Raw genomic sequence first — 72,089 nt, 5'->3', positions numbered from 1 at the left:
TTCCAGGAAATTTTAATGCAGTGGTTCTCAACCTTTTTCTTTCCACTCACATGCCACTTTAAGTATTCCCTATGCCATTGGTGCTCTGTGATTAGTAAGGAATTACTAATGTGGTATGTGAGTGGGAAGGAAAAGTTGAGAATCACTGCTCTAGATCCAACTGTTACTGAAATATTTTGCTTGAGAAAAATTGTCATTGACCCATTTCCTTTGAAACCGCGCACATAACAAGTCAATGAGGGGCAATTAAAACAGTGGTTTTCAAACTTTTTCTTTCCATCCACTTACTCTTACTACCCTTCAATCCCTTACTAATCACAGAGCACCAATGGCATAGGGAATACTTAAAGTGGTATGCGAGTGGAAAGAAAAAGGTTGAGAATCACTGCTTTAATGTCCACTTTGTAATTTCATGCACGTGGGATAGAGTGTCTGTTTTAAGACTCTGGTGTCAGGCAAGGAACTGATGCAATTGACCTATTGAAGTGGACAGCATGTAATTAAGCCTCATTTGCTTATATTAGGCCCATACCTCTCTAGATCTTTCCTTTTCCATAGTGGCAGAACTTCTTGACATCAGAAGAAACTGAGAAGGAAGTGACTGAAGCTGAGAACATCACAAAAACTCCATCTACAACTCCTGCTGCCTAGTACTGCACTGAAGTACTCGCCACACCCCAGGTGCACTCTCTTCTCCCTCCTCCTATTGGGAAGAAAGGTCAAGAGTATGAAATGGCACATCGACAGGCTTAAAGACAGTTTCTACCCTGCAGCTATCAGGCTCCTGAGTGAACCCCAGAGTGGTATTCACAATCTGCCCTTGCTTGGTATTAATTAATCTTTTCTTCATTGTAACTTTAAACTCTTAAATTGTGCTTTTGCCTTTCTACTTTGGCTCTTTGTATGCTCGAACTTGGGGCTCATGGAAGAACACAACTCATTATACCTGTCGTGATGTGACAGATCAGATGGGGAAGGTGCAGTTGTGCACTGGCATCCTCCTGGCTGCTGCAATGAGCAGGAACCAAAGACATCTTTTGGAGGGTTGGGGAGATGGAGTTTTTGTGTGAAGACTGCTGCCAGGATGATTGAAAATCCTGCTAAAAGTCCAGGAGTTGAATTTCCTGTTGGGAAATTGCTGTTCTCAAAGTTAAACAGATACTTTGTAATAATTTTATTTGGAGTTGTTTTAAATTTTAAACTTAGACATACAGCATGGTTACAGACTCTTTTGGGCCATGAGCCCATGCCATCCTAATACATCCAACTGACTATAACCCACTACGTTTTGAAAGATGGGAGGAAACCCTCGGGGAGAACATACAGCACCGGATTCAAGCCCTGGTCGCTGGTGCTGTAACAGTGTCATGCAAACCACTACATTAACTCTACCGGCTTTGTTATGTTGATAAATTTTCAGCCCAATGTGTTTCAGTGATACTAGTTGAAAGATCAACATTGGCCAGGGCTACTGGGAATATCTCCTACTTTTATGGGGTGTGCTGACCTGAGAGATAACAGCCCCTCAGTGCTACTCTCAAGTGTCAACTTAGATTTTTTGCTCAGCAGTCATTTGAAAAAAAAGGTTGGTCAGATATTTAATGGACAGTTCATTACTTGCTTCCTGACTGAAGGTTAATTTCATCCCCAATTCTTTCCGAAAAGAGAAATTCTGTTCATTGGAAAGAAAAAACTTAATAAGCTGGACTGATTTTATGGAAATGGAGAATTGTCCATATTGGCACAAAATAGTTAAAGGATACAAAAAAATAATATGCATCCTTTAACTATTTAGTGCCAATCTCGACAATTCTAGTATGGAGGTATAATGACAAATTTGAAAAGCTAACAGAGTGTTATCATTGCTAGGGAATTGAACGCAAAGTTGGGAGGTAATGCTTCAGTTTAAAAAAACATTGGGTGATCACATCAGTTATTTTATTTACAGCACTATAAAAGCTGACTCTAGACACTGAGTGCTACCCAGTTCTTCTTTGGCTTGGCTTCGCGGACGAAGATTTATGGAGGGGGTAAAAGTCCACGTCAGCTGCAGGCTCGTTTGTGGCTGACAAGTCCGATGCGGGACAGGCAGACACGGTTGCAGCGGCTTCAGGGGAAAAATGGTTGGTTGGGGTTGGGTGTTGGGTTTTTCCTCCTTTGCCTTTTGTCAGTGAGGTGGGCTCTGCGGTCTTCTTCAAAGGAGGCTGCTGCCCGCCAAACTGTGAGGCGCCAAGATGCACGGTTTGAGGCGATATCAGCCCACTGGCGGTGGTCAATGTGGCAGGCACCAAGAGATTTCTTTAGGCAGTCCTTGTACCTTTTCTTTGGTGCACCTCTGTCACGGTGGCCAGTGGAGAGCTCGCCATATAACACGATCTTGGGAAGGCGATGGTCCTCCATTCTGGAGACGTGACCCACCCAGCGCAGCTGGATCTTCAGCAGTGTGGACTCGATGCTGTCGACCTCTGCCATCTCGAGTACTTCGACGTTAGGGATGAAAGCGCTCCAATGGATGTTGAGGATGGAGCGGAGACAACGCTGGTGGAAGCGTTCTAGGAGCCGTAGGTGATGCCGGTAGAGGTCCCATGATTCGGAGCCGAACAGGAGTGTGGGTATGACAACGGCTCTGTATACGCTTATCTTTGTGAGGTTTTTCAGTTGGTTGTTTTTCCAGACTCTTTTGTGTAGTCTTCCAAAGGCGCTATTTGCCTTGGCGAGTCTGTTGTCTATCTCATTGTCGATCCTTGCATCTGATGAAATGGTGCAGCCGAGATAGGTAAACTGGTTGACCGTTTTGAGTTTTGTGTGCCCGATGGAGATGTGGGGGGGCTGGTAGTCATGGTGGGGAGCTGGCTGACTTCCAGGCCAAACACTTTGGCAGTTTCCGCAAAGCAGGACGTCAAGCGCTGAAGAGCTGGCTCTGAATGGGCAACTAAAGCGGCATCGTCTGCAAAGAGTAGTTCACGGACAAGTTTCTCTTGTGTCTTGGTGTGAGCTTGCAGGCGCCTCAGATTGAAGAGACTGCCATCCGTGCGGTACCGGATGTAAACAGCGTCTTCATTGTTGGGGTCTTTCATGGCTTGGTTCAGCATCATGCTGAAGAAGATTGAAAAGAGGGTTGGTGCGAGAACACAGCCTTGCTTCACGCCATTGTTACCCAATTACACTCAAAATAACCTACAATCCTGTACGTTTTGGAGGGTGGGAGAAAACCGAAGCATTCGGGGGGAAACTCATACAGGTCAAAGGGATGATGTACAGACTCCTTACAGATAACGGCAGAATCGAACCAAGGTCGTTGTCACTGTAATGGCATTGTTCTAACTACTAAGCTAACCATGCTGCCCTGATGCAGAGAATTGATCTCCTTACTTGAGAAGAATGAGGAGAATCTCATTGAAACCTATTGAATACTGAAAGGATTGGATAGAGTGGGCATGGAGAAGATGTTTCCTATGGTGAGGCAGTCTGTGGTAGGTAGGTTCGTGATTAGGAAGGGAATCATGGGTTACAGGGAGAAGGCAGGAAAATGGGGTTGAAAAGGATAGTTAATCAGTCATGACAAAATAGCAGGGCAGACTTGTGGGCTAAATGGCCTAATTCTCCTCCTACATTTCATGGTGTTATGGTCTTACCTGAGGGAGTTTGTTAATATAGTGGAAGGAGCTGAAAAGAAGTATACTAGATGAATAGCAGGAATGGGTGAGCTACATTATGTTTGCACAGCACATAAACATCCAGTGGAGTTTAGAAGCATCCAAAGGAAGTTAAATGGGGTTTTGACAAGATGGATGAGGAGTTGAGGTGTAATTGGATCAGCTGTGGTCTTATTGAATGGTGAAGCAGACTGGAGGGGCCAAGTGGCCGATTCCTGCTCCCAAGTCATATGTTCATTTTCTGCAAGATTTGTTTCTAAAAAGTGTTTTCCAAATCAGCACTGCTTGATTCATTGCGGAGAACATGAGAGATCACATACACTGAGCTTAAGAAATCTCCAGTCTCTTTATAATTAACCTCTGAAGAGTATCAGATGTCTGATTTAAGCCATAGGATCCAATGGAATTCATTTCAAAGGCTTAAGTAAGTTTTATTAGTTCTGAAGTTATGCAAGATTCATCTAATGGAAAGTTACTGGGTGTTGGATTTAAGGGACCAGCTTTGCATTTTCGGAGAAAACATTATGTGATATCGATTGTGTGAATTTTTCATTGTTAAAAATTATTAGTCGTTGCTTTGAAAAACTTCAGTGAGGAGGATGGTGTGGCTGGGTGTGAAGTGGGTGTTGATTGTGAGGGAGTGGACTAATGAAAATGGCCTAGGTTATGAAACTGAAAGTCTCTACTTAATAAAAATTAAGTCAGGGATTTTTCATGATTCCCAGAATCCTTCACTGTGAAATGCCACGTACAACCACATTAAAATGTAAATCAGTTAACATAACCAGATCAAAGATAACCTTCCTGTTTGTAGAACACCAATATGCTGAAGGAACTCAGCAGGTCTCACAGCATCCATAGAAGGGAAAGATATGCTGTATTTTTGATGTTTTGGGCCTGAGCCTTCCATTGGAAAGGTTGGGATTTATTGCCAATTCCTAATAACTAAGGGAGTTGCTCAGCCTTTTTTGAAGTTAGTAAAAGACGAATGACATTAGTATTTACTTGAAATCACACAGAATCAAGAACAGGTTGGGACCAAAATTCTTAGATGATGACTCAGCAGGGTTACAATCACTCTAAGCCATATCAGCTTTTTCTATCTTGATTACTACAAAATGAAATCAAATTCTCAGATAGTTAGCATCGTTCTTTAGCTCATAATTTCTGGATTGTCGATCCAGACCTGTGGACTTCCAATTTATTTACCCAAGTACTCTTCTTTCAGGTTGTGCAGACTGGGGCTTTTTTCTCTGGAGTGTAGAAGATTGAGAGGGGTTTTGATAGAGGTGTTTAAGATTTTAAAAGGGACAGACAGAGTAAAGTGAATAGGCTTTTTCAATTAAGAAAGGGGGAGATTCAAACTAGAGGACATGGTTTAAGATTGAAGGGGGAAAATTATAAGGGGAACATGAGGGGAAATTTCTTTACGCAGAGGGTGGTGGGGATGTGGAATCAGCTTCCGGCAGATGTGGTCGAGGCAGGATCATTGGTTACATTTAAGGAAAGACTGGATCGTTACATGGATAGGAGGGGACTAGAGGGGTATGGACCGGGTGCTGGTCAGTGGGACTAGGAGGGTGGGTATTTGCTACGGCATGGACTAGTAGGGCCGAACTGGCCTGTTCTGTGCTGTAAGTGGTTGTATGGTTAATGGTGACTGAGAAATTAAAGTTCAATGAATGAATGAGTTAATTGTGAAATACATAAGTACGTTGTAGAGATGCAATGAAAATCTTACTTGCTGAAGCTTCTCAGTTATGTATTTATGTACTGACACAAATTAAGTATAATTCAGATGCATGAACGTAGTAACATGGAGATTCTAATTCGAATGGGGAATGTGCATAAATTTATTTCTAAGATGTATTACATATTCAAAAGTGAAGGTCTGAAACCAGGCCTACAAAGGTGGCGGGAGAGATGGGAGTTGGACTTGGAGAATGGTGCCAGGTCCTGTGTCTGGACAGTGTGGCAGGGGTCATCACCACCAGATACAGGATGGTGCAGTATAACTTCCTGCACCAGTTGTACCTTACACCTCAGAAACTATACAGGTCAAAGTCTGAGATTTCAGAAATGTGTTTTAGATGTGGTGTGGTGGTGGGACTTTTCATCCACTCTACCTGGCTGTGCTCAAAGTTGAGACCTTTTTTGGGATGACCTAGGGGATTTTCTAAAAAAAATTACACAAATGGATTTTCTACAGGATCTGGATCAGGATCAGGATGTTGGGGGATGTTGGAGAGTGCAGTTTAGACTCACTAAATTTCAAATTTTGTTTGTGAAGGTCAATTTGGCGGTAGCAAGGAAGTGTATAGCGTTTTCATGTAAGTCCGACTCCCAGCTAAATACCACACAATGGAATATGGAAATGCAGAGTTACATTCCCCAAGAGAAAATCACATATAATTTATGGAGGAAACATGACACACTCATTAGAGTGGGGAAACCTTACCTGAAGTACATTGGTTCTCAGATAGATTGATACCCGCCTCTTAAATAGGGATAATTGTAAATTACCCCAGTGTGGCCAGAGGTGTGATTACGGAAATATGACTTGGCCCCGAAGATGCATCTGCCCTTTTCTTTTCAGCTCCTTAGTTTTCTTTTTCCTTTGAGTTTCTTTCTTTCCTTTTTAGTGTTTTCTTGGAATGGAATTGCCATTGTGATTTATTTTCATTATAGGGTCTTGAACGGGGTCATGGACCCCACGGTGATTGGGATCGAGATAAGGTTTTGGAATGTATTCTCTTAGGTAGGTGGGGGAGGTGGGGTGGTGGAGACAAATACATACTTTGGGTATGAATGTCTTTGTTTATTGGACTTTGTAAGTCTGTGAAAACGAAAATAAAATAATTTTAAAAAATGTGTGAGAATGAAGATAAAAAATGATAATTAAATGTAAAAGGATAAGAAGAAATAATACATTATAAATATTTGTAGTAGGTTGGCTGAACCTGATGTTCTGGTAGGAGTACAAAAAGCTCTTTGATGGACTTTTAGTAGTGTTAAGTTTCAGGTGATGTTGGAAAGAATCTGTTCTTGAGCCAAGAGGTGCTGGGCTTTAGGCTCCTGTACTTTCTGCCTGAAAGTAGCAGAGGAAAGAGAGTGGAAGACTTTTTATGATGTTGGTTCTCTCCTTTTTTTAAATTAAAAAAAAAATTTTCACACTATACTGACAAAAATACACACAAACATTTCCCTCTTGAATATACAGTGTAATTTTCTCCCCTTTTCCCCCCTCCCTCCTTCACCCCCCCTCCGCACTCACTCAACGTTCAACGTACATGATACATTAAACCCATTAAACAATGTCATCACACAATGAAAATAAATAAGAAATTTGTGTCTTCTACTTTTACATACTGGGTCAGTTCATTTTGTCTTCTTCTCCTTCTGTCATTTGAGGTGGTGGAGGTCCTTGAGGCAATGCTATACCATAGATATCTTTGGCATTTGGGAGATCAATGTCCGTGATGGATTCGGCTGTGTCTGCCACTTTCTGCAACGTTCTGTAATCCTTGGCATTTGAAGAAATCACCAGGAAAACACCCATATTCTGCCAATGTTACATGCTGGATAGACAAAATTATATTTAACATTTCATCTGAAAATAAAAATTCTGAATTTGTACCGTTCCTTCAATAATTGGCTGAAATACCAGTCTGGATTGTGTTTAATTCTTTTGCAGTGAGGCTTGAAACCACAACCTTTTGATTCTGTTCACACTAATAACTCTTTTCAATGAATACTATATTTGGCTACAGGATGGTTTCTTTCACTAACCTCGGAAAGAACAGACAAAACTGGCAGCATCTGGTAGTTGAAATAGAAGATAGCGTCTGAGACTCCAATCTCCTTAGTAGTTTTGCCCTCAATTGCTGACCAAAAAAATGTTTATTTTACTCACACTCCAGGGTATCATTCAAAGGTGTCCCATAAAATATCAAAATGAAAATTTTGCATTTTGAATAAAATTCCTTTTGCTTGTCTCCTGCCGCCACCCCCCCCCCCCCCCACACACACACACACATGCGTGTGTGTGTTTGAAATTGAGTGTGCGAAGGACCATGCAATGTTATCTTTTGATTTTATGGGACTAGCCTAAAATGAAAATAAAATAGCTCTTCAGCAAGGACATCACACATACAATGTCATATCAGATGTAGCGTAAATGGGCCAGCAAAATTCTCCTTGAATTTGTGAATGAAGCAACTTATAGACTTGAAAAAAGAATTGAAATTCATTACTAAAGCTGCATGAGATTAATTGCCATATGCTTTATATAATGGCTTTGTAAAGCCTATTTATGTAAGGAAGTCATGCTGAGATTGTACAGGCCTTTGATGAGTCCTCACTTGAATACCCAGTGCGGTTTTGGACTTCTTCCCAAAAGAAAGGATTTCTTTGCCTTTGAGTCGTTGTAGTGCATGTCGAAAGAACCAAAGACTTGTTGATCCAAACCAAGGCTTTTATTAACTAAAAGACTGGAACCTATCACAAGTAGGTCAACCAGTCCAGAATAACCTGGTCTGGCGAGGAGCAATCCTTTAAGACCTGCCAGTAGGTGTGGCTACACTCTCAGCCAATCACAGTCATCCTACACTACCATCTGTACATAGACACATTGGTGATAGAATCTGGACCATCACAGTCGCTGTCGTGCAGATTTACCAGGGTGACCCCTGCAATGAGGTGGGCATTCAATGAGGAGGAATTGAGGAAGATTGCCCAAAACTCACAGGAGATTCTGAGAACCAGAGAGGTTAGAAACATAGGAACATAGGAAGTAGGAAAAGGAGTAGGCCAAAAATGGCCCATTGAGCCTGCTCCGCCATTCAATACGATCATGGCTGATCTAATTTATGACCTAACTCCATCTACCTGCCTTCTCCCCATATCCCCTAATTCCTCTATCATGTAAAGATGTATCTAACCGAATTTTAAATATGTTTAATGAAGCAGCCTCAACCACTTCCCTGGTTAGAGAATTCCAAACATTCACTACTCTCTGGGAAAAACTATTTTTCCTCATCTCTGTCCTGAATCTACTCCCCCGAATCTTGAGACTGTGTCCTCTCATTTTAGTTTCCCCGGTCAGCTTAAAAAACCTTCCTACATCTATCCTATCCGTACCCTTCATAATCCTATATGTTTCTATAAGATCTCCTCTCATTCTTCTGAACTCGAGCGAATACAATCCCAGATGATTTAATCTTTCATCATAAGTCAACCCCTTCATCCCAGGGATCAACCTAGTAAACCTCCTCTGGACCGTCTCCAAAGCCAGTATATCCTTCCTCAAATATGGAGACCAGAACTGGACACAGTACTCCAGGTGCGGTCTCACCAGTACCTTATACAGTTGCGACATTACCTCCCTACTCCTGAATTCAATTCCTCTAGCGATGAAGGCCAACATTCCATTTGCCTTCTTAATAACCTGCTGCACCTGCAACCTAACTTTTTGCGATTCGTGCACAAGCACTCCCAAGTCCCTCTGCACAACAGCATGCTGTAGTTTTTCACCCTTTAAATAATATTCAGTTCTTTTATTTTTCTTGCCAAAGTGGATAACCTCACACTTACTAACATTGTACTCCATCTGCCAGACCTTTGCCCACTCATCCAGCTTAACTATATCCCTCTGCAGACTCTCCACATCCTCATTACAATTTGCTCTTCCACTCAATTTGGTGTCATCCGCAAACTTGGCTACTCCACATTTTGTCCCCACCTCCAAGTCATCAATGTAAATGATGAACAGTTGTGGGCCTAACACTGACCCCTGCGGCACCCCACTTACCATTCTCTGCCAACCTGAAAAACTCCCATTTATCCCGACTCTCTGTCTCCTGTCAGACAACCAATTTTCAATCCAGGCCAATATACTTCCCCGGACTCCTCTTTCCTGTAACTTACTGATAAGTCTCTTGTGCGGCACCTTATCAAACGCTTTCTTGAAATCCAAATATACAAAATCAACCTGTTCCCCTCTATCCACCGCACCCATTATATCCTCAAAGAATCCTAACAAGTTTGTCAAACAAGATCTTCTAAAACCATGCTGCGTCTGCCTGATTGAACCCTTACGTTCCAAAAGTTTCACTATTTCATCTTTAATGACGGCTTCAAGCATTTTTCCAACTACAGACATCAAGCTAATTGGCCGATAATTTCCAGTCTTCTGCCTACATCCCTTCTTAAAAAGTGCCGTGACATTTGCTGTCTTCCAGTCTGTCGGGACTTGCCCAGAATCCAAGGAATTTTGGTATATGACCACCAATGCATCAACTATAACGTCTGCCATTTCCTTCAGAACCCTTGGATGCATATCATCAGGACCAGGTGATTTGTCTGGCTTTAGTCCCATTAGTTTCTCCATCACTACTTCATTTGTAACAACTATTTTATCAAGGCCCTCCCCAACATTCGCATCCTTAACTCCGCACTTGGGCATGCTGGACATGTCTTCCACCGTGAAGACTGACACAAAATATTTGTTTAGTGCCTCGGCCATTTCCTCATTTTTTGCTACCAGTTTTCCTTTCTCAGCCTCCAAGGGTCCTATGTTAACTCTGGCCACCCTCTTCCATTTTATATATTTATAAAATTTTTTGCTTTCTGTTTTTATATTTTGTCCCAATTTACTTTCATAATCCTTTTTCTCATTTCTTATTACCCGCTTTGTAACTCCTTGTTGTCTCTTAAAGTTTTCCCAATCTTCCAGTTTCTCACTGCTCTTTGCAGCTTCGTACACCTGCACCTTCAATTTTATACTCTCCTTTATTTCCTTTGTTAACCACAGTTGATTTTCCCATCTCTTGCTGCCCTTTTTCCTGACCGGAATATATTTTTGTTGAGCATTACAAAATATTTCTTTGAAAATCTTCCACTGTTCTTCAACTGTTTCATCAATTAGCCTGTGCTCCCAGTCCACTCTGCCCAATTCCTCCCTCATCCTATGGTAGTCACCCCTGTTTAAGCATAATATATTAGTTTTAGATCTAACTATTTCCCCTTCCATCTGAATGAGAAATTCAATCATACTATGATCGCTATTTCCCAGATGGTCTCTGACTATTACATCATTTACTCTACCTATCTCATTGCACAACACTAGATCCAGGAGAGCATTTTCTCTTGTGGGTTCCTTAACATGCTGCTCAAGAAAGCTATCGCGGATGCATTCTATGAAGTCCTCTTCCAGACTCCCATGACCAACTTGATTTTCCCAATCTATGTGGAAGTTAAAGTCCCCCATGACTACTGCCGTATCATTATTACATGCCTCACTTATCTCTCTATTTATTTCCTGTGCCACTAAGCTATTGTTATTTGGTGGGCGATAGATAACACCCACCAATAATTTTTTCCCTTTGTTATTCTTTATCTCTACCCAAATGGACTCAACATTATGCTCTTCAGATCTTATATCATCCCTCACTACTGCCTGGAGCTCATCTTTGATTAAGAGTGCAACTTCACCTCCCTTACCATCCTGTCTATCTCTTTGCACCACCTGATACCCTTGAAAGTTTAATTCCCATTTAGGGTCACCTTGTAGTCATGTTTCCGTGATGGCTACCAAATCATAGGCATGGGTACCAATTTGCGCCTCAAGTTCACTAACCTTATTTCTAAGACTGCGGCCATTCAGATAAAGTGCCCTTATTCTCTTTGTCCTTTTAATATCTAGTGACTTCTGTAACCTTTTCTTTTGATTTTTCTGCCCACTATTTTTCTTTGTAATTTTCTTAACACTATCATTGACCCGAAAACTCACTGCACCATCTGATTTTTTACTTTCTCCTCCCAACATTACTTTTCCTATTTTACTTTTCCTGGCCATTACTTTATCTTCCCTACCCTTTTCCCTATCACTCTGGTTCCCATACCCCTACCAAATTAGTTTGAACCTTGCCCCACTGCTGTACCAAACATACTTGCCAAAATGTTGACACCTTTTGGATTTAGGTGCAACCCGTCCCTCTTGTAAAGATCATGCCTTCCCCAAAAGAGATCCCAATGATCCAAGAAGCCAAATCCTTGCCTTGTACACCAGCACCTCAGTCACACGTTCATTTTCCTTATCCTTACATTCTTTTCATCACTTGCATTTGGAACAGGTAGTAATCCCGAAATCACCACCCTAGCGTTCCTGTCTTTCAGCTTTCGTCCAAGCTCACTGTAATCCCTTTTCATTACCTCCTCCCTTTTCTTGTCAATGTTGTTTGTACCCACATGTACCAAGACATCAGGCTGCTCTCCCTCTCAGAATATTTTGGACCCGATTTGTGATATCTCGTACCCTTGCACCAGGGAGGCAGCACACCATGCGGGTATACTTATCTGGCTCACAGAACCTCCTGTCTGTACCCCTGACAATGGAGTCCCCAATAACTACTGCATTTTTTGCACCACTCTGCCAGGCTGATTGCCATTGACCTGGTGCCCGTGGCCATCTTCTGTCCAGTTATCTCCCTCAACAGAATCCAACACAACATGACTGTTGCTGAGTGGGATAGTCACTGGTGTGCTCTCCGCTTTTCTCGCTTTTTTATTTCCCCCCTGACGGTTTCCCACTTACCTGACACGGGTTCTGGAGTATATATCGTCCGGAAAGTTGAGTCGATTAACTCCTCACTCTCCCTTACAAGCCGCAGGTCATCAATCTGCAACTCCATATCCCTAATTCGCTCCCTTAGTAACTGCATCTCGGTGCACCTGGTGCAGATGTGGCTATTTGGGAGGGTGGAGGTCACCCATTGTTCCCACATCTGACACCCAGTACAGAGCACTAACCCTATTGGCGTGACTCTGAATACGAAGGCAAATAACTCAGCGTACCTTTTCTCCTTGCTTGCTTTCGCCAAAGCCTGATAAGCCAAAGCTAGGAAGTCTTACTCCTTCATTGCTCCACTCACTCACTGAGCCACACCTCGCTGGCCGCTCCCTCCCCTTTCACTCCTTTTATTGGCCCCTTGACCAATTAACCTTGTCACTTTCAGCAAGCTCCTCCTCCTCTAATTCACAGACCGACTCTCTCCAAGCTCCTCCTCCGACTCCCAGCCGAACCAAGTTGGCCCAAGCCCCGGTAAGCCCCCGACTTTAATAGCTTATCTTCTCCTCACTTTCAGGTTGTAACTGCTGAGAAGCTAATTCCACTTGCTGAAAAATCTAATCCTGGAGGCTTGGTCTCAGGTCAAGTGACCCATCGTTTCCACCTTCAGCCTCCGCTCTCCCTGACCTGGCTCCATCTGCACTTTCATTTTCTCATTGTTTGTCTCCACCTATCACCAAGCCCCTGTCACTAACCCCCTTCCTCCCCCATTGGATTCCATCTATCTGTCATCATTCAAAGCTCCCTTGTCCACATATCACCTCCTGGCCCCAGTCTCCATGCCCCACAACTCCTATTTATACCCGTTATCTTCCATCTCTGCTATCAGTCCTGACACAGGGTCTCAATCTGAAATGTTATCAATTCCTTCCTTTCCCACCCCACTCCACAGATGCTGCTTGACCTGTTGAGTTCCTCCAGCAGACTGTGTAATTGTCAGATGATCTTGGCTGTACCCAGCTGACAATCTCACAGAACGTTATTTCCCATGAGAATTTATCTGGGATCTCTAAAAATAGAATAAGCAACCAATGGCCAAATAGATGAAATGGGCAAACAACCTTTTGAAGGGAATATGGACTTTATTATTGTGCTGGGATGTATACTTAAGAGCAGTACGGTTGTGTTGCAAAGATGGAGTCAGGGACAGATTTGAAATGATAGAAGGGAAATTTAGGAATACAGTGCTCCCCGAGGATGAAAGGGAGTGAGCCACGTGAAAGATTTATGTTTTGGGAAGTAGTTTTGAAGAACATTGGATAGGAGGAGTGTGATTGGGTGAAGGCCACATGACAAAATCACCATGAAAACTGTTGTCAATGAACATTGAAATTATCACCTTCTGAGAAGATATAAATGTGATGATGTAATGGAAAAGGGGTGTATTATACTGACTGCTTGATATTGGCTATGGCTGGAGAGATACTCCACCCTACTGGTATAACAGATAGAGAACCTTTTCCCACTGGCCAGTTTAGAGGAGGCTTTTCGTCTATTAATAAAAGCCCAGTATTGGAATGTACTTGACTGGTCCTTGTCTATGGCATATCAATTTTATTAACAGATGAACAATCATGGATACTTCCCTGAAACCTGGAAGACTCAAGATAGATCAAGATGCCACCTGAGCTGGAGAAATTTTTCACCACTGGCTCCAGTGTTTTGAGGCATACATGCGAGTGAACAATGTTCTGCAAGATGCAGCGAAAATGCACCATCTTGTGGCCCTCCTTGGAGAAGTGCCCTACTCCATGGTTAGGGAGACAGCTGTCTACCAGAATGCAGTGAATCTCCTCAGGACCTATTATGATCTGCCACAAAACACTTTGTTCGCAAGACATCAGCTTCACATTTGAAAACAACAAGCAGGAGAGAGTGAAGATGCCTTTGAACTAAAAGGGCTATCCAGAGCCTGCACTTGTGCTGCTTTCATGGCCAAAGCCCACTGAGTGTCCTTGATGTTGGGCGCATTCATAAGTGGATTGGAATCGGAGTACATCAGGCAACGTTTATTGGAGACCCCGGGCTTGACCTTTAATACAGCTCTGCAACAAGCAAAGGTCCTAAAGTCTGCTCCACCAGGTGCTAAAGCTCTTGGGAAAGAGAGAGGTGCTGAAGTGGTACCCCTGACTATTGGCTATGCCTGTAGAGATACTCCACCCCACTGGTATAACAGATGGAGAACCTTTTCCCATTGGCACGTTTACAGGTGGGTTTTCATCTGTTAATAAAAATCCAGTATTGGAATAAAACTTGACTGGTCCTTGTCTATGGCATATCAATAGCAAAGTGATTATTAATGAGGAATGGGAAGTTGAGGAACCACGCATTTGTGGGACAAATGAGGGAAGGTCTAAACTTTCAAGATCCTGGGAGTTCACATTTTGGAAGACCTCTCCTGGAGCCAGCGCATCCTCAACAACAAACAGGCATGTACCAAGATGCTCTTTATTGACTACAGTTTGGCATTCAACACCATCATCCCATCAGCACATTCCAAATCCTGGGGCTTAAAGCCCCACTGTGTAATTGGATCCTGGATTTCCTCACCTCCAGACCACAATCAGTGCAGATTGGCAAGAACATCTCCATAATCTCTATCAGAAAAAGAGCTGTACTGACAACAATCTCTCATTCAATATCACCAAAACTAATTGTAGACCTTAGGAAAGGAAAACCAGAGGTGTACAATCCAATGATCTTTGGGGGATAGGAGGTTGAGAAGTTGTGCAAGTTTAAATTCCTGTGATCACTACCTTGGAAGACCTTTCCTGGACCCAACCTACTAAAGCACGTGAGCACCTCTACTTGTGGAGGTTCGGTGTGACATTGGAAACCTTGGCAAATGTCTACAGATGTGTAATGTAAAATATGCTGACCAATTGCATCACGGCATGCTTTGGGGTCACCAATACCTCCGAGTGGAAAGCCCTGCAAAAGTTAGTGGACACAGCCCAGTACATGCCTGGAAAAAACTCTGCCCACCATCGAATGCTGCCTTCGGAGAGCAGCAGCAATTATCAAAAATCCAGGATATGCTCTCTTTTCACTGCTGCCATCAGGAAAGAGGTATAGGTGCCACCAGGTACAGAAACAGTTACTACCCCTCCACAAGCAGACTCCAAACAACAGATCCAATCAGAGACTCATTTAGGACTTACTTCATACGATATTTATTACTGATTTTTTTTTCTGTATTGCACAGTTGGTTTACATTTCTTTCTTTGTTTACATTTCTCTCTTTTTTTCTTGAGTACAGTTTATAGTTAACGATAAGTAGAAATTCTGCCTACCCTGCAGGAAAAAGAACCTCAGGGTTGTATATTTCAGATTTCAGATTTATTGTCAGAGGATGTGCTGGAGCTTTTGGAAAACATCAAGTTGGATAAATCGCCCAGTCTGGATAAGATGTACCCTAGGCTACTGTGGGAGGTGAGCAAAGAGAATATTGAACCTCTGGCGATGATCTTTGAATCGTCAATGGGGATGGCCGAGGTACCGAAGGATTGGAGGGTTGCAAATGTTGTTCCTTTACTCAAGAAAGGGAGTAGGGATACCCCAGGAAATTATAGACCAGTGAATCTTTCTTCAGTGGTTGGTAAGCTGATGGAGAAGATCCTGAGAGGCAGAATTTATAAACATTTGGAGAGGTATAATATGATTAGGAATACTATAGTCAACATGGCTTTGTCAAGGGCAGAGCCTGATTGTATTTTTTGAGGAAGTGACTGAACTCATTGATGAAGGAAAAGCAGTAGATGTAGTGTATATGGATTTCACCAAGGCATTTAATAAGTACCCCATTCAAGGCTTATTGAGAAAATAAGGAGGATTGCTTTGTGGATCCAGAACTGCCAAAGAGTGGTTGTAGATGGGTCATATTCTGCATGGCGGTCGGTGACCAGTAGTGTGCCTTAGGGATCTGTTCTGAGACTCTTATTTTTCATGATTTTTATGAATGACCTGGATGAGGAAGTGGAGGCATGGGTTAGTAAGTTTTCTGATGACACAAAGGTTGGGCGTGTTGTGGATAGTTGGAAATATGTCAGAGGTTACAGCGGGACAATGACAGGATGCAAAACTGGGCTGAGAAGTAGCAGATGGAGTTCAACCCAGATGTGAATGGCTCATTTTGGTAAGTAAAATATGATGGGAGAATATAATGTTAATGGTAAGACTCCTGGCAGTGTGGAGGATCAGAGGGATCTTGGGGTCCGAGCCCATAGGGCACTCAAAGCAGCTGTGCAGGTTGATTCTTTGGTTAAGAAGGCGTACGGTGTATTGGCCTTCATTAATTGTGGGATTGAATTCAGGAACTGAGAAGTAATGTTGCGGCTATATAGGACCCTGATTAGACCCCAATGTGCTCATTTCTGGTCACCTCACTACGAGAGGGACGTGGAAGCCATGGAAGGGTGCAGAGGAGATTTAGAAGGAGATTGCCTGGTTTAGGAAGCATACCTTATGAAAAAATGTTGGGTGAGCTCAGCCTCTTCTTGGAGCGATGGAGGATGAGAGGTGACCTGATAGAGGTGTATAAGTTGATGAGAGGCTTTGATCATGTGGATAGTCAGAGGGTTTTTCCCAGGGCTAAAATGGTTGCCACAAGAGGACATGGGTTTAAGGTACTGGGGGGTAGGTGCAGAGGAGATGGCAGGGATAATTTTTTGACACAGAGAGTGTGGGGAATGAGCTGCCGGCAACTGGATGCGATAGTCTTTTAAGAAATTTTTGGATAGGTACATGAAGCTTAGAAAAATAGAGGGTTATGGGCAAGCTGAGTAATTTCTAAGGTAGGAACAAATTCAGCACAACTTTGTGCTGGAGGATTTTCTATGATTTTACATGCATTATATCACATACAACCCTGAGATGCTTTTTCCTGCAGGCGAGGCAGATTTGGTAGTGCAAAAAACAAACAGTACAGAAGGTACAGATGTTAACAAATAAAGAAATGTGAACAGATAACAAAATGTAAACAAACTGATAGTGCCATACAAAGAGATTTTAAAAAAGATCAATAAAGTGCAAAAGTAAGAGCCTTTAAATGAGTCTCTAATTGAGTTTGTCGCTGAGGAGTCTGATGGAGGAGTGGTAGAAGCTGTTCCTGAACCTGGTGGTGCGAGTCTTGTGGTACTTATACCTCTTTCCCGATGGTAGCAGCGAGAACAGAGCATATGCTGGGTGGTGTGGATCCTTGATGATTGTTGCTGCTCTCCATTGGCAGCATCCCCTGTAGATCTTCTCAGTGGTGGGGAGGGTTTTTGCCTGTGATGTCCTGCGCTGTGTCCACTACATTTTGGAGGGGTGTGTGTAATAGACGGTAATAAGTTGTCATGTGTGTACACTGAGAATAAATTTGAACTTTGTACACCAAGGCAACGGTGTTGAAAGCACACCAATGCCTTGACTGTCTAAGAAGTTTGAGGAGAGTTGGCATGTTGTCAAATAATCTGTCAAACTTCATACAGGTTTACTGTGGAAAGAATACTATCAAACATAGCCAGGTCCATTCCGACCTCCCAGCTCTTGAGGTGCTGCAGGAAGAAGGCAGCCAACATCACAAAGGACCTCCATCACCCTGGTCACAGCATCTTTTGACTGCGACCTTCGAGGAAAAAGTACAAAAGCCTGAAGTTCAATGCCTCTAGGTTCAAGATACAGTGCCAGCAATTGGGTACGGATTGGGGGGGTGGGGGCGGGTGTAGGTTAATTAGGGGTAAATGGGCAGCATGGGCTCATGGGTCGAAATGGCCTGTTACCATGCTGTATGTCTAAATAAAAAAAAAGCTAAACAGTTTTTATCCACCAGCTATCTGACTCTTGATCTTGATAAACACAAACTACTCTGGGACCACCAAAAAAGGCTCATCTGCACTATTGAAATACAACCTCCTTTTTTTTGCACTACATAACTGCAAATGTGAATATTTATTTCTATCTATCTTTTATACATATTATCTCTTTCTGCACTAGTGTATCCGATGCACATTTTGTTTCAGCATGTAAGAATGTTGGTGCATCTGCAGATTGTACTTCTGTGTATGACAATAAACTCCCATCTGAATTGACCTGAATCTTTTCCTCTATCTATGCTCTTGGTAATTTCTTCCTATGAGGATGAAACATGATACTGAAAGTCAAACTTGCACAGGCTACATTGAAGAAAATGGAAGCTGGTCTGAAAGATTTGCAGTTTGAAAGGTTCTGCATTTTTCTTTCCTGAAGCTAGGAGGAAAACACGGGAATATTTTCGGATGAGAACTGCATGGGAATGATGAATAAAGGAGAGAGATGGCATGAGGCAGGAGTGCCTGAGAAATCTGTTTATCATACCTATCCATCTTCACGTTTTCTTCAGTGCTTCCCTGATTTGAAAAATTGCTTTGACAAAATATAATCCAACACACCATTGCAGATGGCAGTCAGCCATAACAGTCTCTTTTAAATTAATGATGGTGTTTTCTTTTTAAATTTAATGAATAAAAGACTGTTGCACAGAGTGAGAAAGGAGGCAGTGTGTGGCATATATTTAGAACCACTTTCACATCCAGCTTGCCTTGGCTGCCAAATAAGGAATATTGCCCCATTAAAAGAATATGCTAAATCAACGTTAAGCTTGCACTGCATCAAAATTAAAACCAAATAGGGGGAAAGTATGTCTTTAATGTAGAGTCGACACTCCATTTATATGAGCTCTGAATTCACAAAGCCTCTAATATGTGTCCAGTATAAAAACACAAGTGTAACACACAGGAATCTTGTTCTATGGAGTAGGTGAATGTGCACAAAGAAAAGCTCCATTGAATCAATGTGTTTATAACAGAGCTAATTATCCTATTAATAATTGTGTGTGGACCAAACCAGCAAGACGTAAAGCATCAGTAAATGGAAATATTAGCTGGAATGTTCTTGTGTTCAAGTTAGATGCAAGGTGCTTTGATCTACTAATGTACTTTTTCCTTCACATCTCAGTCATAATAAGCGATTTTAGGGAACTATTCCTTAGCAAAAGCAAGATTCACAATAAATGCAATATTTATTTTGCACAGTAAGACTTCAAATGCAAATATTTTCTTAAGTGATTCACTTCATGGCTGGCATGCATTTGAATTTCAAATCTATCTTAAATGTGTCAGAGTGGACATTCTTGCCCAGACAGGCTCTCATATCAATCATTTTTATTAATGTAAAAGAAATGTTCATTCTCTCCCTCACTAAGAAATAACAATAAAGCATCAATCTGTAAGCCCTCTTTCAGTGTACTGACTCCACCGCTGTTGGCCTCATGCATATGATGTCAGAGGCAATGCACTCAACATACTTATTTTACCTTTAGATTCCTGGGAAGCATCTGAATTTTAGTTGGCTCTTCACCTGCCTATGAGGCGAATGCAGGAACCAGCCATGCCAGGAATCAGGGCTGTAACTTGGAAGGCTGCTGCTCAATGGAGTGGGTATTCAATGGTCACTTCGTATCACATGGGAACATGTTGATACTTGTGCAAATAACATCCAATGCCGTATCATGTTTGAGACCAACCACAGGAGAGTTACATGCAGCGATTTCCATTCATCTTTGCGATATGGTGATAGTGTGAGATATTGCAAGGTTGTGGGAGCTGTGTATTACATCAACACGAGCACTAATATTGAACCAGAGGAGGAGTTTGAAATGCATCAGCTGTGAGGAGAGGTTGGACAAACTTGGATTGTTTCCTTTGGAGCAATGGAGGCTGGTGGGTGACCTGGTGAACGTAAAACAATGAGAGGCACCAATGGGATAGATAGAGCCTTTATCCCAGATTGGAAATATTAAATACTTGAGGGCATAGCTTTAAGATGAGAAGGGGAAGTTTAAGGGAGGTGTGCAAGTTAAGTGCCATGAACATTGTGCCAGGGTGGTGGTGGAAAGAGATAAGAGCACACAAGAAACATTTAAGCAGATACATGAACAGCATGTGCAGGCAAGAGGAAGGGTAGCTTGGTATCATGTCAGCGCAGACATAATGTTCCTGTGGTGCACTCTTCTACTTCCTAATATTGTAGATGATGAAAATCTGAAATAAAACATAAAATGCTGGAAATGTTCAATATGAAAAGCTAGATCATTCAACTCAAATATTAATTATGTTTTTGATACTGCTGGACCTGCTGAATACTTCTGATGCTTTCTGGTTTTATATCAGAACTTTTCAGATTCTATATTATTTTTGTGGGGCTAAATATCCTTTCTCTGTGTGCTGCAATTCAACATAATTCTGTCTTATTCAGACAGTTCAAATGATCAAGTGGGGAACAGGGTTGCGGGGCAAAGTGGTCCACTTCTATTTCTGTGTTGCATCTCCAGGATATGTGCCTCAGTTCAATATAAGTAGTTAATATTGTGCCAAGTTTTGTCTAAATCTTGCAGCACCAGTAACAATGTTGGTCGTCATCATTCTGTGAACTTCACAGCAATTTTTAGATTACATTTTATTCGACGAACTTGTTAATGAAGAACTAATCTTGGCAAAATGCTCCAAAAAAATGTAATGCCTTGTTTCATGGGCGCTTAATAGAATTCTCTGTGTACTTGAATCAATGTTAATGTGAAGCAAATCTCCTAGCCTTTCAAATTTAATTATAATCCATAAACACTTCAAAACACAGGTTGAGTACCCCTTATCTGAATATCTGAAATAATCCAAAATCACAAACTATTTTTCATCCATGGTCCCATAAGGTAATACATAATAGAGTTCAGAAATCCCAATCGGTGAACGGGACATTCGGATGTCAATAGTGGATTATTGTGTGTAGATTTTTCAATATATGACTACTTCAGTTAATTTGTGCATACGTAAATATTTGCATTGTAATGTGAATGCCATAGATGAATTTGGGACCATGGGAATGCTCCACCTTTTCAAGGAGGCTTTGAGAATGTTCCTCTGTCTACCTGGTAACCTTTTGCTGGGGAAAGAGTTCAGGAGAAGTGACTCTTTTATGGGGTCTCTGGTGTTAGACAGGCAAGCAACATGGATGCAACTGCTTCTGAGGATGGGTTCCTGGCCTGAAATGGTTTCTTTGGCTGCATTCTTCCAGGATTTCTGTTTTAGCTTCAGTCTCCAGCTCCTGCTGTTTTATTTGTTTTTCAGGAATGTAACTGTGTCCTTGTTGCTGAGTGCATTGGCTCTGATTGAGGATTTGGAGGATTACATGGATAGTACATCTGATAGTACATCTCCACTGATGTACATGAGCCTGCTGTAAATCGTCCACGTCTCAGACATGGCAGGGCTCCCTGCTGCTCTTCCAGACCATGAGATCTGTGCTTCTATTGATGCCTTGGTCTTCAAGTCCTCCTTTAATCAGATTGCTGCACAGCACTGAAGGTGGTAATGAATTTTATTGTTGATCTTTGACTTTGCTGAGGTCTCAGATATGAGAACAAAGACCATAAGAGCCAGGAGCAGGAGTAGGACACTTGGCCTTCATAGCCTGCCATTCACAGAGTCATGGTGTTGTAGAACTATATAAACTTACCCATGCTCCCGACCTGGAACAGGGCCTTCTGAGCAAATCCCATTTACCTGCATTTAACCAAAATCTCCTAAACCTTCCTGATCCATGAAGCTTGTAAGTTAACATTGTAATTGATAGGCTCTATCAATAACCACGAGGTCGCGAGCAGGGGAACGATAGGCTTTAATAAACAACAAGACTTTGGCTGGCCCGGATCCAGGTACAGGAATGCCGGAAGGGGGGAGGGAGGTTGACCTTTATGGCCAGGTCATAAGGGGAGGAGACATAGGAGATGAGTCACTAGTGGGTGGGCCAGCCTCATACATACAACAGCACACAGGTAGGGAATACTGTAAAAGGGGAAAACATATCACCACAGTAATTGTACTCTGCTACTTTCTCTGGAAGAGTTCCACATACCCACAATACTCTGTCTGAAAAACTTACCCCTGTGTCAGAGGAAATAGATATGTTTTTAGGAAATAAACTGGGAAAGGTTTGTTAGAGTAGGTTGCATACAAACACTTTAAAACAGATCTTATTTGAAATACTGGAGCTCTGCTAATGCCTAACAGCTTTTGCAAAAGCTTTGAAGACTGCTCAAGATACTTCACTAATGGATTGTTGTTTACAAAAGGCAACAGATGAAAGAGCATGTCGGAGCTGCTTCTGTCTGGAAGAGAGCTTGCTGTTCTAAGAGGGTCATATGGTTTTGCAAACAGAAAGAGTCAAAGAGGCTTTCTCTCAGAGAGAGACAGAGATCACTTGTACAGTGTTACAGCCAGCAGAAAGCAACTGGAGCTGGAACAGAACAAGCTGGCAAGCTTTGTGGACAGCCTGTTTGGAAGATGGCCTGGTCAAATCTCTTGTGGTTCATGCAAGGGGAGAGGACTGGCTGTCTAATGTTTCACTTGGAATAAGTGAAACAGAAAGGAACTCTGTGGTGACCTGAAAGAAAGAGGTTATCATCTGGAGAATCCTGATGGGACAAGTTTCATCAGCAAGACACTGAGGTGACTGAGGGAAGTAAATGTACAACAAATCTCTCTCTGAAAATCGACAAGACCTTCCTGAGCAGTAACCATTTACCTTCCAAGCACCAAAGCCTGGTGAACTTTATAAATGTTAAATTCTGTTCACAGTATAAGAATTGCCTCCAACCAGTGAACTTGGAGGAATGAGAAATGAGATTGGACTGTGAACCAAAGAGATTTTCTGAACTTACACACACATTATATACACGTGTGCTTTGAATTAGAAGGGGGTTAAGTTAGGTTAGTTAAGATAAGTTAAAGTTTGATCCTGTTTTCATGTTTAAAGATAATTAAAAACAACTTTTGTTTAAGTAACCATTTGTCTTGGTGAATATCTATTGCTGCTGGGTTTATGGGTCCTCTGGGTTCGTAACAGCCTTCAGACCTCTTTAAAATTGTTCACCTCTCACCTGAAGCTTATGGCACTTGCACTTCCCAACCCTGAGAGATGATTGGTATCCTTGTGGGAGACCTTCTTGGTTACCTTCCTTGGAGATGTTTTGGATTATAGCATCTGTGAAGTCTGCTGGCATATCCTCCTCTTCCCAATTTGGGAGATGAGGCTGTGGAATTATGGCTGAAATTCCTTTCTGCTCAGATTTGTAATTCAGCAAGGATTCTATCTATAACCATTGTTATGAGGAGGTAGTGGATAAGGATGTAGAGAGGTAGTCTGTGCCTGCTGTATAGCACACAGTAGAGAATTCCTCAACTCTGTGTTTGACACGAGACATCTTGATCCATTCTACCACAAATTTCACAGAGCAAGAGTAATAATGTCCAAAGATGGTCTCTCAAAGTTAGTCCCATTCCATGTCTTGCTGATCAGTTCCAGGAGAAGGAACAGTTTACAGCTGAGAGATGTTGATTAGTACACACCAAGATGTAGAAATATGTGCTTACCTAATACAATGGCCCCATGAGAAAGAAAAACATATTGTAGATCTTTTCTGCTAATGCACAAAATGATTTAGTTTACATGGAATGTTTATAATAAAATATGAAATTAGTGGGTTACATGAAATTACTTGCTTAAAAATATTTGGGTTATTTTCATGTTATTGTACATTTTTTACAATTTTGATATGTTTTGGAGAAGAATCCTTCATCGAGTACTGATAAAATGTTCTAACCTGAAATGTCAACAATTCTTTTTCTACAACTAATGCTGCTCGACCCTCAAAGTTCCTCCAACAGATTCTTTTTTGCGCCAGTCGAGTACTGCTTATCCAAAGATCCGAAACCCAATGAATGTACTGAAGACACAGATTTTTGCAGAATTAGAAAATTCATTGTTATTGGGGAACTGGCAGGTGATTGGAGCTGAGGCCAAGGCCAGATCAACCATGATCTTACTGAATAGTTCTGTTCTTATTTCAAATTCTGCAGTCTCCTGTGTCTCTTGAAATGGGTTCATTTTGCTCCTTTCCTTATATCTTTTCCCATATTACTAACCTCACTTATTTTGAACAATCAAAAATACTTGTCCAAATAAGCTCTTACAGATTTTCGATCAATGGAACCATGCAACACAGTAGCATCAGTAGTTCATCGTAAATCAAGTGCAGCCTCATCGCTGTAAGAACACAGGTGGAATGGGAATGCAGCAGCATCTCGGAGGTAAACCTACAATTCTGACCGAGTTTTAGCTCAGGCTTGGAACATCTACTGCCTTTTACTTTCTATGGATGCTGAGTGATCTGCTGGGTTTCTTCAGCACTTCTAAGGAACCAAATATTTTTAAGCAAGTAATTTAATGTAACCCACTAATTTCATACTTTATTATAAACATTCCATGTAAACTAAATCATTTTGTGTATTAGCAGAAGAGATCTGCAATATGTTTTGTTTCCTAATGGGGCCATTGTATTAGGTAAGCACATATTTCTAGATCTTGGTGTGTACTAATCCACAACTCTCAGCTGCAAACTGTTCCTTCTCCTGGAACTGATCAGCAAGACATGGAATGGGACTAACTTTGAGAGACCATCTTTGGACATTATTATTCAAAGGACCAAGGAATAGACTGACCACAGTCTTATAGAATTTAGCTTTCAATCCAAAATCATGTTGTTTAAAATCACATTAGATTGAACAGGTTGAGTACCCCTTAACCAAAGATCTAAAATCCAAATTTTATTTTTAGCGCTGACATGATGTCACAAGTTGAAAAACAATTCCACACCTGACTTGCCCATTTGGGGCTTCGATGTTCTTTAGGCAACAATTTGATTACAATAACAGTTAAAAAAAAACCCCAAAATCTTTGCTTCTGGTTAGGAAGATGCCAAATGGAGGTGGGTCCAAGCCTTCAGTGCCGGCTGCAGCCGGAGTCGCCGACAGCGACTCCGTTCTCAATATCGGGTGCGGTGCCGTCCGCATGGAAGAAGTCGCCATGGGCTCCCAGGCAAGAGCAGGGACTGCAATTGAGGACCGGTGGTGGTGGAGAGGTGTCGAGACCTGTGGCGGCTGGGGAGGTGGTGGAGAGGTGTCGGGAGATCAGGTTTTTTTTGATAAGTACTAAACATTATTTCATTTGAATTGTTCGCTTGTGGCGCTGTTTGTTGTTGTTTAACCGCTGATACAGGTTTTCTGCTGATGCTACTGTGCTGTCTAGTTCCATTGATCGAAAATCTGAAACCCCCCCCCCCCCAAAAAAAATCTGGCCTCAAGCGTTTTGGATATGGAGTACTCGACCTGCAATTATTTCTGTTGACTACTAAATAAAAGAGTTGACTACAATTGAATGGCCTTTAATTAATATTAAAAGGTGGCAAATAATATTTATATGTGACACAAGTGTCAGGAAATAACTATTCCCTGTAAGGGTCTAGAAACCTTAGTGTATAGGTGAATAATAGAATCTGTGGATTGATGGGAATGTGGGGAGTATAAATTAGGAATAGTACAGATGGTGTTTGATGGCCAATTCTAGTCATCTCCTCTTGAAATTTAATGATGTCACTGACAAAAATTTCACCATCAACATCTTGGGGATTGTTACCACCTTGGATCAGCCCCAAATGCTTTATAAGAAGAGATCAGAGGTTGGTTAGTAGGTACTGAGCCAATCTCCTGCTGATTTCCCAAGGTACAAGGTACAATTCTGGTGTGTGTTGGAATGCTCTCCACTTACCTTGATGAGTGCAGTGTCAACAATGCACAAGAACAAGGACAAAGTGGCCCACTTGATTGATACCTCATGTCATCACAAACATTCTGTCTCTCCACCATTCCAGCGTCCATCACTTATAGTGAAAGAGAGTAGCAAACCTCATGGGACATCTTTGATTTCCTAAAGCCATGATCTCTTGTCAGTCGCAAGGAGAGTGCAGCAGTGGTGTGGGAATACCACCATTTTTAAACATCCCTCTCCATCCTTGCCGACCCAGCCACACACTTGGAAATGCATTGTTGTTCCTTCATCTTTGATGGATCTAATAGTTTGATATTTATTATCTTGTAGCGGGGTCACTCATGGTTTAGCTCCTGGGCTGTAGCTCGAAACTTGCAGAGGAGGAAGGACATGCACGGCAATAGAGTGTATTCAACACTCAGTTTATTCAGGGGCAGCTCTCCCTTTTATAGTGAGCTCGGCCGCGTCACTACAGGGGCGTGGCTTGAGCAGGCCGGCCATTGATTGGTTGGTTCCAGAATCTGGACTCCGATTGGGCCCCCTGTGATCTGCTGGCAGTGGTTGGCCAGTTTCACTGTTCCACCAGTAGCCTATGAAAATGGGCATCTTAGGTCATGAGAGGACTTTCCGGTCACCTCATTCAATAGCCATTTCCAGTGTTGGCCGTTACAATCTATTCTTTTTGTATTTATTATTTATTTTAAATTTCATTTAAGTATACTATTGTTGTTTTTAGTTGTTTTCGTCATTGCCTTTTTTTCCCCCAAGTACCTGTTCAGCTGAAGCAAGTAAGAATTTTGGAACATATGTACATTGTACAATGTGTATATCAATAAACTCATCATCATACCTTGTGAGTATCAGCATTTTCCCCTTCACCAGGAGAACTGCAGTGGTTCAAGAAGATGCTCAACCACTATCTTTCTGAGAGAAATAATGGATGGGCAAAGAATGCTGACCCCGAGAATGATGGCCATGCCCAAAGAGGACGAACAAAAGAAAGCGCTGTATGGTTAAAGGTCAGTGGCTTAACATGATGATGGGGAAATATGAAAAATAATTCAAGATTTAGAAAGAAACAGGTCAATCTGTGACAGTCAACATCGAGACGTCAAGAAGGTAGTGTCTGTTAAACTTGATATTTTGAAGATATCAAGAAGTATTAATTTGCTCTGTACCTTATGGACTTTAACATGGTTTTTCACTTAATCCCGTTGATTAAGAAAATAAAATAAAATAAGAATTCTTGGCAAACTAGATTCAGTAAAACCCAGATGTCAGTGGGGTTCAATATGGGTTCAATGGGTTGAAGCAAGGTGAAATAGTTGGGTCAAGTTTTTGTTAGTGGAAGAGTGTTTTCTGTGAGTTTCCATAAGGTTCATCATTTGACCACTGGCATCTTGTGACAGAGAGCAGTGACCCGCACCAGATCTGAGGAAGTAAGAAGAACATTTCTTCTGGAACCCACATCGGCAATGAGGTACATAATGAAGAAAAGATGTAGGAAGTTGTAGATGTGGCAATCCTGAGCAAACAAAGAGAAGCTGGAGTGACCCAAAGAGTCATGGAGTATCCATGGAGGGAAACAAACAGTCAATATTTCAGGTTTTTTCCCATTTCTAGACATCAAAGGTAACGAGGAAGCTGTAGGAGTGTACGTCAATTAGTTAGGTGGGCACAAAAGTGTCAAATCAAATTGAATCCACAGGAATGTGAGACAATGCACCGAGAGAGGGCAAACAATCTGAGGAAATCGATAATAAATAATGGGCTGTAGTGTGAATAAAAATAGTGGAACCCAGATTGGCAAGTCAAATGTTAAAGATCCCTTATAAAAGAGAGAAAGGTAAATAAATTATTAAGATAGTATCCTGGATATTTGACTCATTAGTTGAGGTTGTAGAGCAGAGGGGTCAAGTTGGAAGTACATGGAACATTGTATGCAAGATATGGATTTGTCAGCTGTACTAGATATTAATTTGCAACCTAACCCATGACTGCTATTTTTGGAATTATAGTTCGATGTACTTCCAAGCTGGAAGACTGTGTATTTTTCTGATCACTGAACTACATGTAGAATGAATAGCACAAGATAGCGAACAGAGGAAATTGATGAGAATGTTGACAAGGCAGAGGAATTATTGTTACAAGGAGAAGTTGGAGAAGTTGGGATTGATTTTTTTTAAATGAAAGAAGACTGAAGGAATGTCTAAACTGTTATTTCTCTTAAGAGAGATGTTAATAACTGGGAGACATAGATTTAATTTAATTAATAAAGGGACAGGCCCACTGGACTTGAGAAAACAAATGGTGTGCCATCCAGCTCAGTATAGCCTCAATATTTCTAAAGCACTCCCATCTACTAGCAAGTAAATACATGGGAACTCAGAAATAAAAGTATCAACTGCTGTAAATCTACCACCCACTCAAGAGATGTAGACTTCAATAGCAAAGCCAGCATTTATGGCATATGCTCAGTAGTCATTCAACTGAGTGACTTTCTCGGTATTTTCAAGCTGAGAGTCGCCACATTTTTTTTATGGGTTAGGAGTCGTATGGATTAGTCAGCTGTACTAGATATTAATTTGCAACCTAACCCATGACTGCTATTTTTGGAATTATAATTCCATAAGTGCGACGAGTTCCCACTTCCACTCATCAGGTTGTAGCCTTTTCTACATTGTTGGCTAGAAGAGCTATCTTATTTAAAAGGAAAGATACTAATACACCTACCTTGACTCAATGGTTCTCTCAAATTCTGTCATGTTTAAGTTTAGAGAAAGTTGGGAGTTGTATATTTGATACCTGTTAAATTTGAAGAGACTTGGTGACCTTTTATAAATTACTTCCATATATATAGATTGAAAAATAAAGGAATCACATGGAGGCTGGACCAGAATGGGCAAGAACGACAAATTTCCTTCCTCGAAGGACATCAGTAAACCAGATGTTTTTCTCTGCTAATCAATTTTTATGATTACCATAAATTTTTTCATCAACCATGGTAGGATATTATTTTATTTCCCAGTCCAGTAACAGAGCCATCATTACCACATTGCCCAGGGACCTGAGGTTGGGTGTTGAATCTTTTGCAAGGATGCCAATTGTTACAACAATTTCATTGTTCATCTCAGTTAACCTTTGTAAACAAGTCTAGCAGTATGTTTGCAGATGGTTACAATTAGAAAACAGTCATAAACAATACTCTAAGAAACAATGCTGCTTGAGGATTGATGTGGAGCTTCTGGCCAATGGTGTTTTAAAACAACAGGAAACCCTCTGGCTTTTGGGTCTCAGACCAAAGCCTGATCTAGCAGATCATGCTCCAGGGGCTGGGGCAGATGGGGAGGGGGGCTGATGGGTAGGGGGGGGGGTGTTGTAGTCTGGCTGTAGGGAGGAAAAATAACTAATTGTTTTTTCCAGGAATCAAATCTGATCAGGATATCTTACTGTGAAAGACTTAATTGTGCCAAAATGTTTTAAAAAACTGTCAGACAAGTGGAAAGAACTGTAAGAGGGAGAGCTCCAATGCCTAATGATATTGAGCCAAACTGTTTGATGAGTGACTAATCTTAAAGATGTTTTGTTGGAAAATGTTATGCACTGTTTATCTGCCAACAATACTGTGTAAGCAATCTCTCTGAAGGTGTTTTCAAGAAGCTCTTAAAATCGTAAAATTAATTGGGGCCACTTCCAGTCAACATCGCAGGCTTCATTGTGTAGGGGTATGCAGTTTCAGGAACAGTGGGCATTAGGAATTGAACTCACGTTATTAGTTCTCCTTCCGCAAAGCTACTACATTGCCAACAATCCAAGTTCGTATATGGCACTACCTGCAAGGAAATTGAAAGTTCTCCTCGTGTCTGCGTGGGTTTCCTCCGGGTGATCTGGTTTCCTCCCACCCTCCAAAACGTATTGGGTTGTAAATTAATTGGGAATAATTGGGCAGCATGTGTTTAAATGGCCAAAATCAGTTTCTACAGTGCTGTAAATGAAATTAATTTTAAAAAATAATAAATTAAAATCACACCCCAATATGACTGGTATTCATTTAGCTACTGGGGAGTGTTGGCAAGGAATGAGCTCTTTTTGGTTTGAATCAAAATGTCATTGAGTCAGAGTTGTGCTCTATGAAAACTAGCCCTTTGTCTCAAATTGTTCATGCTGGCTAAGAAAGTATCACTTGCCTGTGTTGGGCCCATATCCCATTAAACCTTTCCTATCCATGTATCTGTCCTTTAAATGTTATAACTATTCCTAGCTCTACATCTTCCTCTGGCAACTCATCCCAAATACCCACCATCTTTCTCTATGAAGAAGGTGACACTCTCTCATCTTAAATCTACAACCTCCAGTTTTAGATTCCCCAACCCTGTGAAAAAAAAGACTATGACCAATTATCTCATCTAGTCACAGGGTTCCAGTTTGAAACATAATCCTCCATTACCATCCTCTGGAACTGTCCACCAAGTTAATTGTTTTATAAAATTGGCTGGTCCCACTCTGAATCCCATGTGATCGCTCTCTCCATGTGGGACCTTGTGAAAATTCTCATTAAAATTCATGTAGATGATGTCCACCTCCTCGCTGTCACGAATTCTCTTGATCATCTCTTTGTATGACTCTATGATTTCCCACGCACAAAGTGTTGTTGACTGTCACTAATCATTTCTTGTCTTTTTAAATGCAGAGAGATTCTACCCTTCAGAACCCCGCTTGTGATGCACTTGGTTCCATTTTCCACAGAGAGAAGATGCCTGTGCCTGTATCTGTTTAATGTGTACTTCATGTTGCACTCTAAGAAGCACACGATACTTCACAAATCAACCAACTAGTTCCAATGGCATGAAAACCACGACGATTGGAGATGATTGATTTTTTCACTGTAACACTGCACACTGTAACACAACATACTGCAGTACTACATACTGTAATGCACTCTTGGCCTTCAGTTTTGTACTGCCACTAGAGTTGTGATGTTCTCCCATTTTTCAGTTCATTTTATTTGTGTAGGACTGTCCTTTTAAGAGAACAGATTTAACAAACCTTGCAGGTTTTGGAAAATGAATGTGAACTAGCTGCAGGCTTCGAAGACAGCATGTTCCGAACTTTGATACTTTTGCAGAGTGAAGGGAAAAGGCCCTGAAGGAGAGACCATGTGACCAACTTATTGAAAACAAGTTGTTTCCTCGGGAGCCATTTTAAGAAGGCAGCACAAGAGTAAAGAGCTCTTTGTGGGTAGGAGAAAACCACTTGACCCCATTGTGTGGTTATAGAGGAATGAGAAGACCACTTGGTGACCAAAAAGAATGAAATCATCTTTTGTTCGATTGACCCACAAAAAGGTTGCTCAAGAAATACTGCACTTGGATGGTGACCTGAGTGTGACTCACTTGAGTTCAGCTGACCAATGAAAAGGATTCCGGAAGCTTTGTGAGCATCACTTGCTTTGCGTCCCTTACGCCAAAGAAGAGGGGAATTATAGTTGGCACTTGTCTACAAAGAACACTTGGTTGGTCAAAAATGGTTTTGAGATAATCAACATTCTGTCACCCCCCCCCCCCCCCCCCAATCCAATTCATGAACTGTCAATTCCATCTAAAGCCTGCATGTTGCACCCACCTAAGGCCTGAGTGTCCCATCTATCTGAAGCCTGCATGTCGCATCATTTTCAAGCCCATGTGTCAAGATCATTGCGATTTTCTGAAACTGAACTGCCTTTCGAGAATTGGGCCTGGAGCTGTCGTGGCTTGGGGGTTCCACACACACACATGTATATTCACTCATAGATTGGGGTTAAGTTTGATAAGTGTAGATAAATTTAGTTAAGTGTTATATCATTGTTAAATAATAATTAAAATATTATTTTAAATGTAACACCATCTAGGCTCATTTTTATTGCTGCTGGCTGGTACGTAAGAGTTTATTTGATGGATTTCTCACAAAACAAACTCTTCTCACTCTACCAAGTGTTATCTTGAACATGAAGATATGAATAATTTTGAAAATACATCAACAACTAATATTTTTAAAAGTAACGTGTAATTTCCCCATGAACTAATTTTATTCCCAAGATATTTCTATGAACACATGTATAGCGAAACAGGGTACACCTGCACCCTCATCTCACCAACACCTTTGGGCCTTTCCATGAGGAGCCAGAAAGCAGGTCTTGGAGTAACTATATGAGTGTGAAAGTAATGGAATAACATGAATTAGGATAGTGGGAGACCAAAGGGAATGTAATCCTCTACACAGAGGGACTGGGTAGCTTATTTGTGTGCTGTAAATTCTGTCTGATATAATCTGATGAAAATAGAGATTACCCACTGAAACCAATGGCCCAAGAAATGCTTCATTCATTTACTAACTTTTTGCAATAAGCACCCATACAAGAAACTGTTTGAATTCACTCATTCATTTTGTTTCTCTTCTCTGCTGACACTGAGGTAAAGTTGAGCAGGCAGTAGAGCACCATAGTCCTTTCTCCGCTGACCTCCCTTCTCATTACCAAAAGACAACTTGACCTTTTCCCACCACAAAATGACCTGGACGAAGAGATCCAGGGTGGGGGTGGTGTACATGGGGTGAGCGGGGGGCAGCAATGGAAGGATTATACCCATTAAAGAACTGACATCCTCTTACAATAGTAAGTTCTTCTGGGGACCATAATATGTTTTTATTTGAATAATACTGAGGAAAGGAAAAAAGCTCGAGGAGAGGTATGAATGCCACCCGCTGACTATCAGTGCTTTGATTCTTGATTCGATTTAAAGTGACATCAGCCTGTGAAAACTAAACTGCAGCATTGAAAGTGTTTCCCAGTAGTGTGTGCTGTCTATTTCGTGACTGCAAAGATTAGCTATAATGTCAAATTGTTAATTCTTTCTCTCCTGACATAATTTCAACCCTTTACTGGGGTTATGTGAACACATTGCATTTACTGTATTTTTGATAACATAACATATAACATAACAATTACAGCACGGAAACAGGCCATTAGGCCCTTCTAGTCCGCACCGAACCAAACACCCCTTTCTAGTCCCACCTCCCTGCACAATGCCCATAACCCTCCATCTTCTTCTCATCCATATACCTGTCCAACCTTTTCTTAAATAATACAATTGACTCCGCCGCCACTATTTCTCCCGGAAGATCATTCCACACTGCTACCACTCTCTGAGTAAAGAAGTTCCCCCTCATGTTACCTCTAAACCTCTGCCCCTTAATTCTTAACTCATGTCCTCTTGTTTTAATCTTTCCTCCTCTTAACGGAAATAGTCTATCCACATCCATTCTGTCTATCCCTTTCATAATCTTAAATACTTCTATCAAATCCCCTCTCAACCTTCTACGCTCCCAAAGAATAAAGACCCAATCTGTCCAATCTCTCCCCATACTCCAGATGCTTAAACCCAGGCAACATTCTGGTAAACCTTCTCTGCACTCTCTCCACTCTGTTTATATTGATTTTATTCCTGCAATTGTACATGAATAAAATATTGCCCAGGAGTATGAGACAAGAATAGGCCATTCAAGTGTAACAACGTTACAGACTAATTTTGACCAAAGGGGTGGAGATGAGTGGAAATGAAAGCTTCAATGTTTTAAACTAATGATTGGAACTACTCTATTAAATGTGATATTGCCTTCCAAACCCATTTGCCAGTTACTACTTCTTTTTTTTGTCAGCCATGATGGTTTTCTCATCTCTGAGTCAGAAAATTGGGGACTCAAGCACATAATTATAACACACCTTATATTTAAACACATTCCAGTACAGTAAAGAGGGGTAATGCATAATTGGCAAGGAATGCCTTTTAAATAAGGTGCCAAACTCAGTCCTATGAGTGGACCTAAAATATCTCAGAGCAATTTTTCACTCAGGCATCATCGTTAATTAAAATTTAAAATTTAGATTTAGATATACAGCACGGTAACAAGCCCTTTTGGCCCATGAGCCCAATTACACCCAATTGACCTACAACCCCATACATTTTGAAGGGTGGGAGGAAACTGGAGCACTCAAAGAAACCCATGCAAACATGGAGAGAACATACAAACACCTTACAGAAAGTACCAGATTCAAACCCCGGTTGCTGGTGCTTTGTGCTCACCGCTATGCTAACCATTCAGCCCCAATGCTAACCATTAATCATGAACTTCAACTAAAATTACATCAGCAATTTATCTGACGATTGTTGTTTGTGAGAGTTTTCTCTGTGCTATTTGGGCATAATTTTTTTTTACTGATCCATTAGCAACTTTGGATACCCCAAAAGGATAGAAGAGCAAATCTTACTTTTGCCCAAGTTTTCATTGTTTAAATTTTGATTTTATTCCTGCAATTGTACATGAATAAAATATTGCCCAGGAGTATGAGACAAGAATAGGCCATTCAAGTGTACCTTAATTTCACTTCACTGCTTTGGTTCCAGGTCCCTTGAAAAGACTTTCCCAATGAAAGTCTTTTTCAGTAACTTGCATCAATAGAGGGTCTCCAGTCTGTGAAGAGATCATTTCAGAGGGAACAAGAATTACTCTTCAATTCTCTCCTGAATACACTAGCTCTTTATTTTGGTTTTGTGATGTATGTTTGAATAAATGACTGAGGGAGGGTAATAGGAAGAATTATTATGTGGTTATGTCACTTGTATAACAATTTAGGCTCATACCTTAGCATCTGATTAAATGGTGCACCCCAGGTAGCTGAACAGGTGAACTGTCCTCAGCTCAGTCTCACTGATGGTAATTCTGGGAGGTAGGTAATCTTCCTGAGATGTGGGCTGATGGAGAACTTCTGACTTCTTCATGCTGATTTCCAGTTCGAAGAGCTCGGCCTGCGCAAAGCAGAATGTTATATGCTGCAAGGCTGCCTCCGTATAAGCACAAGGGCAGCATCGTTGGCAAAGAGTAGCTTTCAAATGAGTTGCTCCAATGTTTTGGTGTGGGCCTGTAGTTACCCCAGGTTGAACAGGCTGCCATCGGTGCGTTATTGGTTGTAGACACCGTCCATGTCATCAAGGTCTTCTGTGGCCCTTTAGAGCATCATGATGGTGAAGGGAGACAGCACAAGGATGCAGCCTTGCTTCACACCATTGCCTATTGAAAAGGGATCTGAGAGGTCTAACTTGGCCATGCCGATTTTCATATAACTGGATGACCATCCTGACGAACTTTGATTTGCCACAAACCTTCCCTGTTCACAATGTTGAACGCTTTGGTAAAGTTGACAAACATGCAGTCCCTTGTTTTGTTCCCTACCCTTCTCTTGGAGCTTCCTGAGAACAAGTACTATGTCGATGGTGCTCCTGTTGGCTCTGAAGCCACACTGACTCTCTGGGGGGGGGGGGGTGTTCTTCTGCAATAATGAGCATCAGTCTGTTCAGAAGTACTCTTGCGAGGAGTTTTCCTGTGATGGAGAGCAGAGTTGTGTCCCCCGGAAGTTGGAGCAGTCGGACTTTTTCCCTTGTTCTTGTACAGGGTGCACCAACAACCACCAGGCCCTCAATGTCACCAAAAACTAGGAGATGTTTGTTGACTTCAGGAAGGGAAAACCAGAGGTGTATGATCCAGTGATCTTTAGGGAATGGCATCCCATTTAAATGGTGATTCTTTTTTAAATTCTGTATAATCCACATTATTCATTGGCATCGCTTCACTTTTATTTGCGTTGATCTTGTACCCTGATATTTCTCCATATTCCTTCAATTTCTTATGTAGTTCTTTTATTGATATTTCTGGTTCTGTTAAGTATACTATGATGTCATCTGCAAATAAACTGATTTTATACTCCTTCTCCTTAATTTTTATCCTTTTTACTTTATTTTCTGTTCTTATCAATTCTGCCAATCCTTCTATTGCTAAAGCGAACAGTGAGGGAGATAGTGAACATCCCTGCTTAGTTGACCTACTTAATTTAAATTGGTTTGATACATATCCATTTACTGTCACCTTCGCCAATGTTCCATTATATAATGCTTTAATCCAATTAATATATTTTTATGGTAGGTTGAACCTCTGCAATACTTTGAATAAATAATTCCATTCTACCCTGTCAAAGGCTTTTTCTGCGTCTAAAGCAACAGGCTCTGTTGGTATTTTATTTCCTTGAACTGCATGAATTAAATTAACAAATTTACGGACATTATCCGCTGTTCGTCTTTTCTTAATAAATCCAGTTTGATCTTGTTTTACTATTTTTGGTACACAGTCCACCAATCTGTTTGCTAATAGTTTTGCTATTATCTTATAATCTGAATTAAGTAGAGATATTGGTCTAAATGATGTTAGTGGATCCTTCCCCGTCTTTGGTATTACTGTAATTATTGCTGTTTTACATGAATCTGGCAAGTTTTCTGTTTCTTCTATCTGGTTCATTACTTCCAGGAGAGGAGGAATTAATAACTCTTTAAATGTTTTATAGGATTCTATTGGGAATCCATCCTCTCCAGGTGTTTATTGTCCGGCAGTTTTTTTAATATATCCTGTATTTCCTCTATTTCAAATGGTTTTATCAGCTTGTTTTGCTCCTCTTCTTGCAATTTCGGTAGTTCAATTTTAGCTAAAAACTCTTCTATTTGTCATCTTGCCCCTCATTCTCAGTTTGGTATAATTGTTCACAAAATTCCTTAAAGTTCTCATTAATCTACATTGGATTATATGTAATTTGTTTGTCCTTTTTCCTTGATGCCAATACAGATCTTTTAGCTTGTTCTGTTTAAAGTTGCCAGGCTAATATTTTTTGTGTTTTTTTCTCCTAGCTCATAATATTTTTGCTTTATTTTCATTATGTTCTTCTCCACCTTATACATTTGTAATTTTTTATTTTTTTGTCTGCCAATTCTCTTCTTTTTGTTATATTTTCCCTTGTTGCTAGTTCTTTTTCCGTACTTACTATTTCCCTTTCTAGCTGTTCTATTTCCTGATTGTAGTCCTCTTCATCTTAGTTACATAACTTATTATCTGCCCTCTGATGAAGGCTTTCATTGCATCCTATAATATAAATTTGTCTTTCGCTGATTCCGTATTTATTTCAAAGTACATTTTAATTTGGCATTCAATAAATTCTCTAAATTCCTGTCTTTTAAGTAGCATGGAGTTTAATATCCATTTATATGTTCTTGATGGGATGTCCTCCAGATCTATTGCTAATAACAGGGGTGAGTGATCAGATAGTAATCTAGCTTTAAATTCAGTCTTCCTAACTCTCCCTTGAATATGGGCCAACAACAAAATCATATCAATCCTTGAGTATGTTTTATGCCTACTCAAATAATATGAGTATTGGGTACTGCTTCCTCCATATGTTTCATTTCCTGCATTGATTTAACCATAAATTTGGCCACTATTCTCTTTGCTCATCTTTTGTCCAGTTTTATCCATCTTTGGTTCCAAATTAAGGGTAAAATCCCCTCCTATCAATATGTATCTGTGTATCTACAATCTTTAAAAAAATATCTTGCATAAACTTTTGATCCTCTTCATTAGGTGCATATATATTGATCAAATTCCAGAGTTCTGAATATATCTGACACTTTATCATTACACACCTCCCTGCTGGATCTATTATTTCTTCCTCTATTTTGATTGGTACATTGTTATTTACTAAAATAGCTACTCCTCTGGCTTTTGAATTATATGTTATTGCTGCTACGTGCCCCACCCACTCTCTCCTTAATTTATTATGTTCCACTTCAGTTAGATGTGTTTCCTGCACAAATGCTATCTCAATTTTTTTCTTTTTCAGTAAATTTAATAGCCTTTTTTGTTTAATTTGGTTATGTATTTCATTAATATTTATAGTCATATAGTTCAACATGGCCATCTCATATTCTGTTTACACCTCATTTCCGCTTCCTCACCACCACCATCCCCCTTTTCCCCATTTTCATCTCTGTTTTCCCTTTTTGAACTCAATGTATGACAACACATTTAAAACATAAAACACTTCAACAACTCCCACATCTAAAATTCCCTTAACCCGAAATGTCCCCCCCTCTCTGAGATGCGCCTTGTCCCTTGCCGGGCAACCACATCTCCCCTCGCCATTTAGATTGCGAACCCACTCGCAAGCTTCAACTGATTTCGCAGTGACTGTTATTCTCTCCCACCCAACCCCTCCAGAAAAGACTTTCATCCTCACATATAACAAAGCTCACCCTCTTTTTTCCCCCCTTACTTTCCTTCTTCCCTTTTCTTTCCCTTCTTTAGTTCTTAATTATACATTATTTTTACATCTTTATATGTAGTTTGTCGTCATTCTTCGTTCTTGTTACATCTCTTCATCTTTCCTTCTGTCCTGCAGACATTTTGCAAATTCTCGTGCTTTCTCCGAATCCAAGAACAGTTTGTTTTGCTCCCCCAGGATACATATTTTAAGCACAGCTGGATATATTAGCATAAATTTATAGCCTTTTTTCCATAGGATCAATTTTGCTGTGTTAAATTCCTTCCTCTGTTTTAGGAGTTCAAAACTTATATCTGGGTAAAAAACTATTTTTTGACCCTTGTATTCCAATGGTTTTTTGTCTTCTCTAATTTTATTCCATGCCATCTCCAGTATATTTTCTCTTGTATCTCAGAGATTTTACAAAAACGGATCTTGGCTTTTGTTGTGTCTGTGGTTTCAGGGCTAGTGTTCTTTGTGCCCTTTCTATTTCCATTCCTTCCTGTATTTCTGTCATTCCCAGGACCTTTGGAATCCATTCTTTTATAAATTATTTCATATCTGTGCCTTCTTCATCTTCCTTTAGGCCCACTTTTTTCTTCTTTGGCTTGGCTTTGCGGACGAAGATTTATGGAGGGGGTAAAAATGTCCACGTCAGCTGCAGGCTCGTTTGTGGCTGACAAGTCCGAAACGGGACAGGCAGACACGGTTGCAGCGGTTGCAGGGGAAAATTGGTTGGTTGGGGTTGGGTGTTGGGTTTTTCCTCCTTTGTCTTTTGTCAGTGAGGTGGGCTCTGCGGTCTTCTTCAAAGGAGGTTGCTGCCCGCCGAACTGTGAGGCGCCAAGATGCACGGTTTGAGGCTTTATGTTGTTTCACCTACTATAGTTTTCCATCATATCAATTTTCTGAGCTAACAACTCTTGTGACTCTTTAACTTTTTTGTCATTGTTTATCAGTTTTCTTCTTAAGTCATTCACTTCCATTTCTACAGCTATTTCTCATTCTTCCACATTTTCTAATCTTCTCCCTATTTCTGTCATGACCAGCTCTATTCTACTCACTTTTTCTTCTGTACTTTTCATTTCACTAAATTCTAATGTCAACCATTTTTTTAATGCACTCATTTGATCTTGAATTTTTAAAATCTATATACTGTCCATCTATTTTACCTTCTATTCCTCTGTGCAGTGCTTGGTCTTCTTCTTCCTCTTCTTCTGTGTCTGCACCTCTGTTTGTGTCTTCTACTTCTCTTCCTTGTATCTGTGTCTCTTCTGACTTTCTTGTTGAGTTGCTTGCCTCACTTTGCTGGGTTTCTTTTTGCATGGTTTCTTGCTGTTGGTCCTCTTCTTCTGGGCTAGTTATCTGTTGGGCCTCCTGTTGCTGCTCTTCTTTCCTATCACTCCCTTTTCTGTCGCTTTCCTCTTCTTCCATCTGAGAGCTCTGGTGTCGGGCATCCCTCAGTTGGTTGCGCTGTGTTAGTTCACTCCTCAGCTGGGCCCCCCTCCTGTCGGTGTTTTCTTTTTCCTTAGTGTGCGCATTGCGCTCTTCTGTTTGGCTCAGAGAGTCATTTTTGCAGTCCAGTGGTCGGGTGGTCACGACTCTGTGGGGTCATCATCAACCTTATGGAGTGGGCTCTTTTCTCCATGACGACTCCCTGTTTCTTCATGCAGGTAAGGCCTTCTCCTATCTCTTCCGGCATCTTTTCTTCTTTTTTTTCCTGTTGATTTTACTTTTTTCTTCTTGGGTGCCATTTTCTTTCATTTCTCCACAACTTTATCTTTTATTTGTTGTGTTTCTTAAACTTTTTGTTTTCTTCACTTTATTTCTTCTTTTCTGGAGAGGGCTGGTATTCTCCTACCAGCCACTACTCCATCACGTGACTCCTCCATCAGATTGTTCTTGAGAATGTGCAAACTCCACACAAACAGGATCCAAAGTCAGGATTGAATCTGAGTCTCTGGCATTGTAAGTCAGCTGCTTACCTGCATAGGTGCTGAATGTGTCATTTTGTTGGTTGCTTTAGTTTAAAATTGCTTTAGCATTGTCTGGTTTTCACCCATCTTCCAGTTTCAACTCTCCCAATATCAGTAAGTTACCTGTGCACAAGAACACAAAAAGATAGGAGCAGGAGCGGGCTGTCTGGTGCCTCAAGCCTATCGCACCTTTCAATCTGGACATGGCTGATCTGCCAATTCTAAGGCAATTCAGCATGTTGACAATGTATTTTATAAATTTTCAGAGATAGGAAGTTCCTGCCCAACTTGGCACAGGATCTGCTCAAAAAGTCATAAGCCCAGCTGAGGCCATCACGCAAACCAACCTCCCCTCCAGCAACTGTGTCCACACTTCCCACTGCCACAGGAACACAGCCAACACACTAAGGAACCCAACTTACCCTGGTCACACTCTCCTCTCCCTCCTCCCTATGGGCAGAAGATGCATAAGCACAAAAAAATGCACCCCCTGATTCAAAGAGTTTCTTTTCCCGCTGTTATTGGTCTCTAGAATGGCCCTCTCACATGCAAAACCCTAACTTAACACAGCTCAAGCACTGTTCTGACCGTACTCTGCACAGTACTGTTCTCTGCACTATTGTTTTCTTTTATACCTGTTGACTTATACATGGGTTGACTTTCCCAGATAGCACACTAAACAAAGTTTTATTTCACTGTACCTTAGTGCAAATGACAATAAACAATTAGTTAATTTCCCCTGTTAGTTCTCTATAACCTAAATTTCTCAATTGTACAAAAATTGATGTTCCACCTCTTTAAATACATCCATTGATCCAGTTCCACAACCTTATGAGGGAGAGTATTCCAGAGATACTGTAGAACTTGACAGGAGTTAGCCAGGAATGAATTGTCCAGTACCCTGAGGTGCACCACATTCACAAAAATGAACTTTCATTTCTAAAGCACCTTTCACAGCAACAGTGTACTCCCAAGTGGTTTGTAGAGTGGAGACATTCTGGCAATGTAACAAATACAGGAGCCAAATTTCATACAGCAAAGTCCCACATACAAAGCAATAATATCCCTTATATTCAGGTTAGTGACAGGTTAAAGAATGATTGATGACCAGGACATCAAGATGAACTCAGCTAAGAAATAAAACTTTTTTCTTGCTGGAGAAGAGCCTTGGGTGGTCACATTAGACAGTGGGGGTGGCCAATGGCAAGACAACACATTCTTGCTGGTGCCTGGACTAGAGTCAGAGGTAATTTTAGGAAGACTGTTCTCACCCAGACCGTGGTTGTCATGTAGTTTAATATGCAGTAGCATGGAAGGTTACATTTTAAAATGCAGGAAATTATGGTTCGTGTAGACAGGGATTTGATGTCCAGCTTGGCAAAGTGGACAAAGGCCTGTATCTGTGCTATATGACTCTCTGACTCTATGTCAATGCCCATGAGCCATTGCAGACACCATCCTAGAGGGCAGACAGAGCCCATGAAATTCAAACTCTGGATTACTAATAGATTCTGTTCTCTGAAAGAGGATCCAACTTAAGCAAATTGTTTCTTTTAGAACTACAGATGGTGGAAATTTGAAATTAAAGCATTAGATTTTGACAAAATCTCACAGAACAGTTGGCATCTGGTTCAGCAAAAATAAATGAACCAATCAAATAGGAATTTATGGCAACCCTTATTTAGCTTCATTCTCTGAATAAAACCAATTGTAAGAGATTATGTTAAGTTTTGTTTTGCAGGAGTCTCCTTGAGGATTTTAGGCAACAAAATTGAATCCATCAATTCAAAATGCTTTTTCACCCAATTAGACTTAATATTGACATCCAACTAATCTTTGATCCAGCAATAATCCTGAAGTGCTTTGTCATTAGTAAAGCCTTTGAAATAGTGAGCCTGAATATTATAAATTCTTACTGAAATGAAGAGAAAACTGAAGATTATACTTTGAGAGAAAATACTATTATAGCACCAGCAACCCAGGTTTGAGCCCGGCCTTGTCTATGAGGAATTTGTACTTTCTCCCCATATCAGTGTGGATTTTCCTCAGGTGCTCCTTTTCCTCCCAAATTCCAAGGAAGGTTAATTGGATGTATTTAGATGGCTTGGCATCGTGGGACAGAAGGGCCTGTTGCCATTGAAAAGCTTCCAAGATGTTTACTAATTCTTCCCAGTCATTAATTAAATACTCTAACTTGTTCCATTGTCAATGAATACACGACTGATTTGTCTGTGGTTGAGTGACCATCTGGTGCCTTATTGGGTCACAGATAGAGAGGGTCAAGAACAAAGGGCCTCATAACCTGCATGGACCATGTCAAGTGAGGAAACAGGTGTTGTGTTGGGGATATAGTATTTTGATTCTTTGGGCTCTGGGGCAATGGCAAAATCTGCAAAATTAGGTAGTTGGCAATTAATGTGTGAAATGATTGGCACAAGATTTAAGCTGATGCAAGATTGTTAATAAATTATAAATTAGAACAAACAAAGGAATTTTGTTCTACTTTTTAAATTTAGAGACGTTCAAACTTCTTGCAGACAGTGGCGGTTTCAAACCCAGGTTGCTGTGCTATAATTAGTCCTGTGCTAATTGCTACCCAAACCGTGCCATGTTACAGATTTAACAAGATAATTCTGACTCTGCATGTTGCCCTGACATCCATGGGAGGGAAAATGCCGAAGTCCATTGTGGTCCAAAAACTACAGTCTCGATTGAAATACATGATAACAGATTATCTTGTAAAGAATAATAGAATCACATGGATTTATAAAAGAAACCCATGGTTGATTTTTTGATGATGTGACTCACAGAATAGATTAGACTGAATCAACAGATGGGTGTACTTGGATTTTCAGATGGCTTTTGATTAGTTCCCACATAAGAGATTTGTCAACAAGGAATTGGAGGTAATGCTGAGAATGGGTAATCAAACAGAAAGCAGAGAATGGAATTAAAGTGATCTTTCTCAGACTGTTGCATTGTATGGTGCGGTTATTCAATGTCAGCTATTGGATTCTCATGACAACAGTTTTGTTGAATGGATCAAATTTTAAACAGGTAGTCCCCGACTTATGACCCATGTGACTTACGACTGACAGAAAAACCGTATAAATTTTTATAAACAAATAAAAATATATATAAATATAAAAATTAGGCATTTGGGGTGAAAGTAGGGGCCTATCTATGGAAAATAGTGCTATGGCAGGGGTGGCTAACCTCTTGTAAGAACTGGCTTGGTGGCCGCCATGTTGTATTTGATGAACAATAGAACGGATCCTACTTATGTTTATTTCAAGATATGACCTGTTGGTCAGAACTGAACACAGTCATAAGTCGGGGACTACCTGTATCTCCAAATTTGCTAAATGACAGAAAACAGGATGAGATTATCTATGGGAGGCAGATATAAAGAGGCTTCAAGGTGACAAAGGCAAGTTGAATGGATGGCTGAGAACATGGCAAATTGAAAAGAAATGGGAAAATATGAAGTTATTGACTATGGTGCAAGTAGCAGAAGGGCCGAGCAATTATAAACAGCAAGAGATTAGGTATTAACAATGTTCAAAGAAATCTAGCTATCTTTATGAGCCGAGCATTGAAAGCAAAGTTGCAGCGGTAATTAAAAGAACAAATGATTGTTATACAGAGGGCAAGAGTGAGACCACACCTGGTTCATCGTATGTAGTTTTGGTTTCTTTGCCAAAGAAAGAAGGTGCTTGCACCAAAGGGAGTGGCTTAAAGATTCACAAGACTGGTTCTAAGGATGATGAGCTTGCAACATGAGATCCATGTTCTCTGGAGTAGAATTTGAGGAGATCTCATTGAAACTCATACAAATGGTGCAATGATTGATAGATGCTAGATACAAGAAGTATAACACCAACGGCTACAGTCTCAAAGCAATGAGCCACCCTGATAAAAGCTACCAAACCTTTTGAGCGCCTCAGCCTCAATATTTAAAGGCCCTCTCCCGTCCAATAATAAAAAATGTCTATTTCCTAGACGTAATCGACGAATATTCCCGTTTCCCCTTCGCAATCCCGTGTTCTGATGTATCAGTAGCCACGGTTATAAAATGCCTCCAACCCATCTTCAGCATATTTGGGTACCCGAACTATATACACACAGACAGGGGTGCTGCATTCATGAGCGCAGAAGTACAGCAGTACCTGCACGAGAGAGGGATTGCTACCAGCCGCACTACAAGTTACAATCCCAGGGGGAATGGACAAGTCGAAAAGGAAAATGCCACTATCTGGAAAACGGTCCTCTTGACTTTAAAACCAAAAGACCTGCCTGTTACTAGATGGCAAGAAGTGTTGCCAGAAGCCCTACACTCTATACGTTCTTTGTTGTGTACTGCCACTAACATGACTCCACATGACCGTATCTTTTCTTTCACAAGGAAAGCCACGACGGGCCCAGTGCTGCCTAAATGGATAATGACACCGGGACCTGTTCTCCTCCGGAAACACTGCAGACCCCACAAAGCGGACCCGCTGGTGGATCAAGTGGAGTTGAGGCACGCGAACCCTCAGTATGCCTTCGTCACATTCCCAGATGGAAGAGAAGGCTCGGTGGCCATCAGGGATCTCGCGCCGGCCGGATGTGTGAACAACGTGGAGGAAACACAGATGTCTACGGATCAACAAGGAGTGTAGCAGCAGTCACTAGAACAGTCGTCCATCGAGTCACCCCAGAGGACTAGACCACCCACCCCGGAAATCAGGACCCTGGGTACGCCCACCCCACAAAATATCACCACCCTAGACTTGATGGCAGGACCTAATCCCATACGAGGATCCCCAGCCCACACGTCCACATGACCAACTAGTACTTCCCACTCCCACATCTCCACCAAGAAAGGCCAAAAGGCAGACTGCACTCCCTCCAGTAACGGAAGGACTTTAGTTTGCACAGTTTCTGCCCAGAGCTTTACACAGGCTACACCAAGCTCCAATGCAACCCTCAGCTTGTGCTCCTGCAGTCTGTGGTGTGCTGGTCAGCAGCATTTCCTTATGGACATCTTTCTATGCTAGAAGACCAACATGTCTCACGCAGGCAAAGACCATCTTTCACCAAGCTGATGATCTTTCAACAGCACCTGACATGGGTACATACCTGGAAAAAGCCCATAAATCAAAGTCTTGTGTAAGGCAGCTGATTGAGATGAACTGTGACAAGGACCCTTCCAAACTTCTCCAGACCCCCACAGACCCTCTACCTTCCAAATGGCCAATGTGTTCTGTAATAATTTCCTTGTTATTTAAATGTTTCCCTCCCATGTCATCTTTAGTTCTTTTGCTACTCACTTTAAATTTGTGTTCCCAACCCGATGGGAATAGCTTAACTGCCTAAGCTTCTCATTCATTTGGACTCCTCTATTGTACTTCCTCTCAATCTTCTCCGCCAACATCTCCAGCCTGTTCCCCTTATCCTGGGAAAGTCCTATTTAAACTGTTCTGTGCCAAAATCTCTATGTGCTTTCTGGTTTTGTTAATAGAATTGGAAGCAACAGTCCAGGTTTGGATATGCCAGCATTGAACACTCACATACCACTTTAAGTAATCCCTATGCCATCAGTGTTCTGTAAGGGATTGCTTAAGGTGGTATGTGAGTGGGAAGGGAAGGGTGAGATTCACTGCTCTAGACCCAATTGTTACTGAAATATTTTGCTTGCGAAAAATTGTCATTCGCCTATTTCCTTTGGAATTCTGAAACCGTGCACATGAGTTAATGAGGTACGATTAAAACAGTGGTTTCCAAACTTTTTCTTTCCACTCACATATCACCTTAAGCAATCCCTTACTAATCACAGAGCACCTATGGTATAGGGAATACATAAAGTGGTATGTGAGTGGAAAGAAAACAGTTGAGAACTACTGGTATAAAGGTTCTTTCTAGCGTTTTTACTCTGTCATTTGCAAAGCCTAGACCGTCTTATATTTCTTCAATTTTCTCAATGTCCTTAACCTCCTCAGCCATCACGTATCAGCTGTTCCTGCAATTCCATAAGAATTGCTTTCTTCTTTTTGAATGACATTTCCTTATTCTTCCCATCAAAATTAAAGAAAATAATGGGAATGATTCAGCCTTGCAATAAGAAAATCAGGAGCGGTATCTAATAGACGAGTCATTTTGATCCAGCTTGTTTTATTCAAAATTAAAACCAGCTTCAGAGTACATTTTATCAGTTGATTTCCAAATAAGTTAACTAAATAAATGCATTTAACAGCATGGGGAGAACAAATAGCTGAAATAGTTGTCAATAACTTAGATTGTCAGAGCCATGGCCCCAGTTGGTCTTATTTCTCACACTCCACTGAGTCAGCTCAACCATAAAATATTAATGCCGTTTCATCACAAATTGGAAGGATTGCTCAGACAGAATTTAAGTTGAAGTGTTCACAGCTGATAAACATATGATATTGGTTTCATACATGCTGTTTAGAATTTGTCATGGCCAGCGAGAAGGAATGGTACTCTGTGGTGTCATTCTCACACAGATGTATTATTTAGCACACTTTGATTTATTCACTCTCAGCCAGGATTTGAAGGGTGGTTCTCTTCATTCTTGGACAGTCCCAACAGACCAGCATTTATTGCTCATTCCCAGTTAATTTTCTGGTCAGTGCACTTGCCTGGCAAGTTTCATGTTTGACAACAAAGGAGGAAACGATGCGGAACCCAGTATTGGGAAATGAATTGGATCAGAGATGTAAATGTGACACCAATGTTTACAATATAAGAATGTTCAAGGTAAGGTCTAAGAGATGGAAAAGATACAAAAACCAAAGCAATAAAGTAGAATATAAGCAAAACAGATTGGAGTGAACATGAGCATAATAATAACACTGTTAGAGAAGCAGTGGGGAACAGTGAAGAGAGATCACGGGGGTCTTGTGCAGTGGGTTCCTCATCTGCATTGCTAATCACTTGCCTCATCAATAAGACTACTTACATCCACCTCTGCTGCCTGACCTGACCCTGCAGTTGCCTGCAAGTCACACCAGAGACTGCAGATATTAGAATCTGAAGCACAAAACAAAATGCTGGAGGAACTCGCAGAGTTGAGCAGCATCAGTTGGAGGAAAGAAATGGTTGACCTGTCGGGACAGAACTGTCTGTTGACCTTTATCAGTAATATCTTTTGCCTCATTCCATTTCTGTATTTTTCATTAAAATCCACCTTAAATCCATTTGTTGGTTACAAAGGGATATTAATAGGCTAAGTGAATGGTCATATGCCTGGCAAATCAAATATAATGAGGGCGGCACGGTTAGCATAGAGTTAGCACAACGCTATTACAGCTCCAGCAATCCAGGTTCGAATCCAGCGCTATTCTCTCTGAGTCCACATGGGCTTTCACTGGGTGCTCAGGTTTCCTCCCATCCTCCAAAATGTGAGTGGTTGTAGGTTAATTTGTTAACCGGATGGCATGGGTGTAAATGGCCTGGATAGGCTTCTACCCTTCTGTGAATTTAAATGTGATAAAATCTAAAATGATCTTTTTACTATACAGTGACAATAAAAAAAAGAAATGCACAGCCTGAATTGATTATGAATGCCAAAATAATGCTATCTTCTATTACTACAGAAGTTGAATACAAAAGTGGGGAGGTTGTGCTTCAGTTGTACAGGGCATTGTTGAGACCACAAGGAGAGCGTAGATCTTCTTAATTGAGGGTATAAAGGAATTAGAAGCAGTTTGGAGAAGATTTATTAGACTAGTACCTCCAATGAGAATGTTGCTTATGAGTGAATGTTGAACAGGCAAAGTTGCATTGACTAAATGGGTTAGCACCTAATTAATAGAGATGGACGAGACTGCAGGTACTGGAATCTGGAGCAAGGAAACAATCTGCAAGTGGAAGTCAGCAGACCAAGCAGCATCAGTGTGGGAAAATGGATGGTCAATGGTTCGGAAACCTTCAATAAGAATCGATGAAGGTTCTGACCTGAAACGTGGACCATTCTTTTTCTCCCACTGATCCTGCTTGGTCTGCTGACTTCCTCCAGCTGCTTTATTTTAATCACCCGTTTAACATCTGGTTAAAAAAATCCGAGGAATTCACTAAGACAGCGGTTCTCAACCTTTATTCCCCCACTCACATACCACCTTAGCTAATCCCTTACTAACCACAGAGCACCTATGGCCTGTGGTTAGTAAGGGATTATTTACAGTGGTATGTGAGAGGAAAAAAAAGGTTGAGAAAGTTGAGAACCACTGTATTAAGATGTCTACTAACAACGTGCTGCTAGATTTATCGGAGATACTAAGAGCGCCACCTAAAATAGATTTCCTTTATGTGGTGGTACATCACCGGCCTACTGCAGGGGGAAACCTTTGTACCTGCAGGAGTGTAAGGGGGACAGGACAACACCTGGCCGGCTGTCAATCAGTCGACCTGGAAGGATCAAGCCCCACCCGGTCGGGTGTCAATCACCCTCCGGGATATAAACCTGTGCCGGCCTCTGAAGTCTCACGCAGAGTTACTGCAGCTACAGCCAGCCTGGCTCTGCGGAAGTCTTTGTTGATTAAAGCCTGTTATACAGACTTCACCTTGTGTGTGTGTGGTTCTGTCTAACAGCGCACCACACTTTAATAATTAAGTTGCACTAATAATAGAAAGATTTTCGAACTTTCCTGATTGAATCCATCCAATTATTTCTTTGGCAAAGTGTTCCATCATCAGGAGAGTGAACTTATCTCTTTTGGTGCAGTTTTAATTGCTATGCTGCAACAAGTTTTACAAGGCCTTGATTTTGATGGAGCTTGTACCACTGACAAAAATTAGACAAAGACAGGCTGCATTGGCCCCATGTGGCTTAAGCTTCATCCAAGTCCTCTGCTCTTTTCTGTTAACCCAACATTCCTATCGTCCCTTCATGCAGTTCAGCAGAGATTCTGAAATATGGCAGCGTCCACTCTCCCATCAAGCACATTAGCCTCAAAATAATAACAATTCTAAGATCAAAGGACTGCTGAATTGTTCCGAGAGAAAACGGATGAAATGGTGAAATGATCTTGGTGTAGCGAGGTCGCTACAGCTACAACTGGGTTATAGCTATCAGTTATAGCCCTAAGGCTGTAGCTCGAATCCACAGGAGAAGGAAGACACACACAACAGTAGAGTGTATTCGACACTGAGTTTATTCAGTGGCAGCTCTGCCTTTTATATTCAGCTCGGCTGTGTCACCACCGGGGTGTGGTTTCAGCGGGCCGGATGCCGATTGGTTACTTTGGATATCTGGGCCCCAATTGGGCCTCCTGCGATCCAGTGGCGGTGATTGGCCAGTTTCACCACTCTGCTGACGGCCTATGGAAATGGGCGTTTCAGCCCACGCAATACATTGCTGGTTGCCACGTTCAATGGCCACTTCCTGTGTCAGCCCCAGGCGCGGGGCATGGGGCACTACACGACCCACCACCGGAACCAGCAATTGGGGCTCTGTTTTTAGGAGGCTGACCGCTGTGCCAGAGGCTGGTCAAAATCCAAGTAGGCTGGTTTCAACTGGTCGAGTGTGAAATTCTCTTCCCGGCCGTTAATGTCCAAAACACAGGTGGAGCCATTGTGTCTGAAGACACGGTATGGCACCTCGTGAGGCTGATGTACAGATGGCCGGTGAGCCCTGCTCTGAACAAACACTTATTTAGAGTTAGTAAAGTTCTTTGGGATGTAAGTGCAGGGTTGGCTGTGAGGTCTAGGTTTAGTGGGGGCCAGCGAGCCTAGGCACCTCGCATAGTCGGGACAATGTGGTCACCGGGGGATCCCTTAAGTCCACAGGGGCTGCCACAAATTTGCCCAGTATAACTAGGGGTGCGTCACAGACTAACTCACCAGTGGATGCCTCGAGGTCCTCCTTGGCTGGGGTGTGGATGCCTAACAGGGCTCAAGGGAGTTAATCGGCCCAGTTAGGATGGGTAAGCCATGCCATTAAGGCTGACTTAAGGTGTCTCTGGAATCTCTCTGCCAACCCATTAGCCTGTGGGTGATATGCCATGAGTGTGGGCTAAAGTGGTCCACAGACTGGAAGTGAATTGGACCCCTGTGTCCGATGTAAGGTACTTGGGGACCCTGAAAAGCGTTACCCAAACATTGAGTAAAGCCTGTGCGCATGCCTCTGTGGAACCCTCTGATAGTGGCACAGCCTCTGGCCATCTGGTCATCTGGTTGACCATTGTGAGAAGGTAATGTGCGCCTCTGGATATGGGTAGGGTTCCCACAATGTCTATGTGCACGTGGCTGAAGCAGAGACATGCTTCCTCGAATGTCTGTGGTGGAGCTTTTATATGAGTCTGGATTTTGGATGACTGACACTGAGTATAGGTCCTGGCCCACACGGTGACCTTTTTGCGGAGGTTGTGCCAGGTGTATCTGTTTGCCACCATTTTGACTGTAGTCCTGATGGTGGGGTGAGCCAAGTTGTGGATCGAGTCGAAAACCCATCAGCTGGAATGACAGGGTGAGGTTTACCTGTCGAGGTGTCACAGAACAGTGTGTGATTGCCAGGGGCGATCTGAATGTCCTCCATTTGTAAGCCAGTGAACGCTGTCCAGTATGCCGGACTGTCAAGGTCTGCTTGCTGTGTAGTCGATGCCAGGGGTAGGGTCGTGCACAGCCAAGATAGTCAGATGGGATAGGGTGTTGGCCACCAGATTGGATTTGCCAGCTATGTGTTCGATGTCCATTGTAAATTCAGAAATGTTGGACAGGTGCAGCTGCTGCCTGGCTGACCACGGATCTGACACCTTACTGAAAGCGAAAGTAAGGGGTTTGTGGTCCAGGAAAATTTTGAACTTCCCTCCCTCCAGGGAATAACGAAAGTGCCAAATTGCCAGGTATATGGCTAACATTTCTCCATCAAAGGAGATGGTGGTCTGAGGTGTTTACTGAGAAAGGCCAGCGGTTGCCATTGTCTATTCATCAGTTGCTCGAGAACACCCAGGATCGCTGTGTTTGAGGCATCTGTTGTGAAGGCGGTCAGGGCATCTGTCTGTTGGTGCATGAGGAGGGTGGCATTGGCTACAGTGATTCTGGTGGCCTGGAAGGCCTTGGTCACCTCTTGGGTCCATTGTATGTTTTTACTGGGTCCTGCCATGAGGGGAAAGAGTGGGCTCATGATGCGGGCCGCTGCAGGTATGAAGTGTCGATAAAAGTTGACCATACCTGCAAACTCTTGTAGTCCCTTTACTATCGATGGCATGGGGAAAGAGCGAATAGCACCCACCATCTGGCTCCATGTTGGTTGATACGATGACCGAGGAAGTCAGTGGTCTCTAGGCCAAACTGGCACTTGGCTGGGTTGATGGTTAGGCTGAAATCACTCAGCCTGGAGAGTAATTGTTTTAAGTGGGCGGCGTGCTCAGTGCGGGTGTGGTTGGTGATTAAAATGTCGTCAAGGTAGATGAAGGCAAAATGCCAATCCCGGCCCACTGCACCCATCAGCCACTGGAAGTCTGAGTTGTGTTTTTTAACCCTAAGGGCATGCGGAGAAATTCAAACAATCTAAAGGAAGTTATGATGGCTGTTTTTGGGATGTCTTTGGGGTGTATAGGGATCTAGTGATAGCCCCTGATGAGGTCCATCTTTGAGAATATCCGTGCCCCTTGCAGATTAGCAGTGAAGTCTTGATATGGTGCACAGGATATCTGCCCGTTATGGTGGCCTCATTGAGGTGGCGGTAGTCTCTGCACAGCTTCCAACCATCCGCTGCCTTGGGGACCACGTGGAGAGGGGAAGCCCAATGACTGTCAGAGCACCGCACAATGCTGAGTTCCTCTTTTTGAACTCGTCCCTGACTAGATTGAGTTTCTTAGAGGGGAAATGCCGGGCCCTGGCCTGGAGGGGAGGGCCCTCTGTAACAATTTGGTGCCTCATCCCATGTTTGGGTTCTGCCGAATGGAAGTGAGGCGTGGAGGGGAATTCTGCTGGGACCCGAGCGAATTCATTGTCAGCAGTACTTACCACGTTCAGGTGAGGGGTGGTGATGTCAGTGCCCTTGAGCGAGAGTGACTAAAATGTCCAGGCGCCCCTTGATATCCACCAGGAGTGTGTTGGCCCACAGGAAATCTGCACCCAGTAATGGTTGTTGCACGGCCGCCACTGTAAACTTCCAAATGAATTGTCTGTCCCTGATGCATAGGGGAATGGTGCGCGTGCCGAATGTCCGGATGTTGGAGCCATTTGCTGCTCAGAGCTCCCGGCCCACTTTGCCGCAGCAGACCTCCAGGTTGGTCGGTTGGAGGAATGACACTGTATTGTGCCCCAATGTTCACCAAGAAACTTTGGCCCGACAGGGAGTCTTGAATGTGTAGCATGCAATGCAGTTGGTTGGTCATCACAGCCATTAATGACACATGGTCCGGGTGTTTCCCTGGAACACACAGGGGAAATGGCATCGACAGGCCCCGGAACCCCACCATCAGTGATAGAAACAGTACTGCTCACCGGTGGGGTGTGGTATTTGGGTGGTCGGTCGGTCAGATGATCAGTCAGTGGTTTTCCTGGCAGGGCACTGTTGACGCAATCCTCTAGCGAAGTGCAGGCATCCCTCTTCGCCGCCCAAAGCAGGTCTGCTCAGGCAGTCACCTTCCTAGGGTCCACAAAATCCTCCTCCGCAATGAGCAGATAGATGTCCTTGGCCAGCCTCTTGAAGAAGATCTGCTGGAACAGCAGGCAGGAGGATAGGCCATCATTGCGAGTGAACATGTCCCTCATGATGACAGAAGGGACCTGTCCGCCAAATTGTTGATGTGCAACAGACAGGCAGCGCGCTTGCTCTTTGAGAGCCCAAAAGTGTAGGTTAACAGCTCTTTGATGACCACATGCCTTCCTTGTTCCAGGGGCTGCTGGAGGAAGTCAATGATGTGGGCTGCGGTGTCCTGATCGAGGGCATTGACCGTATGGTAGTAGCACGTGTTGTCTGTGGAAATCCGTCAAATAGTGAACTGCGCCTCGGCTTGCTGGAACCTCACCTGTGTTTGCAACGTTCAGAATCCTGGAAGCTTCAACACTACAGTGTTGATCGCAGGTTGTTCTTTCATCTTAGTTTCCAAAGCGCTGTTCGGACCAGTTGGGGGTCACCACTGTAGCGAGGTCGCTACGCCTACAGTTAAGGCTGTAGCTTGAATCCTCAGGAGAAGAAAGACACACACACACCAGTAGAGTGTAATCAACATTGAGTTTATTCAGTGGCAGCTCTGCCTTTTATAGTCAGCTCGGCTGCATCACCACTGGGACATGGCTTGAGTGGGCTGACAGCTGATTGGTTACCTTGGATGCCCATGCCCCGATCGGGTCCCCTGTGATCCACCGGCAGTGATTAGCCAGTTTCACCGCTCTCCCGGCTGCCTATGGAAACGGGCGTTTCTGCCCCCACGATGTTTTGCCGGTTGCCGCACTCGATGGCCAAGATGTGGCCCACGGGCCGCTATATTAGCATAAATAAGGAAATAAGCAGCAATGGTTTGGATAGGTTTTCACTTGTGAAAATAGAAGGCTGGCCACGTAAATCCTGAAGTTTATTGGTACCTAATAGCCTGAATACAACTGAAATTGTCTGATCTCAGAAGGTAAGCAGGCTCGGGCCTGGTCAGTACCTGGAGGGGAGACAGCGTAGGAGCTGGAGGTATCTGTGAGGGGCACTGGACAAAGACAAAAGTTAAAGAATTTCATGTATGTTACATCTAAAATGTAATATCATGTGACAAAAATTGAACTTTTACCAAATTTGTGGACATGACAGGATGAAACGCAACAGACATCTGAGCAGTAGTGACAGTTCGGACAATGAGAGTAAGTAAGGTGACCTTGTGTTTCAGTGATCCGATTCTTGTGATGCCATAATGTATGGCTTTTATCTACTTAAGACTTCTTTGAATATTAAATCTATTTTTATTATCCCAGACAATTGTATGATTTGAGTTAGGATGTTCGTTTGGGTTCACCCATGAAGTAAATATTTTTTAAAATCTGCCCAAATCGAGCATTCAATTGTCATTCATTCAAGTGAGTGAAGCAATAATGTCGTTGTATGATGGTTTAATTTTTATTTAGAGATACAAGACGTTAATAAGCCAGTCTGGCCCATGAGCTCGCACTTCCCAAGAATATCCGTGTGTGAGCAAATGTTGAAATGTTACCTTCTGGATTGGTGGAATTCCCCAAGTCCTGTGAGTTGCCAGTTATTTAAAACAGATTTTCATTGATCAAGCTGGTGATGGTGGCTGAAATATTGGGGGCATTTAAGAGACTCTTAGACAGGGACATGGATGTAGGAAAAATAGAGGATTACAGGGTAGGGAAAGTTTAGTCTTTTAAGGAATAGTTTAGAAGTAACAAGAAGGGGAACAACTTTACTCAGAGTGGTGGCTGTGTGGAATGGCAGGGTCAATTTTGCATTTAAGGAAATATTGGATAGGTCTAGGGATGGAGGGTTATGAGCAGGGTACAGGTAGGTGGACGAGAGGAAAGTACTTAGTTCGGTCCGGCTAGAAGGGCCAAAATGGCCTGTTTCCGTGCTGTAATTTTCATATGATTACCTTTATCTTGTAAGTAAATGAGAGATACTCCTTGAAGTGGAAATAGAATATAACCATATAACCGTTTACGCCATGTCGGCCCTTCAAGTCCATACCGGTTCACTTGAACAACTCCACTTATTGTTGATTTAGAACGTACATTTTGATCCAGTAATATGGAGATGAAGAGACTGACATACAGCCTTATTGGTAACAGTACTGCAATATACATTTAAGCAATAACTACTTAACTCCAATATTAATGCCTCCCACAACAAGATAAATCCATAAGGAATCCAGTAACAGAATGCAATTTCTGTAAATGCAGCTACAAATGGCTGTTCAAAAACTTTATTAAACATTGCCAAACAAAGCAGTCCGGACAGTGGATTTGAATTCTTTCTGCATGAATAAACATATATCAGAATATATTCAAAAATAAGCAAGAGAAAATCAGGATAAATGGCAATGCTGCCAGAGCAGTGTGGGCATAAGTACTGACCCTGGAGAGCAGGAAGCAGAGCCACGATGCTATTCTGCTGGGTCCTACTGATCAGTTGTTATACTGACAGCCCTGTAATGGTTTTAAAAGCCTGTAGAAGGAACTAGTCATGCCTTTTGTTAACATCAGTGAACCCATGGATGTCCATGTCCAAATTGGCAGTGCACATGCTTGGCAAAAGACCACAAGGGTTGTGGCCTCTGGGGATCAGCAGACAGGTGCAGGATACCATATAGGAGAACAACCCCTGTCCAAAAGGAGAAGGACAGGAGAGAACCCTACAAGGAAGAAGCAGCAGATGAGCGAGGGGCTTGGAGGCCAAAGAGCTGACCCTGTGGCTCCTTTCTGCTTACAACAATGTTAAGAACTAGGGACCGCTGGAGACTGGCTTGTGAGAACCATGAATCGGGACCGTGATGTGTGAGGTGCTGATGGAGAGAAGGGCTTCAAGTGTTGTAACTTTCTCATTGTATCGGAGGTTCAGAACTAGGGGCCTAAGTTCAATGAGCAGGAACACACAGGAGGCTGCAGAGGTTGGGGAGCACACAGGATGAATCCATGGACATTTAATGTGCCTGAAGGGGGACTAGTTTGCTTCCCTTTCTCCTATTAGTGGGGGGGGGGGGTGTCGCTGGGCTAGTGGTGCCTCTTCGCCTACCTTAATGGCAAGTAAAGGTTAACAAACTGTATTTTTATGTTTGCGACAATAAAGGAATTTTGACTGTGAAAAATGAGCAAGTGTGCTTGCCCCATTAAATGGCCCTGCCTACCTTACCACTCAATCACCTCTGTGAACAGTGCAAATTGGGAACCTGCTGTCCGATATCAATCTGCCTTCAGCAACGTGCCATGGCAAAACTTTCATCTGAAAAACTGGCAGATCCAGCCACCCCCATACCACAGGATACAATATACCTTGCCATGCTTCAGCGTGCCCAACCGATGTATAAATCAAAATGTCGTTGCTGTTGAGATGCCAATTGGCCAGTACAGCAGTGTGAAGAGGGGTGGAGTGTGAATGCCTGGACATATAACTTCTCCCGATGAACGACCATCGTAAAGCAGCTGGAGAAAACAGTTTGCAAAATTCTTGGTGCAATCGCTCATGTCAAGAAATAAGCCATTTGTGGTTAACCCTTTTCGTCGAGGGGTTCCTTTAAGAGATGTGGCAATTCTATTTTTATTAAGTCCCTCCAGGGTCAAACGATGACCCAACAAAATAGCTTCCCTTATAGAAATGTTTGCATGCTTTGAATGGCCCCATTACAGTGACTGGTTATGGAGATGAGAACTGAAACGACACATGCAAAGATCGCTGATATATTTCAAACTCTGTTCAATTAACAATGATTCCTTGCATTTATTACAATAATAGCACTTCCACCAATAGGCTGTTGCTGAGCTCAAAGTCCATCAGCTCCTGGACCACAGTCCATGTGTGGTGTGAAACATCCACATTTGCACTAACTGTGCTAACCCATCTTTATTCCTTTGCCATCGGCAAGGTGAACACTGAATTCCTTTCAACTCAAGTCTGATATTTCTGAGAAGTTAGACTCTATTCAATACTTGAAGAGAAATGGCTTATCTGAAACACCACCCAAGTCGAAGAGAACAGCATAGCCATTAAGTGGGTATGTACCAGCACACATCTAGACTTGAGATATGTTGAAGCTGATGTGAAATATTTGCTGTTGCTACCAAGTGGCTGTGCTGAATCTGTCCTTTCAGTTTTAAACTTGGTTATCAATCACAAATCCAAAAAAAAGCTGACTCTTGAAGAAATAACTGAGCAATTGAACATCAGTGTCACAGTCACCTTATGTTAATGTGAAATTAGTGACGATAAGTGTGGCATGACTGATGTAGCAGACAGCTGATTCAATTGATCGTACGATGCCTCATGTTCATGTCAAAGACCAGAGAAAGACACTGAGGCTTGAGAATTACTCTTAGGTTAATGCATTACCTTGACAAATATAATGCATTTGCTCTCTCTGGTTAATTTGAGCAGATTACTAAGTCATCTTCATCATTGAGCAACTAGCTGACAACTCTTCAGTTCCTAAATCCAGGGATTCAGTTGTTAGTGAGACATGACAAACAAGAAAAATGTTTACTCCTGCAGGATTTGATCAAAGGTTTAATAAGCGCTGTAAAAAAGAAACTTGGGTTCTTTTAAAACAGCTATACTTGACTAGCTAAAGAACTTATTCTGGACCGTGTGGCGGCATCCATCTTGAATCCAACCAAAGCTGCAACCAAACTAGTCTCTGACCCCCTCTAGTGGTCAGGAGGATCACTAGCTCTCTATCATTACATCCCCTTTCCTGGAGATGTTTAATCTATCAACATGATCCATGAATACAGTATTCATTTCAATGTCAAGTTTAACACAAATGTAAAACAACATCAGCAGCACAAACTTTTTAAGTGTGCAGCTCCTTTTCTTTTAGAGATTCAGTCTGTCAGGTCCTTTGATCATTTGTGTGGATCTTCTTAACACAGGTGCTTGTGGTCCACTACTGTCTAGCACTGGTGGTGTTTCCTCTGTTGCTGTACAGACTGGATCTTCTGCATTTGTCTGTTCCCGCGGTGTCCCTTGCATTTTCAGCAGGCTCTTTCTATTCCTCTTCAGTATTTGACCATCCTCAGTTCTGACAGTGTACTTTTTGTCCCAAGTGTGGGAGTCTCACTGTGTTATGTGGTGCCAGTGGCCCTAAACTTCTTTCTGACTTATCCTAGTTTGTTTTTTTAAATCTCCATTGCAGATGATTTTGTTTCTATTCGACATCTTCCACATCTCTGTTCTTGTTTGGGACTGCAGAGTAGGGAAGGCTTTGTCCCTTCAGAAGCTCAGCGGGTGACATGCCGTGTTCAAGTGACAAAGCTCTGTAACTCAATAGAGTTAGATACCGATCTGATCCACTGTCTAGTGCTTTCTTTTTTTTAATTTTTTTTATTTTTCACACTATAAACCATATTAATCAAGATACATACATTTTCCTTTTCAAATATATACAGTCGTTTTCTCCCCCCTTCCCTCCTCCCCTCCCTCCCTCCCTCACCTCCCCTCCCACTTATTTAAACTTCAGAATCTAAGATACATTAAACCCGTTAAACAATGCTGTCACTCAATAAAAATAAACAAGAAATTCCACTGAGTCAGTTCTTTTCATTATCTTCTCCTTCTGTCATTTTAGGTTGAGCAACTGTTTAACTATGTGAACTCCTTTCTCTGCTTTACTGTTTGACTGTAGATGAAGTCACATGCCGAAAATCATACTCTTCTGCAAATTTCTGGAATTCTCTACAGCTGTAGAGAATTTGGGGAATTCCATGTCTTGCAAAGATCGATTTCATATATTTGATTACACAAGCAACAGACATGTTAGGAAGCAGCGTAATCTCCGATAGTTTGAAAGATGGTCAATAACCAGCAAGTAATTATTTCCATCCATGTGGAACAGATCAGTCCCAACTTTCTGCCATGGTTCTGCTGGTACATCAGTAGTTATCATAGGTTCCTTTGTCTGCTTTGTGTGATGTTTCAAACAGGTTTCACGGCTTGAAGCCATTCTATCATTGTCAGGATTCTATCCTTGGCCAATAAACAGCAGTTCTGGCCCTCCTCTTGCATTTTTCCATTCCAAGATGCTTCTCATGCACCCTTTTCAGCATCTCTTGTTGCAGAGATTGAGAAAGATAATTTTGCTCTGTGTGAGTAGAAGCCCATTGACAACACTCAGCTCAGCTCTAGTATGGCTGACATTCACCTCTAGGCCATCCTTCATTCAGATTCTTGATGACCTTCTATAGATCTGTATCCTTTTCTGTTTCAGCTGCGATCTGCTTGGATTTCATGTCAGATACAAGAAGAGATTCAGTGATCAGATTCATGTGGAGATTCACATCTGGGTCTGTGGAACGCTCATTGTGTGTTTTACTCTGCGCCATTGCCCTGCATAATCCATCAGCTAACACAATAGGTTTTCCTGGTGTGTACATCCTCTTCACAAGGCTTAAATTTTCACATGCTTTGTCACCCAGCTGTGGTTCATGTCCATCTGGGACTACTGTGAACCTGACGTGGTGCTCTTTATCTTTAACTTTCACTTTTGGTTTACATGTACCTTTTGTGTCAATCCGCTGTCCATTGTAGGCTTTGAGCTGAACAGGATTTGCTTTATCTTCAATTGCCCTGATGTCGCACTCATAGATCAAATTGACTTTTGTCTCTGTGTCCAACTTGAAAGGAATATTTGTTTCATTTGTATGTAATGACACCGTCCACTTGTACTGCTTGACTGTCCATACTTGGTTGTTCAGTGTTCGTTGGTTTAGCATCTTCCTGCACAGCCATGCCAACTAAAATTGCATAATTGAGACCAGTTTCTTGTGTAATATGTACAGTGCCCATGCTTTCACTTCTGTTTAGTTTCCCTTTGGAAAAACATTGCTTTGCATAGTGATTCTGCCCTTTAGACTTATAACAGACTTTTCCACAGGCAGAGCATTATTTTGGTGCATGTTGAGTGCCACATTGTTTGCAATTGAATGTGTCTCCATCCTTTTGTTTTTTTCCTATATCTCATCTTTGGCTTATGTGTGTGGACACACACTGTCGCTACAGCTATGCTTTCGGTTTCACTGGCTTTTGCACACTCACCGAATTTTTTCACATGGTGCAGAGCTAATTCACTGGCGTAGCTCCAGCTAAGGTGAACTCTGTCTCTTGTAGCATCCTCTCTCTCACTTTTTTAGCAATAATCCCAAACACAATTCGATCACTGATCATTGAATCTTGCAGCTTTCCAAAATTGCATGTTCTTGTTTTTAATTTCAAGTTCGTTAAAAAAAGTTTCAAAACTCTCTCCCTACAGTTGCATGCGTAAGCTAAACATATTCCTCTGGAAGGTTTTATCTTTCTTTGGTGAACATCAAACATCTCAATAACCTGGTCATCTGCCTCAGCAAAAAACAAATGTATTGAAAACCTCTAGTGCTGAGGTCCTGCCACGATAAGTAGCAGTGCAATCTTCCGTGCATCGGATTTACTATCAAGTACATTGGCTTGCAGGTACAGCATGAATCTTTGTTTGAACAGCCTCCACTCACGGTCAACAGTTCCAATTCAGACCATTATTCTGCTGATAATAACTGATTCACTTTCGGCACACTCCTGGCATTTCTTCCACTTGGGGTACCATTGTAATAAAGAAACTTGGGTTCTTTTAAAACAACCATACATTATTTGCTAAAGAACTCACAACCATGTGGAGGTATTCACCTTGAATCCAACCGAAGTGGCAACCAAACTAGTCTACGACTTCCTCTAGTGGTCAGGAGGATCACTAGCACTTTCTCATTACAACGTTCAGCAGTACAGAAAGCTCCTTTCCTGACAAATTTTTCGACATGTTTAAGCCACGGGCATAGAGGTCAAATTTGACGATACTTAAAGTACTGTTACTGAAGACAGGTTCCTACCTCCTGATACCATGATGAAGTGCCCAATCCTGAAACATTGGTATATATCGGTATTTTTGCTATCTAAGGTACATATTTTGACCTGCTGAGTTTCTCCAGCATTGTGTTTTTCCTACCTCTTGTGTGCAGGTTAAAATTGGGCAGAGCACAGGTAAACGCCTGAATTAACAATAGACCTTAACTTCACACTTACTTCCGAGTGCACCAATTCAATATTTCTATTTCATATATTTGATATTGATCATTTCTCAGAGTGAAACTGTTATTTTAGGAATAACCCGTACTGAGTATTTAACACTGAGATGGCCATGAATCAATTTAAACAAACTAGTCATGAGGGCTAAAGTCCAACAAAGATGGCATGGATCAAACATCTGGAATGACGGTCACAAATCCACAAGTGCTTGAAGAGCCACGTAAGGTGATGAGAAAGGCATTCGTGTCTGGTCTGTACAAGGAGATGACGCCAAAGCCATTAAATAAAATAAGCACACTCAATCAACATTTTGACATCAAAAGGGAAAAATATAGCGCACTATTATTCAAACACGTCAAATGGAAACATCATCGTCACTTTCCCAAATAATGTGATTGTGGTAAAGTACCTCTCTGGGCCTCCCAAACAAGGATAAGTTGTTGAGTTCTTTCTGTCAATGAATGCACCATTCCCTATCATCAGTTTATATTGGAGATACATTACCATGCCAAAAAGAAGGGAAATATTTAGCAACTGCTGCTTGAAGAGAACTTTATAAAAATAATTAGACTTTAATGCAATATGAAGCTGTATTTTCTTCTCTCACCATTTCAGTCTGATCATCTTTTATGTTAGGGGTTTCAGGAGCTGAGGGGCACAGTGGGTATGGAGGTGGTGGAGTGTAAAGTAATAGATTAATCTTGAAGCAAGCCTCAGCTCAGTATTGATTTGATCAATAAGGAGTTATCTCACAGTGAGCTTTCACATTCCAATGTGTTGATGTCAGGACAGAAGGTTAAGGCAGGTTAAGCCATTTAATCTGATCATTATTTATCTTTCTTTCTTTGGCTTGGCTTCGCGGACGAAGATTTATGGAGGGGGTAAAAAGTCCACGTCAGCTGCAGGCTCGTTTGTGGCTGACCAGTCCGATGCGGGACAGGCAGACACGATTGCAGCGGTTGCAAGGGAAAATTGGTTGGTTGGGGTTGGGTGTTGGGTTTTTCCTCCTTTGCCTTTTGTCAGTGAGGTGGGCTCTGCGGTCTTCTTCAAAGGAGGCTGCTGCCCGCCAAACTGTGAGGCGCCAAGATGCACGGTTTGAGGCGTTATCAGCCCACTGGCGGTGGTCAATGTGGCAGGCACCAAGAGATTTCTTTAGGCAGTCCTTGTACCTTTTCTTTGGTGCACCTCTGTCACGGTGGCCAGTGGAGAGCTCGCCATATAATACGATCTTGGGAAGGCGATGGTCCTCCATTCTGGAGACGTGACCCATCCAGCGCAGCTGGATCTTCAGCAGCGTGGACTCGATGCTGTCGACCTCTGCCATCTCGAGTACCTCGACGTTAGGGGTGTGAGCGCTCCAATGGATGTTGAGGATGGAGCGGAGACAACGCTGGTGGAAGCGTTCTAGGAGCCGTAGGTGGTGCCGGTAGAGGACCCATGATTCGGAGCCGAACAGGAGTGTGGGTATGACAACGGCTCTGTATACGCTTATCTTTGTGAGGTTTTTCAGTTGGTTGTTTTTCCAGACTCTTTTGTGTAGTCTTCCAAAGGCGCTATTTGCCTTGGCGAGTCTGTTGTCTATACCTCCAAACATAATAGCAAATACAACACTAGGTGGAAACATGCCAAGAACATCAATAGTCTTATCATTTGTATGTCAGTGATGAAAAATCAGTATTTATCTTTTAATGTGTTTATACTTTGGTTAGGTATGCACTCAGTCTCATTTTTCTCCTTAGCTCTATCATTCGGCCTATTCCCACATCAGTCCTACATGTTGATGCTGCACAATCAACAGCTCTGACAAGCTTCAGTTGAAAATCTTTCCACACTTCCTTCTTGGGAGAGCAGTTAAAATCCTGATATGACACTGAGCCCTCGAAGGCCCTGAACCCGATTGAAACTGTCAGAATGCAAGAAAAATACTTCAAACTTGCCTAATTGCTAAACCAAAACACTTTGGAATCTGGAGTCCAAAATGGGAAAAAAGAGTAGCAGGAAAGTGTCATGTATCCCTTCAGGCTGGGTTCCCCGTACAATAAGGTTAGGGCTAATCTTACCTTTAGCCTCAGCTTCACTTCTCAGTCTGATCCCTGTGTCCTCTGCAGTCAAAAGCTTTGTCTTGGCCTTCTCAAAGAGAAGAAATCCCTCCTTTTTAAATAGCCAACCCCTTCCCTGAGCTTAAAATTCCATATTATACATTCACCTTTCAGGAGAACATTGCCCCAGCTTCTGCTCTGAGAAAAACCTTCAGGATTTTAAATGACGAAAATGCTGGAAGTATTCAGCGGGTTAGGCAGGATCTGTGGAGAGAGAAAAACAGAGTTAATGATGCTTCATCAGAACAGAAAAAAATACTTCCATTGCAAATGCAATGCTGGCATTCATTTCAAGAACACAAAAGCAGGAATATAATGTTAAGCCTTTATAAGGCATTGGTGAAACCTCACTTGGAGTACTGTGAGCAGTTTTGGACTCCTCATTTAAAAAAAAAGATGTGCCTAATTTAGAGAGGATTCGGAGGAGGTTCACAAGGATGATCCTGAGAATGAAAGGGTCATCATTTGAGGAATGTTTGATGGCTCTTGGCCTGTAGTCATTGGAATTTAGGAGAATGTGGGGGGATCTCATTGAAACATTTTGAATATTAAAAGGTATGGACAGAGTGGATATAGAAAGAATGTTTCCCATGGTGAGACAGTCCAGGATAAGATGGCACAACTTCAGGATTGTAGGGTGTCCACTTAGATCAGAGATACAGGGGTATTTCTTTTGCAAGGGTGGTGAATTTGTGGATTTTTTTTGCCACAGGCAGTTGCAGAGGTCAAGTCATTGGGTGTATTTAAGGTAGAGATTGATAGGTTCTTGATTGGCCAGGGCATCAAAGAATATGGGGAGAAGGGCGGGCAGTGGGGCTGAGTGGGAAAATAGATCACCTCATGATTGAATGACAGGGCAGACTCAATGGGCTGAATAGCCTATTTCTGTTTCTATATCTAATGGTCTTATAGCCTTATGGTGTTATAGAAGGTCTTCCACCACTTCAGGAAAGCCAACTTACACCCAACGTGCAAGTAGCACACTTTGGTTGAGGGCCAGACAGGTTCCGTGGTTTCCCTTAGTAAGATCAAGAGCCATTTATGATTGCCTGAAGAAGCAAAGAGAACCTTGGCTTAATGCGTCAACTGATTATTTAGCCCACGTTAGGAGATGGGAGTGTAGAGGTTACTTTCAGGTATCTGGAGTGGCACTTGAAATGGTAACCAATAGCCTATGGGTAAGATTCTTAAATCCAGTTCAGTCTTTTTGAACCATCTGCTACATTTTATAAGTGGGAAGAACTGATTTTCCTGTGATAACCTCCGGCAAGCCAATAACTTGTCACAAAGAACAGACTGTCACACTGCCCTAGAATTCACTGCCAGAGGAGGTGGGGGGATCAGACACAATCATTACGATTAAGGGGCATTTAAGACAAACACTTACACCAGCAAGGTCCAAATGAGGCAAAGAGGTTTTGCATAGCTGAGTAAAAAGGTCGGCATGGATGTGGTGTGCTGAATAGTCCTGTTTACTGTGCAACCCAAAGAGGTAAGAGATTTGCAGTGTTTTGCGGGTGAGGTGTTGATGAGAAAATAAAGGAGCTCATGTTGCAGCTTTGGCTAGGCTGCATTGAGGATATAGAGTTCAGTTCTGGTTAACCCATTAAAACAAGGATGTGGAAGCTTTAGAAGAGGTTGGTCAGGATATTACCTGGTTTAGAGAGTAAGGGTTACAGGGAGAGATTGTACATTTTTTTTCTCTTCCAGAGTGTAGGAGGCTGAGGAGAGACTTGATAACTTTATGAAATTATGAAAACCATTGACAATGTTTGGCTCAGCCATTTCGGCCGAAGTGTCTGTGTGCTGTACTGCTCTATGTGCTATGTTCTCTACTCTTGATAAATTTGGAGGATGGATCAGCAGAAATCCCTGGAAAATTCCATAAAACGTGCTTGCGATTCTTTTGTGGCTTTTCATGGCATTATCATTTGAATTCTAATAGACCTCACAAGTGTGAGATCAGGTACCACCAGATTCAAAGACAGTTTCATTCCTGCCGTTATCAGACTCCTGAGTGAACTCCAAAAGAGACAAACGATGTTGACTTTGTATCGTACCAGCTGATCTCTCTCTGTACCTCTGTACTTCTGCACTATTGATGTGTATTATGTATAAGATGTCCACTGGTTTGCTCACAAACCACGGCATTTCCGATATCTGTGACAGTAAACTTGAACAAACAGAAAGTTTCCTTTGGAAATGAACTCAATTTACAGAAAAGGAATTTGCACTTGAAATGACTACAGATGGACACTGATGCCCAGAGATCTTGGAATCAGCTCCATTAGAAAGCCAGAAATTCAAAATTCTTTTCACATCAAATATACAATTTGATAAAAAATATACTTCAGCAGAAAGAAACAAAATGATCCACTCTCAAACAAAGTCGTCGCTCCCTTAAAATCCTCAGTTTCTAATATGAATGACAGATCAGTCAGCTCATGCTAACAGCTTTGAATAAAGTTCGTGGTTTATTGGCCATATCCCTATGAGATAAAAATGTAAAAGTGGTTTTGTCTCAAATAGTAGAGTGAATTTGAAGGATCCCTAATGTCGAGGAACAATAAAGCAATGATTTAAAGTAAGTAAGAATCTGCAGGAAGTATTTTATTGGCATTGACACTAACTGCTTCAATCACTTCTTAGTGGCATTTATGCATCAGGCAATAATTGATTGAAGTCTCAAATTGAACCATTTGATTGATAACTTTATAACTTCACTGGTGTTTTCCTTCTCCCAACACAATACTGCATCCCTGTCTCTCCTCTCCCATCACCCTTCAATTGCCCTCCCTCACTCAAACATACACAAGCTTAAATTCTTCCAATACATCTTCACATATTGTCATGCAAAGGTGAAGTAATGTTGATGCCTGAAATTTAAAATAAAAATGGAAAATGCTGGAATATAAAGGATGAAAGGTCATTGACCTTAAACATTATCTGTGGCTCTCTCTCTCCCATGCGGTCCTACTGAGTGTTTCCAGATATGATTGTCTCTGCCTCCATTTAAAGCTCTCCCATATCATTTTCAAATCTCATTCCCAGTCCACTTGCTCTCGACTCCTTTAACCTCTGTATGGTTCACACCCTTGGCTTCCTTCTTGCCACCACTTTCACTCATCCACTGTCCTCCGACTCTCTGAGACTCCTCATCCAGTTATCGCCACCTTGACAACTCCCTTTCTGGAGTTGAGAAGGATGGAAGTGAGCACATTGGAACAAAAATGGGCAAAGGTGATGAGGAATATGCAAACATGCTGGAGAAACTCAGCAGCATCCATGGGAAGTAAAGGGTAACCAACATTTCGGGCCTGGGTACTGAATCAGTCAAAATCAGAATCAGGTTAGGTCATAAAATGTGTTGTTTTGCAGCAGGGTGTCTTCTTTCTTTCTTTGGCTTGGCTTTGCGGACGAAGATTTATGGAGGGGTATGTCCACGTCTGCTGCAGGCTCGTTGGTGACTGACAAGTCCGATGCGGGACAGGCAGACACGGTTGCAGCGGTTGCAAGGGAAAATTGGTTGGTTGGGGTTGGGTGTTGGGTTTTTACTCCTTTGTCTTTTGTCAGTGAGGTGGGCTCTGTGGTCTTCTTCAAAGGGGGTTGCTGCCTGCCGAACTGTGAGGCGCCAAGATGCACGGTTTGAGGCGAGATCAGCCCACTGGCGGTGGTCAATGTGGCAGGCACCGAGATTTCTTTAAGCAGTCCTTGTACCTCTTCTTGGGTGCACCTCTGTCTCGGTGGCCAGTGGAGAGCTCGCCATAGAACACAATGTTGGGAAGGCGGTGGTCCTCCATTCTGGAGACGTGACCCACCCAGCGCAGTTGGGTCTTCAGCAGCATGGATTCGATGCTTGCGGACCCACCTTAGAACAATAAATAAAAATAGTATATGGAAAGTCAAAGTGTCTTTGGTTCATTGAACATTCATGAATGTGATGGCAGCGGGGAAGGAACTCTCCCTGTGCTTCAGGCTCCTGTACCTTTATCGTGATGGTAGCAGAGTGAAGAGGGCATGGTCTGGGTGGTCAGGGTCCCTTGAGGATAGAGGCTACTTTCTTACCCTGGATGGAGTGGTCTGGTGCCCATGATGTCTCAGGCTGAGTGAACAACCCTCTGGGGATTTCTTTATTGTCCTGAGCGTTAGCACTTCCACACCAGACAGTGATGCAACCAGCCAGTGTTTGAATTTGAACTTATTGACCTTTTCCACAACTGAGCACTCCATGAGGACTGGTTTGTGTTCTCCTGACTTCCTCCTGAAGTCCATAATCTCCTGAGTTTTGCTAACCAAGTACTGGATAACGTGTTAAGTTTCTTCAACATGATCTGCAGACTTTCTTGTTTAACTCCAGACTTGATGTCTAGATGATTCCTCCTAGAGAAGAACCTCAGATGAGAGGACTTAGTTACAAAATTAAGGAGAAGTATTTTAGAACTAAGCTGTGTTTTAAATTTATGCTCTTGGGAGTGTGGGGTGGGTATTTGAGATGGCTAGATCACTGGGGAAATATTAAAAGGGCTCACATACAATTTTGAAAGATCAGAGAACTGACAGCCACGGGGAACTGCCACAGAAGAGACGAGGTACAGGCAGAACTGTCAGGATTATATTGAATGACCTGTCAAATGGGCTATTCATGCTCAAATGCTCTTTTTATGGACATCTTTATTACTTGGATTTTCAAACCATCCCCAAATACTTGGATTCTCAGACTAGCTTTTTCTTTAATTTTCCTTTTGCCTATCTTCAGTAACATCATATACCCTTTATCCTGACAGTAGGGTGCTCTGAGAGATCATCCTGCACCCAGCATATCTACAGGTAAGCACAGTGCACTACTCTGAAGGGACAATGGTTCCAGAATGTTGGCACCAGGTGGCTTAAGCCTCCAGGTTGATTCAGGATACCATGTCGTCATTCACAATGCTTTAATTAGCAAATTGCCAGATTTTCTCAGTAAAAGTTAGTATAGTGCGCAGAACTTGATTTAGCATCAACTGTGGAGCTGATCCTTGGGTAATTTGGCACAACCTATGATGTGGCTTTACAGAGTTACAACACAGTCCTTGTACTTTCATTCACTGAGTGGCATAATTGTCCTCTTGTCTGTTTATAACACTATTAGTGTATCTGTTTCCATGTTTTATTTTATTTGAAGTGGACCTAGTCATTTTAATGGGGGGTTTTCTACTCGTAAGCTGAAAGCCTTCAGTGCTGATCAACGGAATACTTCCAAGTTAGGCGCCAATGCTCATCTTAGAGTAAGCTTAGTTCCTCTCTTTTCAGGAATAACCTGTGACGATCAACCTCCTTGGATAGAAGTGGAGAGGAGTAATCATTCTTGCCTGTCCTTCTCCCTTATGCCCAAGAGCTCACCTACCAGTGATGAGCAAAGTCGGAAGAGTAGCCCACTGAGACTTTCTACATTAATGGTGATAAGAATATTAGAGCACAGTTCAGGTCCTTCAGACCATGATGTTGTCTGACCTCTGCAATCCTACTCCACAACCTGCGGGGACGGTGACCACGGCGGCGTACCAGTGAGGGGGCTCTGTAGCTGAGGGATCAGCGCTTGAGGTGGGCTGCTTGCAACTCGAAGTGACGAACCTATGGAAGCTGTGGGTTACTGGACACTGCTGTCAGGAGACTCGTGCCAGGCTGCAGACTGCTGGAGACTGGCTCAAACTGGCTGGAGTGGTGCTAGGTATTGGAACCGGAATGTGAGGTGCTGAGGGTGCTGAAGGGTTCCTGACCTTATCAGAGATTCGGATCTGGAGCTCGGGTTGCAATGGTTTGGACTGGGCTCTGTGTGACTGCGGGGCCCGTGGAAGCACTGGAGGTGAATCTATGGACATTTGGTGACTCTGAGAGAGACTCTCTTTTGCTTCTCTCTCTTTCTGAGTGACTGAAAGTCTGATATTAAAATCTGTAAGAGATGCTTAGGCAATTCCTGCCGGTGGCAAACCTGTCTGCCTTGCAGCAAGCAAAAAGAAACTTTGTGTAATATGACACTGTTTTATTACTAAGTTATTAAATTGAATCTTGAACAATTCTTCTCTATCTCACACCATAACCCTCTATTTTTCTTGCATCCATGTGGATGTTTAAGAGTCTGTTGAATGTCCCTATTGTACCAGCCTCCACCACCACACCCAGCAATGCATTCCAGGCACCCACGACTCTGTAAAAAAAATACCTCTAACATCTCCTCTAAACTTTTCACCACTCACCGTCCTCTGGTATTTCATTGTGTCGCCCTGGGACAAAAGGTGTCTACCATGTGTAAGCCTCTCATACTCCTGTGAACTTCACCTCTCAACCTCTTTCACCCAAAGTGAAAAGCTTTGTTCATCTTGCCTCGATCTCCAATCTAGGCAACATCCTGGTAAATCTCCTCTGCACTCTCTCCATAACTTCCACATCCTTCCTGTAATGAGGTGACCCGAAGTGAGGTCTAATCAGAATTTTATAGAGCTGCAACATTACCTCATGACTCTTGAACTCAGTCCCCCGACTAATGAAGGCAGCCTAACATAAGCCTTCTTAACAACCCTCTCAACATCCGCGGCAACCTTGAGAAATCTATAGATTTGAACCCCAAGGTTCTTCTGTTATTCCACACTGTGAGGAATCCTGCCATTAACCAAGCACCCTGCCTTCAAGTTTGACCCTCCATAATGTATCACTTCTTACTTATCTAGAAGCCTCTTAAAAGCTACTACTGTTTCTCCTTCCACCACTACTCCAAACAGCCCTTTCCAGGCATCTACTCATTTGTGTAAACAAATTTTCCCCACACATCTCTTTTAAAATTTTCCAGCCTCACTTATATGCATGTCCTCTGGTTTTGTCTAGGTAAAGCATTTTGCAGAGCATAAAGATGTTAATGCAAATGGGAGATTAAGCTGAAATATCATAAGCTGAAATATCATTAACAATTAAAATAAAAAGTCATTCTTTCATTTTAAAAAGCAATACCATTTTGAAACATAAAATTAAGGTTTTAGGAGCAGGGAGATTGTTATGACTCTCTGTGCCATTGAAAAATGCCTAAAGCAACTAAATGTAACATTGGAAGGATCAGAGAATTTAATAAACAGTAATTATGGATCAGCCTCACGATAAAATATAACATTTCTGAGGAGTTTAAGGAATTGGGGAATTGCTGACGGCGAATTTCTGCTTATGTGCATGCTCCACTTGTTGTTGTTACCTCTTTTCCATTATGGTGGTAACTACTGGTGGCCTTGAAGCAGGGTCGCTACTGCTACAGCCAGGTTATGGCTCACGGTTATAGCTCCTGGTCTGTAGCTCGAAACTTGCAGAGGAAAGAAGACAAGCACGCTGGTAGAGTGTAGTCAACACTGATTTTATTCAGGGACAGCTCTGCCTTTTATAGTGAGCTCAGCTGCATCACCACTGGGGGCGTGGCTTGAGCAGGCTAGCCACTGATTGGTCGGTTCCAGCATTCAGGCCCTGATTGGGCCCCCTGCGATCCTTCAGCAGTGGTTGGCCAGTTTCATCGTTCCACTGGCGGCTTATGGAAATGGGCGTCTCAGCCCAAGTGAGGTCTTACCGGCCACCGCGCTCGATGGCCATTTCCAGTGTTAGCTCAAGCCACGGATCATGGGCCACCACACGACCCCCACCCCACCCAGAACTGACGATCAGGACAGAGTTCTTAGGAGCCCGACCCCTGCATCGAGGGGTCAGATGGGAGATGGCTGGTCAGAGTCAAAGTAGGCTGGTTTCAACCGGTAAGTGGTAAAAATCTCCTCTTTGCCACTAATGTGCAGAACACAGGTGGAGTTGTTGTTTCTTATGAGATTTTGTGGCCCCTCATAAGGTCTCTGGAGAAGTGGCTGATGTGCCCCACACTGAACAAATATATATTTATAATTGGCCAAATCCTTGGGGATGTACGTGTGGGGGTGGCTGTGAGGTCTGGACTTAGTGAGGGCCAGGGTGCCTAGGTGTTCGCGAAGCCGGGACAGTGTGGTCACTGGGGGCTCCCCTAAGTCCTCAGGGGTCATTACAAATTCGCCCAGTATGACCAGGGGTGCACATAAAGCAACTCAGCGGAGGATGTCTTGAGGCAAATTCCCAATAGGACCCAGGGAAGCTCGTCAGCCCAGTTAGGTCCAGTCAGCCTTGCCATTAAATCCACCTTGAGGTGAGTGTGGTAACTCTCCACCAACCCGTTGGCCTGTGGGTGAATCGCTGTAGAGTGGTGGAGTTGGGCGTGGGCTAAGGCGATCCATAGACTAGAAGTGAATTGGACCTCCCATCTGAAGTGATGTGCTCGGGAACTCTGAAATGCCATACCCAAGTATTGAGTAGAGCCTCTGTTCATGCTTCTTTGGAAGTCTCCGATAGTGGCACTACCTCGGACCATCTGGTCACCTGGTCAACCAGTGTGAGGAGGTAGCGTGCACCTCTGGACACATGTAGGGATCCCACAATGTCAACAAGCATGTGGCTGAACCAGCGACAAGCTGGCTCAAATGTCTGTGGGGGGCTTTGGTCTGGGTCTGAATTTTGGATGACTGGCAATGAGTACAAGTCCTGGCCCATAGCATGACCTCTTTGCAGAGGCTGTGCCAGATGTACCTGCTCACCACCATCTTAACAGTAGTCCTGAGAACAGGGTGAGCCAAGTTGTGGACTCGCTCTTCCAGGGTGAGGTTTACCTGTCAAGGTGAAGCAGAGCAGCGTGCGATTGCCAGGGGCCATCTGGATGTCCACCAGGTGTAAGCCAGTGAGCGCTGTCCGGTACACTGGAATGCCAGGGTCTGCCTGCTGCACCTTTGCCAGGGCCGTATATTCAATGCCAGGGTTAGGGTCATTCACTGCTGAGATAGCGAGAGGGGATAGGGCATCGTCCACTATGTTGAATTTACCAGCTATATGCTCGAAGTTCATAGTAAATTCAGAGATGTAGGACAGGTACTGTGGTGGCCTGGCTGACCACGGGATGGACACCTTACAGAAGGCAATGCAAGGGGTTTGTGGTCCATGTAAATTTTGAACTTACTTCCCTCCAGGGAGTAATGAAAGTGCCGAATTGCCAGATATGAGGCTAACAATTCTCTATCAAAGGCCCTAGACTTGAGCTCTGGTGGCCTGAGGTGTTTACTGAAAAAGGTCAGTGGTTGCCAACATATCAACGA

Source organism: Narcine bancroftii, chromosome 3 (assembly GCF_036971445.1).
Source record: "Narcine bancroftii isolate sNarBan1 chromosome 3, sNarBan1.hap1, whole genome shotgun sequence".
Lineage (NCBI taxonomy): Eukaryota > Metazoa > Chordata > Chondrichthyes > Torpediniformes > Narcinidae > Narcine > Narcine bancroftii.
This window is presented reverse-complemented; position numbering follows the sequence as displayed.